General features: G+C 37.8%; 2 protein-coding genes and 1 non-coding gene across 8 annotated transcripts; 1 reads left to right on the top strand and 2 right to left on the bottom strand.

The window, feature by feature from the left end:
- Nucleotides 1-11,960: 11,960 nt before the first annotated feature.
- Nucleotides 11,961-44,797, bottom strand: LOC138903299 (uncharacterized). Its single transcript, XM_070191244.1, has 5 exons — nt 44,358-44,797; nt 43,469-43,714; nt 40,263-40,498; nt 37,559-39,483; nt 11,961-12,155 (listed from the first exon to the last, which is right to left on the bottom strand). Exons 1-5 carry the CDS (start codon nt 44,795-44,797, stop codon nt 11,961-11,963), a joined length of 3,042 nt encoding a protein of 1,013 aa, XP_070047345.1.
- An 8,030-nt stretch (nt 44,798-52,827) lies between these two features.
- TRNAR-UCG (transfer RNA arginine (anticodon UCG)) lies at nt 52,828-52,901 on the top strand. The gene has a single exon. It is a non-coding gene; the product is annotated as a tRNA-Arg (tRNA).
- Nucleotides 52,902-56,506: 3,605 nt separating this feature from the next.
- Nucleotides 56,507-70,492, bottom strand: LOC104094349 (pentatricopeptide repeat-containing protein At3g16010). Of its 6 annotated transcripts, none has more exons than XR_685869.4 (5): nt 70,026-70,492; nt 67,612-69,459; nt 67,290-67,447; nt 58,761-59,161; nt 56,507-57,117 (listed from the first exon to the last, which is right to left on the bottom strand). XR_685869.4 is itself a non-coding variant. In XM_009600273.4 (3 exons), the coding sequence occupies exons 1-2, from the start codon at nt 70,099-70,101 to the stop codon at nt 67,622-67,624; spliced, it is 1,914 nt and encodes a 637-aa protein (XP_009598568.1). In that variant the 5' UTR covers nt 70,102-70,492; the 3' UTR covers nt 56,507-57,117; nt 67,612-67,621. The 6 variants fall into 6 exon arrangements, 1 of the variants encoding a protein (XP_009598568.1); XR_011413120.1 differs by lacking the exon at nt 67,290-67,447 and adding an exon at nt 58,235-58,382 and having other exon boundaries at nt 70,026-70,491; XR_011413121.1 differs by lacking the exon at nt 67,290-67,447 and adding an exon at nt 58,235-58,362 and having other exon boundaries at nt 70,026-70,491.
- Between the last annotated feature and the right edge of the window lie 1,597 nt (nt 70,493-72,089).

The raw sequence follows: 72,089 nt of genomic DNA, 5'->3' as shown, positions 1-72,089 counted from the left end.
ATTGATTGAATATTTATTTCCATTTTCAAGAATAATTATTACCAAGGGTAAAAAAGGAAAAAAAATAATCAATTTTATCTTGAATTTTTAAAATGACAAATAATTTGAGACAACTATTTTTAGTAATAACGACGGTTAACATGAGACGGAGGGAGTATTTAAAAAAACAAAAGTTTCTTCTTTAGGTATATCAACCGTTAATTAATTAAGAAACCAAAAATCACCTCTTTTCACTTTTATTTCTCCCACCTCTTCGGTTGCAACTAGGGGTGTTCATAAAAATCCGAAAAACCGAACCAAGCCGAAAAACAAACCAAATTGACCAAATAAACCGATAATTTTTAGGTTTGGTTTGGTTTTGGTTTTGAATTTTAAAAACCGATCAAATTTGGTTTGGTTTTGATTTTAATCAAAAAATAACCGAAAAAACCGAAGTAAACCGACTATAAAAGTAGCTATTTAAAATTATTATTACACCTATATATATGTATATTTTTATATAAAGTTTCTAAAATTTTATGGTACATATTAGTCATTTATATTATTAATCTAGTTCTTTGCTATTTTAATAATCTAATTCTTTGCCTATATATTCTAGTCTGATTGGTAGTTTTCTTTTGCTAAGTACAAGAATTTATTTTATGTTAAAAATAATCTATTTTTAATTGAGTACTTTAATTATTCATCACTATTTGATTCTATTATCATCAATATATCTTGGTAAATGATAGATTTCTCAAAGAGCAATTGATTTGATAGTGTTACGTTGAAAATGTAGTCGCCGGAATATGCGTTTGGAAGTGTATGTCTAATATTTAAGAAAAATTCGGATGAATAACCAAAAAAACCGAAAAACCGACAAAAACCGAATCGATAAAAACCGACTTAATTGGTTTGGTTTGGTTCAAATATTTGAAAACTCGACTTATTTGATTTGATTTCTTTTTAGGGAAAGATCAACCCAAACCGAATCATGAACACCCCGACTGCAACCGTTATTAACATAATAAGCCTATTTATTTCTTTCCTCACTACTACTATTTATTTTTTCTCCTAAGATCCCCCTCTCTTCCTTCTTAATTTTCTACTGTTTTTCTTTCTTCTTTCCTACTTCCTCGATTGTAGATAAATTTTGTGTCTTTCTTGTATCCTTGAGACCTTTTTTGTTGAAAATAAAGGTTGAAAATTGTACAATTAATTGTTACTATTCATCTATGTTATTTTGTTTCTTCCACTTTTAGTTGATCTTAGTTTGAAAACATAGTAATTTTGAATTTTGAAGCCTTTCCTGCTTTAATTACAGAAAACTAGAATATTATTGTGCTTAGTGTTTCATAAGTTTCTTGTTTTATATATATATATATATATATATATATATATATATATATATATATATATATATATATATATATATATATATAGTGTTTTTTGCAAGTTGATTAATGCTATGTGTAATTGCTGCGTTTGGATTATTTTGTTTATAAGGATGTTGTTTAGTCATTTTTTTAATTTGCATTTTTTGCAGCAATTGCAATTTGAAGGACATCTAAGTATATCATGAGGAATGATAATTGATGCATCATTATATTTTGGCTGAAGCTTTGATTGATCAAAATAAAGTTTTCGTCTACAATTTTAATTTTATACTATGAGAAAGAGACGATGGTCAATTAATTTTATATTTTTATTAATTCTCTTTACACCTAAACTATATAAAAGGATCTAACAACAAAATAAGTTTCTTCAACTATTTCCTCCTTTTTCTGATTTCTTTTCCCTCCTCTTATTTCCTTTGATTTTCAAGTAGTAGTTGAAATTTCTGTCTCTATAAAATAAATTTTTGAGTAAGCTGTAGTTTAGGAGAATTTTTTTGAAGAATTCCTTGCTATGGATTCTGGTCGATTTTGTAGTGCCCTGTGGAGAAAAGTTTCTCATTCTTTTTGGTTAGTGTTGGTACATTCCTTACCGTTTTTAGGGGTATAACATTTATAGCTGACCCCGGATCTATTTGCACTTGTCGGAGTTTTACTTCACCAATATATCCTGAAAGGTACAGTGGACGATTATGGTGAAGGTCCCCTAGCAACAAAATAGTCTTCTCGATAAAATGTGAGGTCTAAAGTACATTATTATCATGCATTTTTGACCTCTTATACCTTATTCATGGTCATAATTGATAGTGCAATTTGGGTAAATCTACTGCTTGTATACTTATCCAACAAAATTTTTGTTGTGACTGTATTCAGAGATGGCGTCAGTATTTTTAATTTATGAATTCTGAATCACAAATTTTTTTGCTTACTGGGTTTTAAAATGAAAATAAAGGAGGTAATTATTGGCAAAAAATGATAGGAGCAAAATGTCTATATATGAAGAGTGTTAAAATGGAAAGCAACTTCTTCAGATTTTACGAAAAATTAGCCGAAGGAAAATAAAGAATAAACACTAAATGCACACCAAACATCATGTACTTAAATGCTTATAGAAATATAGAAAACGAAAGTGCTATTTGAAAGATGTAACCAAATATATGTACTATAATAGGAAAAAAATACTATATAAGGATTCTAATGTTTCTAAAAGCATTTAACGGAGTTCTAAAATTAGTAGAAAATATTTTTCTTTATAATTTATCTTCTCCTAGAACGAGAAGAAACTAAAATTAACTATTAATAGAAAAATAAAACTGAAATCTAACTTTTTTGTATCAATAGAAAAATAGCTAATTAGAACATGACTATTAAATGAGAGAACAAAAATCAGGTGTGTACGATGAATAGGTGGAGGCTTGTGAGGATTAGGACGAGAGGTTTTAACTTTATCAATTCTGTAAGTATTCAATCGTTATTATTATTTTTTCACTTCTATCCAGGAAAATGTGTATTAAGACTTATAGAGAGTGTGTCGCCAAATCTCTTCCAAATACATTTGGAAATATTTTAGAAGTATGAATTATAATAAGGTAGGACGAGCAATTGATTTTTATCAATATTTTTATTAAAACAAATAAGAATGTAGGCAACAGACTTTAGGTCGGTGTTTACTTGCCTACATTATTGTTAGTATGATATCAATAGTCATTGGCATTTTTTATTGATGAGACTAATAATTCTCATAGTTTTTCTTTATCTACCTCGATCCAATTTAACAAAAATTATCTCATAAATCCATGAAATATTTTACAAAATAATTACGTGAATTGCGGCAAATTCACTAATTAATAATAAGATACAAGCAACCCTCTCTATAGCAGCCTCGTTTGTTCTGATATTTTTTACTTTTTATAATAAATGATTGTTATACACCTATAACCATATTTGACATTTAAATATTTTTTGGCTGTTATAGATAAAAATTGTCCAAAAATCAATTATTTTTCTTTTTTTAGTGTTACGGAGTAAAAAATAAGAAAATTATTCAAATTTAAAATCTCAAAAAATATGCATAGTTCACTAGTTAAATATTGAAGAAAGCTAATACATTATTAATAAAATCATAACTAAAATTATAAAAATTTAAACTCTAAGGCAAACATTTTAAAACTACCTAAAAAATAAAAAAAAAATTCAAGATTGATGGAAGAACTTTATAATTGTAGCTTGTTTCGTAGATTTTACTCTGTTACTAGCGATATAACGCTTGAATTGGCGAACATTCGTGTCCAAATTTTCAGCAAAAAGGCATCCAATAGTTTTCCCTTGAAGACAATCTAAGAGCTTAACAGTTAAATTTTCTATCTAATTATTTTTAGAATTTGTCCAATGAAAAAGATATCATATGCAAATCTTCAAATCTTATATCTTATGCAAGATAGAAACTTTATTTAATGGAAAAGATTTTGTGCATGTTTTTATAATTATTATTAGTAATCTTAAAGATTCTATATGGCTGTTATAGAGGGGCAATTTTACAAAGAGCGTTATGCTATAAATATAGTTGTTGCTGTTATAGGTAAAAAGTCATTATAGAGAAGTAAAATGTAACTTAAAAAACTGATTCTGGGAAAAACTTGACTTTTATAGTGAATTGTTGTTATATAGGGATGTTGTTACATAGAGGTACGTAACTAAGAAGGTACGTGCCCAGTCAAATGAGTTCACATAAATTGAAGCGGAAGGAGTATTAATTTATAATGAGGAATAGACGATAGAATAAGAATACATACTTAGTAATACATATATAAAAGCAATTAAAAAGACCAAAATAACCCGTGCCCAGTCAAATGAACTTTTTAGCCACAAGTTCAAAAGACTTCTCTCTTTTCTTAAACTCCGTGCCCAGTCAAATGAGTTCACATAAATTGAAGCGGAAGGAGTATTAATTTATAATGAGGAATAGACGATAGAATAAGAATACATACTTAGTAATACATATATAAAAGCAATTAAAAAGACCGAAATAACCCTCATGTATTAGATAATTTTTTAAAAAGAAAAATAATAAACAATACATATTTTAATTCATGCATAATTTTTATATTGTTATTAATCGTTATATTGCAATTTCTGCATTGTGCATTATTGCATAACTTGTCTCTCAACCAAACGGCTTACTTTTGTGGGTATTTGGTGTTTAGGGTAAGGCCAATGGTCCAATATTTTAGTCGGGTTTTGGCATCTTTTCTTGCCCGTATGATCATTTTCTGCATCTCAGAAGTAATAATATGCGTATTGTTTCCTCTAAGATAACTTATAAAGCAATGGAAAAAAGATCAAATATATAGTTATTTCTTGCGTGGTGTTTGCGCTGCGCGCTTTGTTGATGATATATCTTTCCTCACAATTCATATGTTATATTGGTTGAGCAAAAATGAGTGAGTATATTTTATTTAATAAAGTGTGCACCAGAACATATTCGTTTGTTAGATAATTAATTGTTTGAAATATTGATCTAGCTAGATGGGTATGAAGTAGTCAATAGTAATGTTGAAACTTACGTGTCAAATTTAAAATATGATCGAAATTTTGTTCACACATTGAGAAGACAACACTTCAAAAGCTCAGTGCATTGGGGTTCTAAAGTGGTACTTGTTTGGTAATTTTCTGCTGGAGAAGGCGGTAACTAATGCGAAGCGACAGCGCGAGCAAATTCTATGTCGATTGGAGTCCAAACAAACAGCCACCAAAAAACAAGGGGAAGAAGGGAGGAATCTTGGATTACTAAATAATATCACGCATATGTGATCTTCTCGTCTAAAAAGATTAAGCTGTTGGAGAAAGTAATTTTTTTAATAATGTCACTTGTAAAGTACTTTTATTAATTATTATAAGATTCGATAAAAATGTCTTGATTAATTTTGTGCGCTCAAAGACATAATAAAATGAAACGATAAGCGCATGACCGTGTATATAAAGAAGAATTTATTATTTAGATTATGAAATTGGCATTGTAGTTGAAATCTTTATATCTTTTTTGTTCTTTTTTACTCTCGAGTCTAATTGACCAGATCGATAACACATGCGATTATTTGAATGTTTAAAATAGATGCTTTATAGATTTGTCGTGCTTAATTTCCATTTAAAAAGAAAGAAACGTTGAAATAGAACACCACATTCATTGTGAGGAATCTCAGGAAATCGCGTTAATGAAAAAAAATGAGAATTGTCAGTCATTATTTAAAAAAATGGAATTTTACAGAGAGGAATAGGATTTGATTTTCACCTTGAATAAAGAATGGATAGCCGACTCTTAGTGAGCAAAACGAGCATCCAAATGCAACCGTCCAAATGATGCTAATCATCGCCAGTAAAATTAATAGATTTTCAGTGAAACGTACTCCTTTTTCCCAATTTGATTGCTTCCTTTTTAATTAAATATTCTTTGCTAATGTCACGTAAAAGAAAGTGTCAGTACTATATATGAACCCTTGAATGTCTTCCGTATATAAATCAAACCGCAAATGCAAAAGACATTCTAGCTCCAAAACAATTAATTAAGTTGCTGGGATTTTCTTGCTTCTCCTGGAAAACTCTTAAGTAGTATTTTATTCGAAACTTTGGTAGCTCGCCAAAAGAAGCCAATTATAGACTGCTCTTAGCATTAAGCAATGTCCACTTATCCACTTATCAGCTATTCAAATTTGGAAATCTTAACTCTCAATGAAAACTTACGTTTTACTTTTTTGTGCTTTGTTTAATTATTTTTCTCCTCCCTTTGTGACTTCAAGTTGGAAAACCCCCCCATTTTAATTAAATTCTTATTATCCATTTTACATTATTAAACCTGATCACAAGTTGCTGAATAGTTTGGGTGTCAATATCTATATACTAGACAGCATCTCTCCAACAAGAATAATAAGAGGCGGAGCAGACAAAATTTAGACGAAATATTGAATTCTACATAAAAATTGAACCTATTACTGACTGTTTTTTAACCCTGATTACGTAAGCTCGTGCTAAGTTAAATAATTCCAAGAGCCTCACTTCAATACGCCCTTTACCTTTCTTTATCAATTTGAAGAGCTATAACATATATAATTCTTTCTCTTTTGATGTTATAAAACATTTTCTCTGTCTTAAGGTGAAATTACAACTCCAAAAATTCCCTCACAGTAAGACGGCCGGAGAAAGTAAAGTAAACTTCCTTTTAATTTATAATATTTTCTTCAGATGGTGCACTTCAAATTTTGGAATCTTAATTTGAGGCGCAGCGTCCCTCACAGCTTCTTATTTACATCTGCCAATTGCAACTCGTGAAAAGTTTTGTAATTCTTTCTATCTTTATATAGCATGTAAACACATGCATATACCACTCAATACCTTTTCTACAAATTCATGTCTTTTATTTTTCCTAATTAAGTAGTTCTTAATTCGGTTCACTAACCCAAAAAGTGAAAAGTTTTGTAATTCTTTCTATCTTTATATAGCATGTAAACACATGCATATACCACTCAATACCTTTTCTACAAATTCATGTCTTTTATTTTTCCTAATTAAGTAGTTCTTAATTCGGTTCACTAACCCAAAAAAGAAACACATACATGCATAATTACATGCGTGATATATATATATATATATATATATATATATATATATATATATATATATATATATATATATATATATAAGTTTTATGCACTAATAATGTATATATTCTTTTCATTTTCAGCTAAGTTGACTTATAACAACGAATAGGTAACTCTTTAAAAAAAGTCTTACATACGTGGTAACCTGAAAAAAAAAATAATAAATTATAACCGATTAAATTGGACTGGTAATTGTCAATGTATATTAGTTATTTGTAACCTAGCTAGGTTCTATTTCTATATATACATGCTAACATTTTAATGAGACGTACGTATCTTTTGATATTGAAGTGGAGAATAAACGGAGGTCAAAAGTTTTCACTAGCGTAATATAAGGCAGATGCATATGATTCGCCCTTTGAAACTAAAGGAGACGCTCTATTTCGTTGCAAAAGAATAAATCTTTCTGCTGATATTTTTCCTAATCAAAAGGTAATATGGTGTACTTTACACTTGTCAAATTTACAGAATGAAGCTTCATAAATAATGGGGACAATGACTTGTAGCTCTTTTTATATGCGGCGAACGGACGTGGATATATATATATATATGAGATCCTCCAAAGAAAAATCTAGAAGAATTGGAAAAACAGTTGTAAATCATAAGCACTGTTTCAAGAATCCACCTTCAATGGACCAAATTTAAGTATGCCTCGGCTAGCCACTTCTCAATCAAATTTTCGAAGAGTCCTTTTAATTCTTTTGACGAATTATATCTCAAATTATTTGAATTTCAGAAAGAAAAAAAGAATAAGAGAACATTTATTACAGTTGTCTTATCTACCCAATACGGTTCAGATTAGTGGAATATCAATTAAGTAAGACGTTTAAGAAGAGATAACTAGATGATAATCTAGACGAAATACTCTTATAGTTAAGATTTTTAAATATTTTTACTCACAAGTGTGCTAAAACCTAAAAAAAAAAAAAAAAGATAATATGCACTTAGTATATATATAGCCATCACATTAATGCTTGAAGTTAATGTTTCCGTGTCTTTTCTCTCCATTCTTATGGGGAGCCCTTTTTAATTGAGAATTCAATAGCCATTGACATAATAGCAGGACTATAAGTTCGTATAGATTAATAAAATTCTGTAAATAGAAAGAGAGCTAATTCCAGATTTCCAATTTAATACCATTCCTAGTCCTTCACTAAACTATATTGAAGCATCCCGATGGTCCACATGCTGCTGTGTGTTTCTAAGGTTGAGAACCATAAAACATTTATTGTAGAATATATACTTATCCTTTAGGGAACGTTTCCCTAGGTGGGGTGGGGTGGGTTGCATATTGAGGGCTGAAGTTTTTTTTGATTTTTTTTTTCACTTTTAGTCCGCGTTAGAAACTATTTACATCGATAGTCGAAAAAATAATATAAAATTTATATAATTTTTGTATATAACATACATAATGTGTATATATATAGAAAAAATATATATATTTCGATTATTATTTTAAGAGCGACTATACAGTACGTTTTCTCCTATTTTTCATTTTAGTGGACTGAGAACGATAAGGACATAAGTCATGATCCTGAGCAATTTATAAAAACAAAAACAAACTCTTTTTATATAGTTCTTGTTCTTGGTAAAAAAATCAAAGAAAACTTGGACCCATTAACAAAAAGAGAGTATTTTGGACCCTAAACTCGTAGATAGCTACATGAATAGATTTGGAAAATCAGTTGAAATGACCAAGACCTGATATATATAACAACCCCACTTTTAGCACTACTCACCACCAGGAGACGAAAAGGAGAGAGCAGAGTTTGTTGGCAGTCAGTGGACAAGTTTATTCTCCGAATATACCATTCAACTATTGTTAGTGCCATAGACTCTCCTCTGTAGCTTTAAGGTACTAATAATTACTCTTATTACATAATGAATCATGAAACTCATCTTCCTAGTATATTGTAGTCACCAACTTATTAAGTCAACTTTGCTTGGAAATGAATCCTTCTCAATTAGTTTCCACCATCTCCACGTACAGTATATATAACTTGTGGGCTGTGGCTAGTGCTCGGTGGGCGTATGCAAGAATTTTGGTAAGTAGTGTCAAAATTTGAAGAAGTAAACAAATGAATAAATTGTTGTAATGGCAAGTGCGGTCATTTCATATATATATATATATATATATATATATATATATTTATATTTAATATTTTAATTTTATTTATTATTTATACGTACAAATACAGATTACAAAATTTTTTGACAAAGTCATGTCACGTGACACCGCTTCAAGCAAAGTACCTATGCCCCTTAATACTCAAGCCCTAGTCCTTTAACCAAACAAAAAATGATAGATACCCAAGTAGTACTTACTAGAAAAAGATGGAATTTAGGGCAAAGTGAAAATAGTGAGGTTAAATAATACCCATAGACAATGCAATTTGGCTGGTGGTTTTCTGCCTAGTTTAATGCCTCCTAGCTAGCCACAAAAAATGGAGGAAATACAAGCTAGTTTTAATGGCCTAATAGCTAGCGCACTTATTTCTTGCGTAAAAATTTGATGAGGAAATTTAGGGATCAGAATGCATGGAGGAGATAGAGGTTAGTTTTTTTGGTCACTCTGGCAATGGAAATTAGTGCTGCCCATTTTACAACGCAACGCAATGAACGAAGAAGAAATTGATATCAGAAACGAAAAAAGTGGATGCTCTTATATGTGCAACTGGTATCATAGAATTGTTCGGGCATAAACAGTTGAAGCATATAGATTTAACTGATTGACAAGGTTGTATTTTTAGTTGAAAAGAATGGTGTTCAAATTCCCGAAATGCAGTCTAGCCCTTCGTTTTTATTCGAACTTACTCGAGGGAAGGGTCAATATCCTTCAGACGGAACAATTGATTCTTAATCAACCTAGAAATTACGTAAATTCTCTATATGGAATTAAAATTTAATCAGTCGTGAATTTGTTTCGTAAACATTTTCAGCACACATTTTAGTAGATTAGCGTTGGGTTTCCTCTGTTGCTAAATCTCTTTCTTTCTTTTTTCTTTGTAGTGTTAGAAACTTGTAGATTACACATCAAAGTTGGTAATACAATACTCATATGACTTCAGTTGAGTATGAAAATTGGTAATGCCATTACTCTGAGTTGAATCTACAGTTTGAAATTTTCTTTTTAGAGGAATTGGCTAAAAATTAAAAACGAACGCATAGTGCTACCTAGAGCTGTCAATATGGGCTGGGTCGGGCTAGCCCAGCCCAGTCCACGTGGACTTTAGTAACTGACGGGTTGGGCTAGCCCACCATTTTGATGGGCCTTATAATGGTCAGCTCACTCCAGTCTTATATGAGCTGTGGGTCCCCACGGTCCGGCCCATCATTTTTTAAAAATATAGTTTTTATTTTTTATTTAAGTTCTAACCTAAAAAAGATAAATATTTAAAAGTTAAAAAAATCTTATTGAAAAAATTTCACAAAACATAATAACTTTTTATACTGTTCCAATATATCATAATAAATATTAAAAAAGTAAAAGACAAGACTTTATTTCATTCACTAAAAGTCAAAACTCAAAATAAATTATTCAAGAGAATGTCCATGACGCTTATGGGATATCCAACATATCATATTCATCAAACACATTTGAATCCGCTTCTGAGAAAGTTATTTTAATATCTTTACTTTCATCTATATCTACAATTCGTATGCAATATTAGTTAGTTAAATATTAAGAATAATTAATTTTTTAAAACTAATTAACGTTTTAAGACTTTGATCTTTTAATATGATGAGCTTAATAAACTTTAAGCTTGGGATACTCTTCTTCTTATTTTTTGTGTCATATATTTTTTATATTTTAAATACTTATTTTTATTAGGTCCATGGGCCGGCCCAACCCACCATCAGTCAAGCCTCACAGGCCACGGGCTTACTCGGGTCGGGTTTAAAAGCCTCATTTTTAAATGGACTCTAAAAATTCTAGCTCAGCCCTACTAAATCACGGGCTGGACTAGGCTGGCCCAACGGGCCAAACCCATATCGACGGCTCTAGTTCTACCTGAAATCATCACCGCACTTCACAATTGAAAATTGAAAATGTACATTAAGCAGCGTTGCCGAAAGAGAGTTAGTTTCTCTTCAATAATTATTAATTATTTAGTGATGGGAAGAAAAGATTAGTATGGCTTAGTGAACTAATTGAGCTTTAAGCGTCCTTTATCAGGAGAGGGAATAATAGTGAACTTTCGCTTTTGCCTGTTTTTTTTTTTTCTTTCTTTTTGTGTTAGTATAAATCAAATTAAGAAAAACAATATTATGGCATTTTTTGCTTTTCTTTTGGGATATTTTGTCCTTTTGTCGACACTCGATTTCCTTATTAGCTTGGTTATACTGTCAGGATTAGGGGTGGGCATGAAATTCGAAAAATCAAATACCGAACTGAATCGCATAATTTGGTATATCGGTATTGGTTTTTTCAATATTTCGGTATTTTTCGGTATAGATATTTCGATATTTCGGTATTTCAATATGATACTCGGTATTTAAGTTTTGATATTTCGATATACCGAAATACTAAAATATTTAAGTCCAAGCTCACCTCTATTGGGAAGCATCTTCTTAGGTACATGGACTCAAAGTCTCAAATATTGTTGATTGAATATATTGTTTGACAGATATTGCTGATTGAAGTGTTGAAACCTTCTTAGTTAGGGACACGATTAGAACAACTAATTCATGTTGTTGTTGTTGTTGTTGTCCATGCTCATTCTTCAGCTTGTTCAAACAAGTATTCATAAGTCTAAGGTTTCCTGGAGAACAGTGGCGGACGCTAATATTATGTATATATATAAATTAGGATTAAAACTGTATAAATTTTATATAAATATTTTATTTGAACTCACTTGACAATTACTATTTTACGACTAAAGTTATGTACTTTTAAGATTAAACCTACTTGTACAAAATCCTGGATCCGCCACTGCTAAAGAGCACCATTTAAAATTGTAGGCGTATACAAATCATCAGCATGTTTTGTCTCCAACTCATTACGCAGCTTCTTGATGCATTTCTCGGCCTCACGACTTTTGTTATTTTTAACTTTTGTTGAAGCCTTCTTACAGGCAATGTTGAAAAAGTTTCCAGTGAAGTGTTGGTGACTTGGTGTTGAGCCTGTTGACTGTTGAAATATGAAAACGTTTTTAGCAATTTAGTTTATTAACGTTTTATACTAATGCAAAATTCATTTTAGTCTAGTTTGGTTGGATTCCGAAACCGTATTGAACCAAACAAGAAATACCAAACTGTACTAAACTATTTTGGTACGGTATTTGGTATGTATAATTGATTACCGAATCTCGAAATACCGAACCGTAATTCTTAATACCGTACCGAAGTATCCAACGTTCACCCCTAGTAAACATAGCTTGTGGGGCGTTTTGGTAAAAAAATAGTAATATCTCAGTGTTTGTAAATACTGGAGTTTAGTACTTGCATATTGGTTTGGCCATTGTATTCGCAAATTTTTATGAAATATTGGAAAACCGTGTTTGAGGAGTAATTCAACTAATATCATAATTTTTATTCACAAAATCTCCACACAAAAAAAATACAAGTGAATTTCATGTTCAAACACTATATATATTAGGTATGGAGGATACGATTTTCTTAAAATACCTTTCCTAAAAAGAAAAATACAAGTGAGAAAAGAAAGGGGGAAATTTACATGAAATACCTGTGGTAAAAATAAAATTTTCTTGCATTCGGTGTTTATACCAAAAAAGATACATGCATATATTTGCACATTTACTTTCATCACTTACCAATGGCTAATAAATATATGTATTCTCGCCTCATTAAAACAATTAGTCTTGCTAAGTTGATACAGTTTAATATAAACATGTATTTATCAATTCCAGTTCGTAATAATATTAATTGATGAAAAACAGAGTTGAGAAAGGATTCTAAAGTGCGAGTTGATCAACGATATTCCCTTTTTAAGGTCATTAACTAGCATAAGCTTGTTCCTATGTTAAACATAGTTCTACTCGAGCTATTCCATGACAAAACTTTATGTCATGAAAGTTACCCTATGGATTCATTACTCTCACTTGAAGACCTTTGTTATTATCTTAGTTCTCTAACTTTCTCTCTCCCGCGAACTTAGGTAATTGATGGATTTCCATGTTAAACTTAATACGTCTAATATTTAAAGTTGTTAAAACTTATGAGTTTATAATTTAATATTGGAAAAAACACAACTTTGCCATTTGTAAGACTTTTAGTCTAATATTATCCGCCCCTCTCACTCCCCTCCCCCATCTCGCCTGAAAAATGTCTTGTTAATTATTTTCCATGACCTCTAATAATCTGATGATAATTTTAAATCATAATAAAAATTGAAGGGTAAATTTAAACCATATTTTGAACACGTGGAGTGCACCCATTTTGTGTTGAAACTCCATTAATAATAACGGCGAATACAAGACGATTGCTAATGACAAAAGTATGAATTAACCAAAAATGTAATGAAGGTCAAATTAAGCAATTTCGAATAGTATAGGTACGATTTTGGTCCTTTTTCCTTTTACATCTGCTAAAACTTTTGTAATTTTTTACATATATATCAGCTTTTGTATAAGAAATGCTGGGTTCAGGATAAATGTAAGTTGTTTGTATCAGTGCTGCTTCTTATAATATATATTAATGTTGCTTCTTGTTATTCTTGTAATAATTATGTTGCTACATTTTCTTCTTATAATGTAACAATGATCAGTTTTTCGAATAACTTTATGCTCATGTGCTTCTTGTAATATTAATTTAGATATTTTTTAATTAAAAGTCAATCACCATGCTTTCATCTCCTGTGGTGTTGGGGGGTTTGGCTAGACCCCTACCTTGTCTATTATATAAACAAAAAGTGCAACCAAGGAAGACATAAAACCTTACCTCTTGGATGACTTTTCTACTGTAAAAGAGGAAGAGTCTATGGGAAAAAATACGATTGTTAGACCTTTTCCTCTCAATATACACAGAGTTAACTTACAAAAACAATTGATTTTTCATATCTAATTCTAAATCAGGCCCAGTGTGTCGCCTTGGGGTGATCCAGTCTTATTTATAAAGAAGAAGGACAGCTATATACGGATGTGTATTGATTATCGCCAGTTGAACAAGGTTACATTGAAGAACATGTATCCATTGCCCCGTATTGATGACCTATTTGATCAGCTTCAGGGTGCTAGTGTATTCTCTAAGATTGACTTGCATTCAGGCTATCATCAGTTGAAGATTCAGGAGCCAGATATCCCGAAGACTGCTTTCAGGACTCGGTATGGTCATTACGGGTTCCTTGTGATGTCTTTTGGACTGACCAACGCCCCAACAGCGTTCATGCACGTGATGAACTGTGTATTTCAGCCTTATCTTGACTCTTTCGTCATTGTGTTTATTGACAACATTCTGGTGTACTCCCGGAGTCGGGAGGATCATGAGCAGCACCTGAAGACTGTGCTTCAGACCTTGAGAGAAAAGAAGTTATATGCAAAGTTTTCAAAGTGTGAATTATGGCTAGATTCAGTGGCATTTTTGGGTCATGTAGTTTCGAGTGAGGGGATCAAGATAGATCCGAAGAAGATTAAGGCAGTGCAGAGTTGGCCCAGACTGTCCTCATCTACGGAGATCCGGAGCTTTCTTGGCTTGGCGGAGTATTACCGTCGATTTGTAGAGGGTTTCTCGTCTATTGCAGCACCTATGACTAGATTGACCCAGAAGGGTGCTCTGTTTAGGTGGACCGAGAAGTGTGAAGAGAGCTTTCAAAAACTTAAGACTGCTTAGACGACAACCCCACTATTGGTATTGCCTACTGGTTTGGGGTCATGTACGGTATATTGTGATACGTCACGCATTGGTTTTGGCATGGTGTTGATACAGGACGGTAGGGTGATTGCCTACGCGTCTAGACAGCTGAAGGTGAATGAGAAGAACTATCTTGTCCACGACCTCGAGTTAGCAGCTATTGTTCATGCCTTGAAGATCTGGCAGCACTATTTGTATGGTGTCTTTTATGAGGTCTACTCTGATCACCGGAGTCTACAACATCTGTTTAACCAGAAGGATCTTAACTTGCGACAGTGGAGATGGTTGGAGCTGTTTAAGGATTATGACATCACCATACTCTATCATCCCCGGAAGGACAATGTGGTGGTCGATGCCTTGAGTCGCAAGTCGGAGAGTTTGGGCAATTTGGCATATCTATTAGTAGCAGAGAGGCCTTTAGCCTTGGATGTTCAGGCCTTAGCCAACCAGTTTGTTAGATTGGATGTTTTCGAGTCGAGGCGAGTTTTGGCTTGTGTGATTTCTCAATCTTCTCTTTATGATCGTATCAGAGAGCGTCAATATGATGACCCCCATCTGCTTGTCCTCAAGGATACGGTTCAGCACGGTGATGCCAATGAGGTCACTATTGGGGATGATGGTGTATTACGGATGTAGGGCAGGCTATGTGTGCCCAATGTAGATGGTTTGCGTGAGTTAATTCTCTAGAAGGCTCACAGTTCGCGGTACTCCATTCATCTGGGTACCGCGAAGATGTATTAGGACTTGAGATAACACTATTGGTGAATGCGGATGAAGAAAGACATAGTGGAGTATATAGCTCGGAGCCTAAATTGTCAGCAGGTGAAGTATCACCATCAACGGTCAGGTGGATTGCTTCAGAGGCTAGAGATTCCTAAGTGAAAATGGAAGCGGATCACTATGGATTTCTTTGTTGGGCTCCCATGGACTCAGATGAAGTTCGATGCAGTTTGGGTAATTGTGGATAGATTGACCAAGTCAGCTCATTTTATTCCTGTGGTTACTACTTAATTTTCAGAGCAGTTGGCTCAGGTTTATATTCACGAGATTGTCAGGCTTCATGGCATACCGGTATCTATCATCTCTAATCGGTGTACACAATTTACATTGCGATTTTGGAGAGTCGTATAATATGAGTTGGGTACTCGGGTAGAGTTGAGTACATCATTTCACCCTCAGATGGACGGACAGTCCGAGTGCACTATAAAGATATTGGAGGATATTCTTCATGCGTGCGTGATGGTTTTTAGGGGTTCTTGGGATCAGTTCTTGCCACTTGCGGAGTTTGACTACAACAACAGTTATCAGTCGAGCATTCAGATGGTCCCATATGGTAGGCGGTGTCGGTCCCCGGTGGGTTGGTTTGAGTCGGGTGAGGCTAGACTATTAGGTACATACTTGGTTCAGGATGCTTTGGAAAAGGTTAAATTGATTCATGATTGACTTCGTACAGCCCAGTCTAGATAGAAGAGTTATGCGGATTAGAAGGTTTGCGACGTTGCATTCATGGTTATGGAGCGGGTCTTGCTCTGAGTTTCGCCCATGAAGAGCGTTTTGAGGTTCGGGAGTATGGGCAAGTTAAGCCCTAGGTATATCGGGCCTTTTGAGATTCTTGATAGGGTTGGAGAGGTGTCTTACAGACTTGCACTACCACCTAGTCTCTCTACAGTTCATCCAGTGTTCCATGTTTCCATGCTCTGAAAGTATCACAGCGATCTGTCTCATGTGTTAGACTTCAGCTCAGTCCAGTTGGACAAGGATCTATCTTATGTTGAGGAGCCGATGGCCATTTTGGACAAGCAGGTTCGAAAGTTGAGGTTGAAGAACATCACTTGATGAAGGTTCAATGGAGGGGTCATACAGTCGAGGAGGCGACGTGGGAGACCAAGCATGATATGCGTAGCCGTTATCCTCATATTTTTACCACTTCAAGTATGTCTCTATACTCATTCGAGGATGAATGTTTGTTTTAAGAGGGGGAGGATGTAACGACCCGGCCGGTCATTTTGAGAGTGCTAGCCCCGATCCTCTATTTATTTCTCCCTTTATCTCATTTTGTGGTTTCTTGACTTGTCGGGGTGCTTGGTGTCAGATTCGGAAAACTTTTAGAGTGGAATGGGACACATAGTCCCTAAAAATAAAAGTTAAAGTCATAACAGTTGACCGTAGTTGGACTTGTGTGAAGGCGACTCCGGAATAGACTGTTCCAAAATCTCCATATAGTGATTTTGGTCTTAGGAGCATGTCCGGATATTGATTTGGAGGTCCGTAGGTCATTTCAGCGTTAATTGGCGAAAGTTAGAAGATTTTGGATGGTTGGACCGGGAGTGAACTTTTTTATATCGGGGTCAGATTCTGATTTTGGAAGTTGGAGTAGTTTCGTAATGTTATTTATGATTTGTGTGCAAAATTTGAGGTCAATCGGACGTGATTTGATAGGTTTCGGTATCGAATGTAGAAGTTAGAAGTTCTAAAATCCATTAGGCTTGAATCGATGTGTAATTCTTGGTATTAGCATTGTTTGATGTTTTAAGACTTGTTGGTATGTTCGTACGGGGTCCCGAGGGCCCTGGGGGCCCCAGGTGTGGTTCAGATCGAATCCGAATAAAATATTGGACTTGGTGCATTGATGAAGCACTGATGTTTCTGGTGCAATCGCAACTGCGCATTTTGGGTCGCAGGTGCGACGCCGCAAGAGTGGACCTCGAGCCGCAGAAGCGAGTTTTGTCATGACCATCTGGGACTGCATGTGCGGTCCATGTGCCGCAAAAGCGGGCATGCTGATGCGGGAAATGCATCGCAGAAGCGGATGTGGCCAGGGAGGCCTTGGATCGCAGAAGCGGACAGTGTCCGCAGAAGCGCTTGGGCAGAAGCGCGAAGGTGTCCGCAGGTGCGAGTCTTCTGGGCTTGGGTTGGAACCGCACATGAGATGGAAATTCCGTGGGTGCGGAGCCGCAGGTGCGGCAGTAAGGTCCGCAAATGCGGATTCACTAGGCAAAAAAAGGGGATTTTTGAGGGTTTGATTTCATAATTCATTTTGGGACCTAAAGAGCTCGGATTGAGGCGAAATTTTGAGGTATTTTTAGAGGAATCATTTTGGTAAGGATTATTCACTCGTTTATGATTAATTCCCACAAATCTATTGTTGTTTGCATTATTTAATTAGTGTTTTAGTTGAAAATTTGGGAAAATATTGAGGAAACTTCTTAGGCTAAAAATTGGGGATTATAAAGTTGATTCGAAGTCGGATTTGAGTAATTATTGTATGGTTGGACTAGATATCGAATGGGTGTTCGGATTTTATAATTTTGGTCGGGTTCCGAGACATGGGCCCGATTGACCTTTTGGAGCAATTTTTCAATTCTTTGCTAAAGTCGTAATTTTATTATTTAAATTATTTTCTTATAGTTATATTTATAGTACAAAATTGTTTTGTCTAGATTCGAGTCAATCGGAATTCGAAAATCAAGGGAAAGGCCTTCTTATTGATTGATTGAGCGAGGTTTGAGGTAAGTTACTTGTCTAACCTTGGGGGGGGAGGGGGGAATTCCCCTTAAGATTTGGTACTGTTATGGTATTTACAATACGTGAAGGTCGTGTACGCAAGGTGACGAGTGCGTACTCAGGCTAAATGTTGAAAATCCAGTTTTTGCCAAATAGTTCCTTTTTATTTCCTTAATTGACTTACTCTAGCACGTGTAGTCATCGTGTTTAGCCTAATGTCACATGTCTACGTGTCTTATCTCTTACTTGCAATTTGCGAAACATGCTTAGTTGAATTACTCGTTTTCTTGATTTCGTATTTATTCTTTAATTGTAGGATTCCTTGCTGTAATTTCATTGTTTCAATTGTTATGTGTTGTTTTCGTGATTTTTGGTTGAGATGACTGTTTGGTTGTGGCATAAGATTTCTGTCGTGCGGAGTGTTATTGTGGCACAGAGGTTTCTGTCGTGCGGAGTGTTATTGTGGCACAAGGTTTTTGTCGTGCGGAGTGTTATTGTGGCACGAGGTTTCTATTATGGCATGAGGCACGAGGTTTCTGCTGTGTTGTTGTGAGATATTTACTTTTGGGACTACGAGGTGGTACCTCAGAAGTGCCTCTCTTATTTACCTCTATTTGCTACATTGTTGTTGTTGCTGTTGTTGTTCTTAACTAGTAAGATTGTGCTTCCTTACGTGTTGTAATAGTCCTCTTTGATTTCGGGTTGTTATCTTCTGTGAATTTCTGTTGTTACACATCTCTGTCATTCCATTACATCATTATATCTTCTGCCTTATTTTTTTTCCTATTATTTCCAGTAGGGCCATGACCTGACCTCGCCACTACCCTATAGAGATTAGGCTTGGCACTTACTGGGTACTGTTATGGTGTACTCTTACTACTCTCCTACACATCTTTTTGTGCATATCCAAGTTCTCCTCACCAGACCAGATATTAGTGAGCTAGCCTGTGTGCGGAGATTTCAAGGTATATCTGTCAGCGTCCGCAGACCTCGGAGTCCCCCTTTCTCCTTATTATGTTGTCTTCCTTAATCTCTTTAGACTATAATATAAAGAGATATTTAGCATTTCTCTTTAGAGCTTGTGACTTATTTCTACCGAATTTTTGGAGTTGTAACTATTTTGAATCGCAGTTTGTATTTATTTCAGATGATGAGGTTTGAGTTTCAGCTTTATATTAAGTTATTCTGCATAATTATTAGGCTTACCTATTCTTAGAGACTAGGTGCCGTCACGACATCCTACGGAGGGAAATTAGGGTCGTGACATAAACGACAAAAAGGAAGCCAAAAAACTAAGAATGCAGGCAGCTAGATACATCCTCCTCCATAGCGTTTTATACAAGAGGACATACGGCGGCCCTCTGGCGAAATGTTTGGTCCCAAACCAAACCCAGTGCATCCTTGAAGAAGTCCATGAAGGTCATTGTGGCGCTCATTTCGGCGATCGAGTGCTCGTCAGGTGTCTCATATGGGCAGGATACTACTGGCCAACCATGAAAAAGACGCCTCGGAATTTGGAAGAAATGCGAACAATGTTAGAAATACGCCCCAATAATTCACCAAGCAGACGGACATCTCCACTCAGTCACCTATCCATGGTCGTTCATCAAGTGGGGAATGGACATCGTGGCCCCCTTCCCAATAGGGCGAGGTAATGACGATTTCTTTTAGTTTTAACTGACTATTTCTCTAAATGGGTAGAAGCAGGAGTGTTCGCCCAAATACGCTAACAAGATGTAATCACCTTCATATGGAAAAACATCATCTGCCGATTCGACCTACCCAGAGAGATCAGCTGCGACAATGGACCCTAGTTTACGGGAAAGAAAACCGCCGAATTCTTCGAGAAATGTAATATCCCATGATTTTAAACAAGGATATATTAGTCATTTAGAAATTAATTATGTCAAAAAAAAAGATGCACAAAAAGAAAGGAAAATCAAACAAATCTAGCAAAAAGAACTAAACAAAACAAAAAAAAAAGTATGTAAATGGGTTTAAACCATCACCAACGTGAGGGCATTAGGAGAAAAAAAAAAAAAAAGGCTAAAGGGATTTTGGGGGAAAAGGAACGCATTGAAACAAAAGCTTAAGAAAATTTGGAGAAGGCTCATACGGGTAAAAGGCAAAGAAAACAAAGAAGAGATTTTGTGGAAATCTTATCGTCAACAAGACATAAGAATTTGAAAGGGACGTTGGTGCAGTCTTTGTGCCGCAAAACTCATACCCTACTGGAAAAGTAAATTTACATCCTTGAGTCTCAGCGATAAGCTCCATGTAATTGCATATATTTTTTCTCCTCTCGAATGGTAATTTTATATACATGATTCCTCACTAGACTAAGTATAATAGTAGAATTTGATTCTGAGTTAAAAAGAGAAGGTTAGGGAACTGAGAGAAATCCATAAGACTTTTCATGAATTAAGCGGGACATTATATGAATAGGCCAAAACGTTTTAGATTATGGACTAGTTGAACTACTCATGGTATGGGTAAATATAATTTGGTAAATTGATGGTCAAACATGAACCTCTGCGGATTTACATATTCTAAATTAGTTATGGATTAGCCTAAATAAGGGAATTAACATGAGATCGGTGTTGATGTGGTTATAGATTGATTGAAGAAAGTCGTACAGATCGTTCAAGGTGACAAGTTTGGTATTTCGCACGAGTAATGTGAGTAGTAATCTTACTGCAATTTGTGTTTTTGTAACTTGCATGATTTACACATGATTTTTAATATGAATATGTTACCGATTATTTTGAGTTGCATGTGGGATAAGTCTTTTACTCGATATGATACCGAAATAGTTATTTGAGATGATTACCATTATTTTAAATATTTCCGTTGTCACTAGATATGTTTTACCGCAACTTGAATTTACTGTTATCGAAATGAAATTACATGATTTGATAAGAACCGAAATATTCTATATTATTTTAAAATATTCTCTTACGAGTATATACGGATTATAGAGACAAGTATATACGGATTACATAGACAAGTATAAATGGGAGTAGACTTTGAAGGATTCCGTAGCTAACAGTGGGTTCGTTAGACCTGGTGCACCTTGTAATTATCGATTACCGTTACAACGCTCGCTAGTGGGAAGGTAGAACTAGCATACTGTTACTGATTTTCCTCGAGTAGGGACTACCGTTATATTTGACTTCTTGCGAAGAAATCCACAGTTATACCGATTGCATGATCCATTCATTGAAACCTCCCAAACATGAATATTGATATTACACAATGTTTACCGAGCATATTATCGAATTATCAATTGAATTATATTACATGAAAATACATGACGAGACTGATTATTGTTTATTATTTCTGAAAGGGCATTCTTATGATATTTTTTTGTTTAATATACTAGCATGTTTTCTGACTTGTCTACAATAAAAACGATTGTGGTTAAGTGTTATTACTCACTGAGCTAGCGACTCACTCTCCGCTATTTATTTTACAGAGACAACAGTTGATGCATACGAGGATTTCGTTAATTAGAATACACATGTTAATAGTTCTTGGTGAGCCTTGCACTTGTTCGCGCGAGCGGATATTTTATTTATTATTATGGTCTTTTCTTGGCATAATACATCGACATCCCCTTAAAGTTGTCCTCACTTTTCACTTAGATACTTCATCTTAAGTTCATTCCATTTGAACACTCCAACCACAAGTCAAATATGTCATTTAAACATAATTTGGTGATGTGGCATAGTGTGTGTTGCCCACCTCTTTAGAGAGTGTGAGATACTATTGTTATGGGTCCCAAAGAATAAATGTCAATAGAGAAAAAATAAAAAAATAAAGTAACTTTATTTCTCTCACCTCTCCATCTTCTCATTCCACCATATCCTGTCAATTAACACCATGTGAGCTTTACCAAGCTTCACTGTAACACCCAAAACAACCATGTACAACAACCCTTTTAAGTCGAGCAGCCCCAACACCACCAAATAACTCGCACACAGAAGCACAAAAACATCATGTAAGTTGCACTCATCGCTATCTCCTCAGCCCAAAAATAACAAAAATCTTGCAAGTTGTCCAAAGTAGCAAGAACAAGAAAGAAAAACTTTGTTACCTCCATCTTCTCTTGAACATTATTTGGATCTTTTAATAGTAAAAAATTAACATTACGAAGAAGAAAATTTTGAATAATAACATTTTTGGCGAAACTTTATTTTTTTCGGCGTAGTTTCATTTTTCTCAACATTAACAAAATTAAACTTTGTGACTTGAATCTGAAAAAAAACCAGATTTACATCTCAAAAAGAGCGAAGCTTTGTTTTTCCCAGCGAATTTTCGTGAATCTAAAGAAGGAGAAAATCAGATTTAGATCATTCAAAAAATAATTTGGCCAAAGCTCCAATGTGAAGAAAAAGAAGAAAACAAACAAACAAACAAAGAAAGAAAGAAAGAAAGAAAGAAATGACCAATTTTCTGGAGAAGAGTTGGAAACAAATGGCTGGAAATTGATTTTGCCGGCAAGGAATGGTCATTGGGGAAGATGACGAAGGGTGGGTGGGGCTTTTATTTTTATATTTAATTATTTTCTATTTTTATATTTGTTTGAGTTAAATCCACATATCTTGTCTTATTCGTCAATTTGGCATGTGAATTTTACGTACCTTTTGTGTTTGGCTGCCTACAAATTTTGTGTCTAAATGACACATTCGAGTTGTGGTTGGAGTGTTCAAATGGAACGAACTTAAGATGGAGTGTCAAAGTAAAAAGTGAGGACATCTTTAAGGGGTTGTCGATGTATTCTGCCTCTTTTCTTTGAACTCTTAGAGTCGCTCCATAGTCATTCTTTTAGTGTCATGGGTATTCTTTCGTTATTATTGACTTATGATGAGTATTGCACTTTCTTATCGAATTTGGAGATAAATTATTATTTCTGGTTATTATCGGATTGATTATTACCCGTATCACCCAACGGGTAACAAGCAGGCAGAATCTTCCAACAAGTCCATATTAAGCATCATGAAGAAAAAGCTTGTATGCGCCAAGGGACTGTGGCCGAAAATATTCCCACAAGTATTGTGGGCAGATAGAACCACCTCGTAGACAAGCACATGAGATATGCCTTACTCTGTGGTCTACAGAACCGAAGAAGTCATACCACTCGAAGTTGGAGAACCCAACCTAAGGTACTCCTACGAAAGCGGCACTATCAATGACGAGAGTAGAAGGCAAAAGCTCGATGAGATCGACGAACGAAGAGATATGGCGTACATAAGAATGGTCTTCCAAAAGCAGCAAACGAAACGTTACTACAACAAGAAAACAAAGGTCCGGCCGCTCAAAGTCAGGGACCACGTACTCAAAGCCAAAACCCAAGCAAACAGAGATCCACGGGAAGGCAAACTGGGAACAAACTGGGACGGCCCATACAAAATTATAGCCAAAGCAAACAAGGGTTCATTCCAACTAGAGACAATGGAAGGAAAACAATTACCAAATAATTGGAACATCAGCCACATCAAATACGTCAACTTCTAAAAGGAAGAAACGCCCCCAAGTCGTACTCTTTTTCCCTCACTTGAGTTTTGTCCCATTAGGGTTTTCTCTAGGAGGTTCTTAATGAGGCGACGAAAGGGACACTTCGATTTGAAGTATGCGAAGAAAGGACTGGTTTCTCTTTCATTGCTCAACTCCTTAATACTCTCCAAGTCGGACAATGAAGGAACTAGATAGACCGGGACTTGGACCTGGATGGCAGCCAAAGCCCAAAGTTTGTAACTTTTTCCAATTATGTAATCAGAGCAACAACGTAAAAGTAATAGAAACTTGCGTTTATCAAAATCGCCTTAACAAAAGGTTAAGTTCAACCAAGTTCGAACAACACCTATCGGCCCTCAGTCACGATTTAATAAGAGGTTAAGTTTGACCAAGTTTGAACAATTCCTACCTGCCCTCGACCGCGATTTAACAAAAGTTAAATTCGACCAAGTTCGAACAACACCTATCGGCTCTCGGCCATGATTTAAATAAAGGTTAAATTCGACCAAGTTCGAACACACCTACCGGCCCTCGGCCGCAATTTAATGAAAGGTTAACTTCGATTAAGTTCGAACAACACCTATTGGCCCTCGACCATGACTCATCAAAAGTTGTAGATTTGACCAAGCTCGAATAACACCTATCGTCCACGGCCGCGATTCAACAAAAGGTTAAGTTCGACCAAGCTCGAACAACACCTATCGGCCCTCGGCCACGTCTCGATAGAAGGTTAAATCCAACCGAACGAGAGGCTAAGTCCGACCAAGTTCAAACTAAACCTATCTATCCTCAACTAAGGAGACATACTCCATCTATATAGACAAAGGGATGATTCATCCTATGGCTATTCAGCCCAAAGACTACGATCAGTTAGAGAAAGACAACAAAAATATGAAGGAGCAAAACATACAAGTACAGAAACAATTCTTGGCAAATACGAAAGGCACAAATGAAAGCAAAAATTAACTTTGATATTCATAGACAAAAGTTTTTTACAAAGGCTCTTGAAGACACCATCAAAAGTACACAAAATGATTTTTTAAAAAAACTACTAGCCATCGCCATCATGACCAGAGCGTCCTCACTGGTTCGACCCTCAGCAACGTCGCCTCCCTGATCGTCGACACCATCACTGTACCAACCTCCAGCGTCCTCTCCATCCTCGCCCTAAGGGTAAATAGAATTGTACCAGGCCTCCTCCTCAAGATGATTCATAGCATCCTCCCCGTTCTTATTTTCTTTGTCAGGGCGAGGTGTAGCAGGGTCATAGCCACAAGCAATCTGAGCCTCGCGAGCCATGACCCTAGCGTCCTCAAAGGCCGCCCTAGAAACGGAGTTTGTCGCATGCGACTCACAAAGCACATCCAGTCGGGCCTCAGCATGAATCCATTCTTCATACTGCTCACATGGGATGTTGGGAAATCCAGAAGCAATGGTAGAAGAAGGCCGTGCAAGAAGTTGGGCCTTCTCGACCTCCAGAGCAGCAACTCGATCATAAAGATCGGAGGGTTTTTTTCAACTTCCTAATCCTCTCATCAAGCCATTCCTCCTTAGCCCTCGCCGTTGACAGGTCATTTTCTCGCTCAGAACGAAGGGTTCGGTTCGCCAACTCAAGGAATTCCACCCCTCCTCCGAGCCTCCGACCGAGCAGACTTTGCCTTATCAAGCTCCTCCTGCTTCTAGGCGACCTCGCCACTGAGAGCTTCTACCTTGAACTGGCACTCTTCAAGTTCGCCTCGCAATCGAACCACTTGGGATTGGAGATCGCTGCATTGGGCCTCTACGCCCCTAATAAGCTCGAGCTGCTCCTCTTTGCTCCTCAATGACCTTTCAAGGACGCTACATTTCTCCACGGCCTACATGAGCTCTTCGTCCCTCTTCTTCAAGTCCTCCCTTATGACCTGCACATCATCGCCTTCGCGAAACCAACACTGGAGCTCCTGGTATTTTCTAAGGCATGTTGTATAGTCTCCTCTCTCGCCGAGCACTCTCTATCTCTAGAATAACCGTCTACAAAATGAAGAAAAGATGTTAGAACTTGCAAAGAAACCAAGGCATAACGAAAGGAACAGACGATAGTCGTATTTATCCCTAGAGCGAGACCAACAATGTTATTCGATAGAGTACCATCATTTAATGTCTCGAGGGTCGTACCCTCAATCTCAGAACAAAGAGGACCAAGGGCAGGGACTACCTCCTCAGTATTTACAAGCATATTACGATCTGTTGGGATCGTAATAGTCTTGGAGCCCCCTTCCAACCTCACCTCAAGTTGGGTAAGCCCCTCATCAATCATCCTCAACTCGTCCAAATCCGTATCAGAGTCATCAACCCTCTCACTTACATGGGTGGAATCTACAGTATCGGGCATGGGTTCTTGAGAACTCATTAAATTTTACCCGAATCTTGTATTTGCAAAGAGAAATCTATTAAATATATAAGTATTTTTAGTTTGGAACCCATAAGCAAAATTAGATGTTGGTCCAATGGCAAACGGGGGAACCAGCTTAAGCTAAGTTTCTGAATACTTGCGAGGGTTTGAATCTCATTGTACACTTCTTAATGTCACTTTTGTTTTTTTCACCAGATAGTACCCATAGACACTTTTTGTTTCTCTTTTTCTTTTAAAAACTGACTCAACTAACATAAAAAACTTTCTTTACTTGCTAAAAGTGTCACTTTTGCTCAAATGTTAGGAGTCCATAAATTTCAAATCTTAGATCCGCCTCCGCTCACTCACTCCTCACCCACTGCCCCTATACCATCCTTTTGGCCGAAAATGATTTTTTTTTTAGAAAAACATTGTCTAATATATTATTTTTCGTTGAACATAGTTTTCTTCAAACACACCCTTAAACTTAACTTGTTTTGCAGCTTGAACACCTAAACTATGCTGGGCCATAAATAAATTACAATTCTCAGTGTTAACGTGGCACAACATTAAAAAATTAAGTAATTTAATTTTCTTTTTTAATACATGCATTACTGGGACACCATTTTGGTCAGCGAGGACTCTACAATTAAACAAGTATCATTTTATTTTAAATTCAACATTTTTTATGTTCAAAATTCACGCATTTTTCTAATCTATTTTCCCTAACCAGATCTGCAATGAGCTTGACAAGAAATTCATTTTTATTGGCGTAGCTAAAGTACTAAAGTTTAAACAAGCAGCATTTTATTTTTAATTAAATAATTCTTTTAATTCACTTTTGTGGAATCCATTTTTTTTTTCAGCCAATGAAAGATTTAGGTGCATTGAAGCTTTCAAACTTTGTTAGGTAAACAAACGTCAACCTTAATCTAATTCGCGCTGAGTCGTGCAAACTGGTTAACTTGACATTGCACTGCTCGAATATATTTAATCATTATCTTTGTGTGACCTACAAGGCACACGTTCGAGTCGTGGAATCAACCATTGATACTTACGTCAAGGTAGACCGCCTAAATTACATCCCTTGGAATGCGGCTCTTCCCAGGACCCTGCATGATTGCGAGATATTTTCTGCATCGGGCTGCCCTTTTTGCATTCTTATACAGGAATCTCACGCATAAAGGGAGCTTAGTGCACCGGATTGCCTTTTTTTATTCTTAGCGTAGAGGAATGGTGACCTTGGTCACATAGTCGAATCCAAAATTTAAGCTCTATGGTTTCAACCTTAACATTCTTAGTATGAACTCATTATCTAATAAGCATTGATATTAATCATTCAGAAGAAAATTAATCAGCCCTCTTCTTTTTTATTAACCCATGGAGGGAAGGAATATCGCGTATTTATCAGCCGACCCCAACTAATTTTGGATTGAGGCGCTGTTGTTGTGGTTATAGTTGTATTGGATCGGCAGTTTTTCAACAAATAGATACAAAAGATCCAAAACTACTGTTTAGAGCTATAGCTTAACAATATCTGACAGCTACCCAAATGAAATATATCAAACAAATTTGTTAGTAGAAACTTTAGCCTTAGTATTTTGCAAGTGCAAAAGGGGTCATATGAACTCAGTGTAGAAGAACTAGAATTAATAGACTAAGATCCTTGAAAAGCACTAGCCCAAAAAAAGAACTCAGATTTAGAGCAAATTAATCATGTGTCGTTAAAACAAAAATGTAAGCTACAGTATGATGTTGGTTAAAATTAAAAGAAAGTATCTTATAATCGCCTTGAGGCAAATCAGTTAAGAGAACAAAAATAATGTGATATCTTGACTTTTTTGTCTCACAATCTTTTAGTCTATCAAAAATAGCTCGAATATTCTTTTTTTCTTTTCTTTTATCTTAACAAACAGCTTTTGTATCTAATGTGTTTGGTACTAAGGTATTTTCATGTTGAAGCTGTTCAACATGTTTGCTGCACAATGAAAGGGTAAACTAAACTATTAACATGATCTATGCATCGCAATATGTTATTGCGACTTATAAATCATATTCACTGAGTGTGACTTATAAATCGCATTTGAGTATTGCGATTTATAAAGTGTATTAACCTAGATTTGTATTCTATTTTGTTAAACATTGTAGCTATTCAAATATAGCTTTCAAAAAATGAAGTAATAATAACTGGTCAATCATCAATTTTTTACTTTTTGACAGACAGACATATATCAGGTTTTCATCTTGCTAAATACTAGAACATATTCAAGACTATAGCGTTTTTAAACATCTCGGACCCATGTGTTTCTCAATAGCAAGATGAAGATAATACTTCAGTATTCACATCAAATAAAAATCAGGCCATGTCATCATTTATTTTCAGACAAGGCCGGCTCTAAAAAGTCAGTAAAGCCACTGCTTTAGGCCCCCAAATTTTGAGGCCTCATTTTTAGCAAAAATAAATTATAGTCTTATAGTTTTGTATTCCCTAAATATTGAAAAGATGAATTTAAGAAAGGCATAAATATAAAGAATTCTACATGTACAGAACCTTTAGACCTTAATTTTATCATTAATAGTGTAGGATGGGGAGTGCAGATACCATCACAAGTAAATTAAGTTCCTTTCTCATTTTTCATGCCTTTGTTTTTTATGTCAGTTGAACAACATTAATTAATTTGAAGGTTCTTATTACTCATTACATTGCTCAACAAAAAAATAAAATAAAATTTTCACCACTGAAACATAGAAATCGGATTTTATAATAATGGTATAATTTATAGAAAGAAAAAAATTGATGAGAATGTTGATAATCTCAAAGTCTCTTGAGGAATTTTTTTAAGAGTTGATTGCTTCTTATATATAGTAGACCAAGCTAAGTTCACTTCAGAATAGATTTAACCCATTCAAAGCATATGTTCTTCAATATAAACATAATAGTCACTCTAATATTGACGATTTGGATTTATTTTTTGGATTAAAAGTGTTAAATAGTTTAGACTTACTTAAGAGCAATAATGTCTCAAGAAATATTAAACGAATTACCTATATTATCAACTGAAAAAGAAAAATTAGAAAAAATCGATTATAACAAAAAATAAGCTTGCATCTCACAAAGCTAAAAAAAAATAAATAGACTTCAAATAAATTAACATTTTTTTTAAGTTTAAGGCCTCCATTAAATTTTGGCTTTAGACCCACTTGACATTTTTTTCCATGTGAGACCTTATTCCATATTTTTAATTAATAGGACTTAAAGAAGTAAAAGGAAAAATTAACAAGACAAATGTTTAAAAAGAAAAAATATATAAATATTAAGGAACGTTTTTGATACTAAGAAGACAGATTGTTTCCTTTTTCTCCAGTTTGTTTTATATAAGGAGAAGCAAAAGTTTTTCTAGTTATATATTTTCCTAATTATATGGTAGAATAAGGTTTCCCAAACACTAAAAAGGCATGGACACAACTTGTGCCGCCTTTTACACCGTGAAGAAGATGGACAATGCCACAAAAACATGGTCAATTCCTCATGAAATAATCTTTGAAATATTTTCGAATCTTCCATTAAAGTCTTTAATGTGTTTCAAAATCTTGTAATTTTCTTATTGTATCAAATTCAGTTTTTCATGATATCCATCAATGTCGCTCTATAACTCGTCTCAGTTGCTATTTGCAATCCCAGCACAAGAGAAGTAAGATTTCTTCCTAAGCTGAAAGATCAGACTGTTGATTTAGATGACCTTTTCCCTATATACTTCGTTTCATTAGGTTTTGACCCAGAAGAAAACATGTATAAGCTTTTGATGACAGTTACTACTAGATTTGTGTCCACAAGAAATTGGATTTTCACTTTAGGCATAGATGAATCATGGAAAAAGACTAAAAGTTGTGTGAATTTTTATCTGAAAATTTCAGGATTATACAGTCGTCGATATTACCTTTAGATTACAGCCTACATTTTTATAACCTGATAGAAGTGGAAGGCAAATTAACATTCATAAATTATCGGCAGAATTTTGATCGTGACATAAATTTGTGGATTTTAGAAAAGATGCAAGAAGGATGGGAGAGAATTAGCTGAAGAGAGATTTTTTTTTTCGTACGTGCGCATTGTGAAGGGGGGATTGTGTTTGCTGCTAAGATTGAGAAAACGAATGAATTCTCCTATTTATGTTATGATGTCACGAGAAAAAGTTGGAGAGAATTTGAGATCCCAAACAGGGTCGAATAGAAGGTATTTACACTTATGTGGAAAGCCTCTTACCATTGGAAAACTTTTCCAATTATCATCACCAAGTTTAAACTGCTAAGGTGTTTGGCTAAGTTTTCCTTATATTTAATAATTTGGCATCTGAAATATCCACTGTCTCGGCTAATTCAGATTTGCATTCCTACTTGAAATTTTTCCATTTTTGGTGCTTGATTTCGAAACCTCTAATTAAGGGTGAAAGGATCTCATTCATCTCACTACACCGCTTGCTTGTTTTTGGCGGAATTATGCTCCTTCGTTTTTTTGTTTTTTTTATTTATTTTTAATTGTAGACAGTTTCTTTAATGGTATCCAGTTGTTTAATTTTCTAACTCATTCTACATGGATTTTCTTGAATATTCCAGCAATCTTATACTACCATTCTTTAGCTATCAACAAATCATTGATTGTCAGCATCTCTTTCTCTCAATTAGTTTTCTGATTAACCAGAACAGCTTCTAACATTAAAACTAAAAACATTAAAACTAAAGTTACTGTATATAGCAAAAGATACTGCTAAATACCATTTAGTAGAAATTAATAACTACTAATGCAATCATTTCCATGCTATTTCATCTTCAACTTCAAAATAGAGGCAATGTACAAAGCTGGCATCTTAATTTATAATCCCAAATAGCTGCTACATAGAGTTGAAAGCTTATGCTACTGCACGAATTGATAGTGTCACACCTCCTTTTTACCCCCAAAATGATGAAATGAGTATTATTGATTGTGGATGGTGGGTTAAAGAGTTTTTCCAATTAAAGTGACAAACTTGAATAGGGATTATTTTATTTACAGAGTCGCCACTTGAAATTGATTTTTTTGGGTGTTTCAAGTCACCTTTTGTTTGAATCCCTAGTCAAAGGAAAGATTTGACTCTTTTATTATTGGTCTGCAAAACAAAATCCGGGTAAGGAATTCCGTTGACCGGGGAGAAGGTGTAAGGCATTCCCCGAGTCCCGTGGTTTTAGCACGGTCGCTTCATTGACTACAACTTGGCTTAATTATTAGGCCCAAAACCACACGTAGCACGTCATATTGACCCATTTGACTTAGTGAAATTTCTTACAGCTTTCTTCTCCAAAGCTTTCACAAAAATAAACTAATGATAAAATAATATTTAACTCCATGACACATGCTCAAAACAGAATTACTGCAAATGCAAGTGACATGGACAGAAACTGCAAATAATGAAGTAAATATCTAGAATATGAATTAGCGAATTAAGACGACAAACAAAGGCATGCTAATACAAGATATCAATTAAGCGACAGAACTTTTACTTAAACCAACAGGAGCAAAAATAAAATAAAAAATTAATTAAAGGGGGGAGGAGACCTTATGTGAAGCTTTTCGAATATGTGTATTGATATAAAACTCCAAATGTATACAGCAAAGTGGGACTCCGATTGTCAAACTCGCCCACAGAAAACGGACAGCAACAAAACCTCGGACTGGAGCTTTCGAACCTCAAGTGACTCGAACAACGACTTCAAACAAGGAGCCCGAACTCGCCGGTAGCCTCTGTTTTTGACATAGGAATAGTGGCTGTTTCGGGGTGGTTTAGTGCTGGATTCTTTGGCTGGAAAAATAGCTTTTTTTCTTACTGATTTTCGTCACCCTTTTTTGGCTATTTTTGCAGCGAATATTTGCTGGAAAAGGGCTGTTTTTCAGGTATTTTCGGAGCTATTTTTTGGAGTGATTTTTGGCTATTTTTTTTTTCTGTTTTGAACTGATTTTTGCTGGGGTTTTGATGTGGAAACAGAGCTGGTTTATGGACTATTTTCGGATCCGATTTTGAGTGAGAAAAGCAGTGTATTTTCCCCCGTTTTTTGGGTGGATTTGGACTGATTTTATGCATGTGGGAGGGGGACAAGCATGGGGGGACAAAAAGTAATGGGGGGACAAAGTATGGGGACAAGAATAATGGGGGGTTTAGACGTGGGGGACAAGGCATGGGGGGCAAACAATAATGGGGGGACAAGACATGGGGGACAAAAATAAGGGGGGACAAGACATGGGGGACCGGTATGGTGGGGACACGCGCGGAAAGACGGGAGCGGAAAATATTCAAACACGGTAAAAAATTAAGTGCTCACAGCATGCCCCTCTTTGCTTAGAAACATTAAAGGTTTTCAGGCAAAGATAAAGTGAGCCGTGTGACTAGATTTTGGTTTGGACTGCCTACATATCCTGGGTTATAAGAGAATCAGGTCGCGTGTAGTTCAAGGATAATGATGGAATGATGAGTTGGAGAGTCGAGTGAGGTTCCGTCGAGGCTCTGGTCCGTGGTCTTGCTATTACATCAAAATTGAAAGAAACTAAACAAGCCTATCAACTATGAGTTACAAGATTCCTATCTATAAGTCTTTTGGAGCTTGATCTTGAGTCTTGACTGGTTGTTCAATACGGACTCTGATCCGAACCTTGATGCTTGCTAACTGTAGGTGCTAGTTCATTCTTCTACGGCTTCTTCTGAGCAAGACGGGAAATGTGAAGCTCGTAACTTTAGTCATGTCTTGAGTAGTCCATATCCTTTCTATCTTCTTCTGCATTTTGATTCACTTCTTTTCCTTTTCTTTTCTTTATTCTGGATTGAGACTTTTTCTTTTGTTCATCTCGAACACTGTGCCTCGCGGTAAAACCTGCTCAGACATCACAACAAACAAACAAACAAAATTTTTCTGCCCCAGTTTTCACTAGGAAAATTTCGTGAGTTATTGTAACAAAAATTCTAAACTACTTCTTTATTGAAAGAAATAAAAGAACAGGAATGGTGTACCCTGAAAAGGTCATGATAATTTATTTTTTTTTATTGTCCCAAAAGAATGTCTCAACTAAGGATTTGTGTACCTTATGTTAGGAAACTGTGGTCAGAGAATGGGATACCCTATATTGGCAATGATACCAGGGAGTGGTGTATCCTGCTTTTAAAATCAAATCAACTAGGGAGTGGTATACCATATGTTGGAGAACACAACAAGGGATTGGTGTACCCTATACTGGTAAGGAAATGTAATCAGGGGATGGCGCCCTGTATTACTGAAAAGGAAATATAACCAGGGGTTGGTGCCCTGTAGTACTGAGAAGGAAATGTAACCAGGGGTTGGCGCCCTGTATTACTGAAAAGCAAATGTAACCAGGGGTTGGCGCCCTGTATTACTAAAAAGAAAATGTAATCAGGGGTTGGTGCCCTGTATTACTGAAAAGGAAATGTAACCAGGTGGTTGGTGCCATGTATTACTGAGAAAAAGAATGTTGAATCCCCTTGGTGAAAAAGTTCTACCTGGGTTAAACTATGAAAAACAAAACTGGACAAATAGTACTTCTACCTGGAAATATAAGCTGGATCCCCTTAGGCAAACTACCTAGGTTAAGCTACGAAAAGCAACCTGAGCGAATAGTACTTCTACTCGGAACTATGAGCTGGATCCCCCTAGGCGAAAAAGTTCTACCTGGGTTAAACTATGAAAAGCAAGCTTAGGCGAAGAGTACTTCTACCCGGAAATATGAGCTGGATCCCCCTAAGCGAAAATGTTCTACCTGGGTTAAGCTACAAAAAACAGCCTGAGCGAAGAGTACTTCTACCCGGAACTATGTGCTGGATCCCCCTAGGCAAAAAGGTTCTACCTGGGTTAAACTATGTAAAACATCCTGAGCGAAGAGTACTTCTACCCGGACCTATGAGTTGTATCCCCCTAGGTGACAAGTTTTTACCCGGGTTAAACTATGAAAAGCAAACCTGGGCGAAGAGTACTTCTACTCGAAACTATGAGATGGATCCCCCTAGGTGAAAAAGGTTCTACCTAGGTCAAGCTACGTAAAACAACTTGACCAAAAGTACTTCTACCTGAAACTATGAACTGGATCGCCCTAGCCAAATGGTTCTGCCTCGGTTATGCTACGTAAAACAACCTGAGCAAAGAGTACTTCTACCCGGAACTATGAGCTGGATCCCCCTAGGTGAAAATGCTCTACCTGGAACTAATAGCTGAATCCCCCTAGGCGAAATGGTTCTACCCGAGTTAAGCTACGGAAAAATAAATCCTGAGCGAAAATTATTTCTACTCGGAACTATGAGCTGTATCCCCCTAGGCGAAAAGGTTCTACCTGGGTTAAGCTACGAAAAACATCCTGAGCGAAGAGTACTTCTACCCGGAACTATGAGCTGGATCCCCCTAGGTGAAAATGCTCTACCTGGGTTAAGCTACGAAAAGCAACCTGAGCGAAGAGTACTTCTACCCGGAACTAATAGCTGAATCCCCCTAGGCGAAATGGTTCTACCCGAGTTAAGCTACGGAAAAATAAATCCTGAGCGAAAATTATTTCTACTCGGAACTATGAGCTGTATCCCCCTAGGCGAAAAGGTTCTACCTGGGTTAAGCTACGAAAAACATCCTGAGCGAAGAGTACTTCTACCCGGAACTATGAGCTGGATCCCCCTAGGTGAAAATGCTCTACCTGGGTTAAGCTACGAAAAGCAACCTGAGCGAAGAGTACTTCTACCCGAAACTATGAGCTGGATCCCCCTAGGCGAAATGGTTCTACCTGGGTTAAGCTACAAAAATGGGAGGTATGAACAGTAGTGATGCATGCTGCAAATAAAGGAAAGTGGAGATTTTAACGAAAACTACCTTTGGTGACATTCGCCCGTTGAAAATCGCCATTTTGCACCGCTTTGATCCTGCTTCAAACAAAGAAAAATTTGTGAGTTTTTAGAGTGGTGGTCGGTTTGTGGCCTTGATGCCCTTAGTAGTTCGAATTCACCCCTCTGCTGTCGAAGAACTGATTTTGTCAGTGTGATACCGAGGTTCCCGAATACTCTGTATCGCTTTCTGGAGACATTGTCTTTCTGACGGTGCCCCTGGCTGTTTCCTTTAAAATCAAACTTAGTGGTCTTTCACCTAAAACCAATGTTTTTCTGTAGTGCTTATCAACTTTTCCATGAAGCAAGTCTTGCTCAAGAGACCTTTTCAGTTTCTTTGAGACACTTTGTCTGCCTTATCAAAAAGAGATCACATATGGATTCCTGCCTTCGTCTATGCCGTATATGCTCCAAATTTATGCTTGGTATTACGGGAAAGTTATAGCCAGTTTCGCAGCCATCTTTGCTTTGCTCTTGATGCAAGATTAGACCGAAAGAGAATCTAAGAAAAATTGTGGAAAAGAATAGAAAAGCAATTGGAAAATGAAAAAGGAATTGTGTCTAAATAAAAGGTGTCCCTTTCGGGGAGAGAAATAAGGAGACTTATCTGGAGATATGTGCCGACTTCAATGAATCATGACATGCATTTTGGATTGGACGCCTGATCTGTCTGAGCTGTCTAATTCTCAAAATACGTCGCAAATGTTCATCTTGAAACTGTCTTAGTTGTACTCATGTCTGCGCATGGAAGACCCTCATTCGGTTAGTAGCGCCCTTTGCGGGTTTTCACTAACTGACCTCTCTCATTTCTCTAATCACTGGCGCCTTATAGTGCCCATACGGGTTTTCACCGATAAGACTCTCTCATTTCTTCTTCTTTTTTCTTTTTTTTCTTTTTTTTTTTTTTTTTTTTTTTTTTTACTAAAATACGACCCACGGAAGGTTGGCTGATGCCCCTGGCATGGGGACTTCAAGTATTCTCAAAGATCGATCAGAAGTTCTTGACAGGAAAAAGGCGAAAGGAACCTTGAACTGAATTACGACCTTTGGAACTGTTTCTACAGGGAAAACTGTAAGATAAAACAAACTTCTGCCCCAGTTTTGGAATATTAGGAATATGGATTTTTGTAGCAATGGGACCGAACCCGGGGTAAGGCTGCCTACGTATCCTTTCGGAATCAGGTCGGACGTAGTTCAATAACTCAGAAAATTTGCTCTTCTTTTTTTTTTTTAAGTACACATGTTCCAAAAAGTGGAAAACAAAGGAAGAAGAAAAATACAACTTGAAAGGGGTAACAAAAGGGTGACACTTTCTTGGAATAGCGAGCAATGGTAGCCTTCGTCATCTCGATCTAAGAAAATCATGCACGAAAGTTCCACAGTGGGTATATATCATACATAATATCTTTTGACTGCATCTGCATTAATAGTCATATCTGGTAGCCGTCCTTCTTCATCTACCAAGTGCAAGGCCCCTTTTGGTAACACTTTCTTGATGATGTACGGTCCTTTCCAGTTTGGGGCGAACTTTCCTTTAGCTTCTACTTGGTGTGGAAGAACGCGTTTCAGGACGAGTTGGCCTACCTCAAAGTACCTTGGACGCACTTTCTTGTTGTAAGCGCGTGCCATTCTTTGCTGGTATAACTGGCCAAAGCACACTGCTGCTAGCCGTTTCTCATCAATCAACATTAGTTGTTCTAAACGGGTCTTTACCCATTCTGCATCTTCAATCTCCGACTCCACAATGATCCGAAGAGAGGGAATTTCGACTTCAGCCGGTATTACAGCTTCTGTCCCATATACCAACAGATAAGGAGTTGCACCGACCGATGTGCGAGCAGTCGTGCGGTATCCCAGGAGAGCAAAAGGCAACTTTTCATGCCATTGTCTCGAGCCTTGGACCATTTTCCTAAGAATCTTCTTGATGTTCTTGTTCGCTGCTTCAACGGCTCCATTGGCTTTTGGCCGGTAAGGGGTAGAATGGCGATGCATAATTTTAAATTGCTCGCATACTTCCTTCATCAAATGACTATTGAGATTGGCTGCATTGTCAGTGATAATGGTATTTGGGATACCAAAGCGGCAGATGATGTTGGAATGAACAAAGTCTAACACTGTTTTCTTGGTGACTGCTTTGAAAGTGACGGCTTCCACCCACTTGGTGAAGTAATCAATTGCAACCAAAATGAATCTATGCCCATTTGAAGCCTTTGGCTCAATTGGCCCAATAACATCCATTCCCCAAGCAACGAAAGGCCAAGGAGAGGACATGGGATGCAACTCTGAAGGTGGCGAGTGGATCAGGTCACCATGAATCTGGCATTGGTGACACTTGCGAACAAAACTGAAGCAATCTCGCTCCATTGTAAGCCAATAATACCCTGCCCGCAGAATCTTCTTCGCCAAAACATATCCATTCATGTGAGGTCCGCATACCCCCGAATGTACTTCACTCATGATCCGCTTAGCTTCTGTTGTATCTACACATCTCAACAAGTTCAAATCTGGGGTCCTTTTGTACAAAATTTCCCCACTCAGGAAGAAACCGTTGGCGAGCCTCCTTATAGTTCTTTTTTGATCTCCCTTAGCGTGCTCTGGGTATTCTCTCATTTTCAGGAATCGTTTTATGTCATGATACCATGGTTCACCATCTGGTTCTGTCTCAATTGTATTGCAGTAACCGTGTTGATTCCGAATTTGGATTTCTAGTGGATCGATATGGGTGTTTCCCGGATAAGGGAGCATCGAGGCTAAAGTAGCCAAAGCATCTGCTAGCTCGTTGTGAAACCTGGGAATGTACCTGAACTCGATGGATTTGAATCTTTTGCTCAAATCTTGTACACATTGTCTGTATGGAATAAGCTTGATGTCTCGAGTCTCCCATTCACCTTGGGCTTGCCGGATAAGCAAGTCAGAATCTCCCATAACCAATAGTTCGTGCACATCCAGATCGAGGGCCATTTTCAAACCCATGATACATGCTTCGTATTCTGCCGTATTATTGGTACAGAAGAACCGAAGTCGGGCTGTTGCAGGGTAATACTGTCCAATAGGTGAGATGAGGATTGCCCCGATCCCAACTCCTTTGATATTGACAGCTCCATCAAAATACATTTTCCATAGAGGGTTGTCGTCTGGAACTACTTCCTCTATTGAGTTGACCTCTTCGTCTGGGAAGTATGTGGTAAGTGGCTTGTACTCATCATCAACTGGATTCTCTGCCAAATGATCGGCCAAAGCCTGTGCTTTCATTGCAGTGCGAGTGACATAGACGATGTCGAACTCTGTAAGTAGGATTTGCCATTTTGCGAGCCTGCCGGTGGGCATTGGCTTTTGGAAAATATACTTCAGAGGATCCATTCTGGATATGAGGTAAGTAGTATAGGCCAAGAGATAATGTCTCAACTTCTGAGCGACCCAAGTCAAAGCACAACATGTCCTTTCTAAAAGGGTATACTTAACCTCATAATTTGTGAACTTCTTGCTCAAATAATATATTGCTTGTTCCTTTTTGCATGTCGCATCATGTTGCCCCAGAACGCATCCAAAAGAATTATCCATCACCGATAGATATAAAAACAAAGGTCTACCAGGTTCAGGTGGGACCAGTACAGGGGGTTTTGATAGATAATCTTTGATCCTGTCAAAAGCATTTTGGCAATCGTCTGTCCACTTGATTGCAGCATTCTTTTTCAGCAACTTAAAGATGGGCTCGCACGTGGTTGTGAGCTGAGCGATGAACCTACTGATGTAGTTCAACCTTCCGAGCAAACTCATGACCTCCTTTTTGTTCTTCGGGGGTGGCAGATCTCGAATGGACTTTATCTTAGATGGATCCAATTCGATGCCTCTCCGACTGACTATAAAACCGAGGAGTTTCCCAGATGGAACCCCAAACGCACATTTGGCTGGATTGAGCTTAAGGTCATACCTTCGAAGCCGTTTGAAGAACTTTTCCAAATCATTCACGTGGTCAGCCTGTGTCTTTGATTTTATGATGACATCATCGACATATACTTCAATCTCTTTGTGCATCATGTCGTGAAAAATGGTGGTCATGGCCCTCATGTAAGTTGCCCCTGCATTCTTTAAACCGAATGGCATGACCCTGTAACAATAGGTACCCCATGGAGTGGTGAAAGCGGTCTTTTCTGCATCACCCTCATCCATTAGAATCTGGTGGTACCCAGCATAGCAATCCACGAACGACTGTATCTCATGCTTTGCGCAATTATCTACAAGAATATGGATGTTCGGCAAAGGAAAATTATCCTTCGGGCTTGCTTTGTTCAGGTCTCTGTAGTCAACACAGACTCTAGTTTTTCCATCTTTCTTTGGCACGGGCACAACATTTGCCACCCAGGTGGTGTATCGTACAGCTCTGACAACATTGGCGCTCAACTGCTTCATTATTTCCTCTTTGATTTTATCACTCATGTCCGTTTTAAATTTTTGCTGCTTCTGTTGGACTGGTGGAAAATCAGGATACGTGGGAAGTTTATGAACCACTAAATCGACGCTTAAACCAGGCATATCATCATAAGACCAGGCAAACACATCTCTATACTCAAATAAAAGCTGAATCAAGGCATCTTTGGTTTTTTGTTCAGTGTGAATGCTTATCTTTGTTTCTCTAACTTCTTCATGACCTCCGATATTGATTGGCTCAGTTTCATTGAGGTTGGGCCTAGGCTTGTTTTCAAATTGTTCCAACTCTCTTTTTATTTCATCAAAGACCTTATCTTCATCATATTCGACCTCTTGATGCATTATTTCGAATTTAGACAGCCTTTTGAGATCTGGGCGTGAATTCCGCATGCATGTCATGTTATTAAAGCCGGCATTAACAACACTGAAATGGAAATAAAAATGGCAGGAATTAGGAAAAGGAAAATATACAAAATTTAACACGAAACTGAACTGCATTTCATTGAATTCGAAAGGATATGAGGGTTAACATCAAAATAAAACAATCATACTAAGATATTCGGATTACAACCCTGGAAGTAACCCAAAGTACAAAAGAAAGAAGCTGCAAAAGTCAACTACCAAAACTCCTTCCTTATGGGGAGAGGAGTTGCTTCCCAGTTATTGAGCATGGTTTCTGGGCCAATTAGTTGCATATCGGCACGACTAGTGCCTTCTCCCGCATGGATCATGTTCACTTCAAAAAACATCTGCCTGAGGTCTTGGCAAATTTCATCAATGTTTGCATGCGCCTCGGAATTTTCACCATATTTGAATCGTGGCTTGACAAAAGTGTGGAAAATGTGAGGGATAGGTTGCTGCAAGACCCACCCTTGCTTCTTGCAGTGCTTGGCTTTGTCTTTGTCTGCTTGTGTTGGCCTGAAGCCTAAACCAAAAGTACCCCTGTTACTGAAAGGAGAAATGGGTTCTGAAATTCCTTGCAATGATGCCCCCAAACCTTTTCCTGGCTCATAACCTTGTCTCATCATAAGTGCAGCCACCATTACAGATGTGGCAGAGAGACGCGGATGTAGAATGGGTTTTCCTTCCTCAACATGGTCCACAACAACCACTTCGAAAGCCTGATAGACAATGGACTCACATCCTTCCTTGGCCTCAATACATGGGATTAACGGGTCTTTATAAATGGATGACTCGTCTTCTCCGTGAACAATAATTTCTTGCATGTTGTGCTCGAATTTGAGCATCTGATGCAAAGTGGATGGCACAGCTCGGGCTGTATGGATCCATGGCCTTCCAAGAAGCAAGTTATAAGAAGTTTTCATGTCCAATACTTGGAAGACAATTTCAAAATCAACAGGCCCAATCGTCATGGTCAGGTCGATCTCCCCAATGGTATCCCTCGCTGAGCCATCAAAAGCCCGGATGAGAACATTGCTGGGTCGGATCCTGTCTGTATTGATCTTCATTCTTTTCAAGGTAGAAAGGGGGCATACATCTACACTCGAGCCTCCATCAACCATGACTCGCTTCACATAATGCCCCTCGCATTTGACAGTCAAGTGCAAAGCCCTATTGTGACCGGCTCCCTCCTCAGGAAGTTCATCATCAGTAAAGGAAATTCTGTTCACCTCAAAAAATCTATTGGCCATCTTCTCTAATTGATTCACAGTGGTATTTTCTGAGACATGTGCCTCGTTCAGGATTTTGATTAGTACACGGGCATGCTCTCCTGAGTGTATAAGCAGAGATAACAGAGAGATTTGGGCAGGAGTCTTTCTCAGCTGGTCAATGATTGAGTAATCGTGAACTTTCATCTTTTTCAAAAACTCCTCCGCCTCTTCTTCAGTGACCGGTTTCTTTATTGGCATTTGGCCTTCTCTGATTTGCTTAGCCTTCCTCAACTCTTCTGGAGAGTAACACCTTCCTGATCGAGTCAAACCTCCAATTTCCCCCACTTCTTCTATGATTTCCTTACCTTTGTAGGTTACTACAGTTTTGTTGTAGTTCCAAGGGATGGTTTTCGTATTTGTTATACGGGGTTGTGTGGCAGGCTTGATTATGATTGGCTCTATTATACTCGTCGTACCGCCCTGATTCTCCTTTGTGATGGGGTGACCTCCAAGGACGTATAACTTTGGGCTTTGAGCATTGGAGTGAACCTCCAACCTCGAGATTTTTGGAACATATAAAATTGCCCCTTCTGAGCCCTGAGCACCTTTCACAATCAACGGTGCATCTAGGCTTGGATTTACTTCCAGTTTGGTTCCCTCTTGAATTGTTACCACTGTCATTTCTGCTCGACCAACCGGCTTGTATTCATGATCTCGGCCAATCATTCCCACAAAATGAACATCATTGTGTACTGGTAACGGGTTATTGGTCACATTAGGAGGGTCCTCACCATTCGTGACTACAATCAATTTTTCAACAATGAGTCTTTCTACGGCTCTTTTCAAGGTCCAACAATCATCAGTGCTATGCCCCGGAGCACCTGAATGATATTCACATCTAGCGTTTGCTTGAAATCCATGTGAATCGGGATGCATATGGTGGGGAGCGATGGGTCCAATCACTCCTATCTGCTTCAACTTTTGGAACAGACTAGAGTATGATTCCGCCAATGGAGTAAATTTTTCCACTGGCCTCTGCTCTCGGCCATAATCCTGCCTAGGACGAGCGTTGTAGGGTGCCCGAAAATTTTGCTGCTGAGGTCGGGGTAATCTTGGAGCTGGTGCCCGTACCTGTTGATTAGGAGGACGAGCATATGATTGAGCATTAAACACTGTGTATTGTGGCGGTCCCAAAGAGTACTGAGAAATTGGCGGGGGATAGTAATGTTGAGGGTAGATGGAGTGCCCCTGCTGAGCTTGCACATAAGGGTGCGATGCCCCTCTTTGAACTTCCCTGGATCCCGAAGTCATCATGGACCCTTCATCTCTTTTCTTTCTATTTGCCAAACTTCCCGACCCATTTTGGATAGCCTGGGTGGTGGCTTTGAGAGCAGCTTGACTTACAATTCTGCCAGTCTTGAGGCCATTTTCGACCATTTCTCCTATTTTGATCGCTTCTGCAAAAGGTCTACCCATTGCGGACATCATGTTCTGAAAGTAATCAGGCTCTTGGGCCTCCAGAAAAACAGTAATCAACTCGTGGTTATCCATGGGTGGCTTGACTCTAGCTGCTTGCTCCCTCCACTTGATTGCGTACTCCCTAAAGCTTTCAGTCGGCTTTTTCTTCATATTGGACAGGGAATTGCGATCCGGTGCAATATCTATGTTGTATTGAAATTGTTTGACGAAGGCTTGGGCCATGTCATCCCAGACATGCCAGTGAGAGATATCTTGGTCAATGAACCATTCAGAGGCTACTCCCACAAGACTTTCTCCAAAATAAGCCATCAGCAATTCTTCTTTTCCACCTGCACCCCTCAGTTGGTTGCAGTACCTTTTCAAATGGGCAATAGGGTCGCCGTGCCCATCATATTTCTCGAATTTTGGGGTCTTGAACCCTGGTGGCAAATGGATGTGAGGGAACATGCATAAATCACTGAACGAAACACTTTTGTGACCCCCTAGTCCTTGCATGTTCTTTATGTTCTGTTCAAGACTTTTCATTTTCCTGGCCATCTCATCCGACTCAACCGTCTTGGCAGGCTTTTCATTTTCCATTGGTGACTCGTACTGAGGAGTCTGATTATATGGAGCCGAAACCCCGAAAGCCATGTTTGGAGAGTAGTATTGGCCATCATAAGCATGAGATGGTGGCTCGTTGATTGGCCTCGTCACAGGATGTGGAGGCGGGATTGTGTATGCCGGTGCGCCAGACACGACTAGAGGAGTGTTCCTGACCGGTGCGACTGGAGGTCGCACATTAGAGGTACCGGGAGCAACGTGGAGGCTGTAGTTTGGCACATACCCTGGTGGTAGGATGTGGTCGCTCGTTGCATGAGGCGGTGGTTGAGTGACCAGGGGTACGGTGGAAGTTCCCTCTGAGGGACCACGGGGTGGAGGCTGACCAGACACCCAAGCTTGATACACATCAGACAATTGTTGTCTCAATTTTCTTATTTCCTCTGACTCTTGTTCAACTGATTGACCTTGTGGATCGTCACTGATCAACTCGATCTCATCATCGTTGGCCATTACTACCGCTCCCTTAGATCTAGTGAAGTAATGGTGTGTTGCCAGTTTCACCACAAACCAACCACCCTAAGCTTACTAGATAAGAGACCGCAAACGTGTTAGGGTTAAGCATTTTATAGATATGAATCACATAATGTGCCATGCTCCTATCATTGTCAATATTTCTAACATGCTTTTGGAGGCTTCATGTTTCATTCCGGCTTATGAGGTAGCTTCTTATTGACGCTTTTTTTTTTTTAATTTATTTATTTATTTATTTATTTTTTATTTATTTATTATTTTTTTTTATTTATTTATTTTTTTATTACTCACGCCTCATTTTGATCCATCATCTTAGAATCATTGAAAAAATATTTTGATCGAACCTTTTGTGGGTTGCCTACGTATCATGTCGCCGCATGAATCAGATCATTACGTAGTTCAGGAAAGACAAAATAATAATTTTTTTTTTTTTTTTCAAAACGACTCTAAAGACATAAATATGACTGAAAATGCGACAAATATAAAATTGAAAATACGACAAATGCAAAATGAAACTAAAAACTAATTGACTCCACTAAAACTTTAATCTTCATTAGCATTCTTTCTTAAACTGATATCATCAATGATCTGCATCCCTTGGCCTCCACTCTCCCCCCAACATCTCGTACAAATTCTGAAACACTCCCGACAATTGTGGAACGAGGGCACGTGCCTGTTGACCAACTTGCTCATTGTTTAGATGACGATGATCATCATGGATATATGCTGCTTTCTCTGCCAATTGAAGTACTTGCTCTCTAGCTTGCCCCATATTCATGTGACAATTCTGCAACCATATCTGGGTAGTGTTGAGGGCGTTACCCATATCAGTCTCGCGTCCCTCATATTCTTCAATCCGGCGGTTTAGCACAGCTCTCTCAATCATCCACTGACGCCGCTCAACCTCAAAATCTGCATGTTGATGACTTTTCGTTTCTTCCAATTGTGCAAGAAACTGACCCTTTGAACGTATCCAATGGGCCTTTTCCCTTGCAAACTGCTCTCTCTGTTGATCAAACTCTAATTGTTGTTGGTGCGCATCCTCTTCAATGATACTCAAGTCTTCTTGCAGCTTACACATTTCAGCATTTTTATTTGCCTCAACTCTTCTAACTAAACCAATAGTGCTTGCCAATTCTTCTTCTAAGCGGGCCGCCTCATTTTTAGCATGCTTTAGATCTTTATCCATGCCCTGTAAGGCCGATTGATAATCTTTCTCAATATTTAAACGAATCTGAGCGACTCCGGCCTGCATTTGGGCTTGTTGTTTAGATATGGTCATCCGGGAATGCTCCAATTCCTCTTTTAACCTTTCTATAGCTCTTTGATCGTTTCTCCTCCTGTTGGATCCTTCAATCCTATCTCTAAGAAACGAAGGGTTATGAAACCAGGTAATATATTCAGGGATCACCTCTCCACGATCGCGGTCTTCTACCATATCATTCAACTCCGAGACTTTACTTGCATACCAAATTTTCATAATTTCTTCTTCGTCATGAGGTTGATCTTTACCAAAATCATAACAGAACTTGCTCATATCTCGTGTTGGTGGCACCTCCTGTAGTCGTGCAAATTGGCGCATTACCCGAAGTGGAGCATAAGACTGAACACCATCCAATCCTATGAGTACCAAATAAGAGTGGTATGCAGACTCACAAATGACCTCTTTGGAGGAGAACCAATCATAGTTCCAAGTGATCCGTTTGGCAGACAGAGTAAGAAGTAGTTCTTTCCAGGCGCCAATCCCCTCTGGTAAGTCACATTTATCAATCCTTTTCTGGTGATCGTAAGTATGATTGGGCCATAACTCACTAAAATTAGTGATCGTAGGATGACGATAGAAATGCTCCAAAAACCATATCTGTAACAAAATGTTGCAACCATCGAAGTTTCGCGCGCCCATTTTACATCTAGTTAAAGCACGAAAAATGCAAGAAAGAATCATAGGAACCAAAGTATAATCACTCCCTTCTGAGGTCAGAGCCTCAACTACACCTGCCAAACGGATGTCAATGCGTCCCTCTCTTTCCGGGAAAACTACACGCCCCAAAAAAGTGACCATAAATGCAAACCTTCTATGTATCTTCTATGTTTCCTTATCTTCCTCGATTTCAATTTTTCCACATTCCTTTCGAAATTGCATTCTAGGCCATACAACTGAAACAAAAGGCCCAACTTAACCCATTTGACTCCTAGACCTTCATATTGTCCGTAATTTATGTTCAAAAGCTTTAGAAACCTACCCTCATTCATATTTTTTGGTACTATGGGCCTTTGGCGGCGAAGGTTGCGGCCCCACCCCTGGAAATGGGAGATTTTCTCCAAGGTCGGAGTCATTTCACAGTCGGTAAAACGGAACACATTATTTTCAGGATCCCAATGCGGAATCAAAGCTTCAATCACATTACTCCTGGGCTTTATCGTAATCATGTGAACCAAATGTCCCAAGTATTTCTTTATCTGGTTCCGCTCATATTCCTTAAAGTCTCTCCACCAATCCCACAACAACTGTGGTATTTGATCGACAATCAGAAAATCTGGTATCCCTTCTGATCTGGGCCTCTTTTCAGACCTACCTCTTTCCCCACTCATGGTATACCTGTCGCTGACACGGGGTTAGGATTTGATCAAACATATTATTGACACACAAAAATTCTGATTTCTCGGGTTTTGACTCCATAAAAGAATATAAAAAAAACTCAACTGTGGGACTATAAAAAATATTTTTGGGTTTATTTTTTATTTTTTATTTTTTTTTCTCTGGAAAGAATTGTAAACAGGGAATTAAGGAAAAGAAAAATATTTTTGAATTTTTTTATTTAAAATTGGGGCCGGAACCGATGAGGTTTGCCTACGTATCTCACATCCGGTGAGAATCAGACCCGCGTAGTTCGGTGGAAATACACTATTTTTTTATTTATTTATGAAAATTAATCTTTAAAAACCATATGCACTAAACCACATTATTTTTTCTCTCTTCGTTCAACTGATATATGATAAAGCCAGTCGACATGCAAGCCTCTCAAACAATGCAACAAGTAGCACATAACATGACATAATGGTCTCGCCCAGGTACCTGTCCTAAAACAGAACTCGGCTCATGAGTCGACTGCTGCTAAGTCAAATGCACATGATGCAAATAAAGCGTAGCCTACTAGGGATATTCATTGCTTGTGGCTTCTTCTTCTAAGTTTGCAAATCCTAAAGGAGATGGTATCTAGACCTGGCTTACTCGGGCGGACAATCCGAGCCGAGGAGCGTCAAGCATTACCAGTTAGAACAACACTGACTAGCTAACGGCTCTCCCGCCTAAACATGTGTGACTAAATCCTTCACCAGAAGCTGGTAGGTTAACTGGCTTTATCTCAAGACAGAAATTTTGTGATGCTGGTAGGCAAACACAACATAACTAATTATCAGAAGACTCAGTGGGATGCGAGAGAGGATACAATTTATATGTACAGTTCAACAATATCAAGACAGTAAAAAAGTGGACAAGTAGCACATTAGTCCCAAATAAATCACAATATATACAAAAATTAATAAAGCCAAATAAAGTCAATGTACAAGCTCGAATTCTTGGCTCCCCAGCAGAGTCGCCAGAACTGTCACACCTCCTTTTTACCCCCAAAATGATGAAATGAGTATTATTGATTGTGGATGGTGGGTTAAAGAGTTTTTCCAATTAAAGTGACAAACTTGAATAGGGATTATTTTATTTACAGAGTCGCCACTTGAAATTGATTTTTTTGGGTGTTTCAAGTCACCTTTTGTTTGAATCCCTAGTCAAAGGAAAGATTTGACTCTTTTATTATTGGTCTGCAAAACAAAATCCGGGTAAGGAATTCCGTTGACCGGGGAGAAGGTGTAAGGCATTCCCCGAGTCCCGTGGTTTTAGCACGGTCGCTTCATTGACTACAACTTGGCTTAATTATTAGGCCCAAAACCACACGTAGCACGTCATATTGACCCATTTGACTTAGTGAAATTTCTTACAGCTTTCTTCTCCAAAGCTTTCACAAAAATAAACTAATGATAAAATAATATTTAACTCCATGACACATGCTCAAAACAGAATTACTGCAAATGCAAGTGACATGGACAGAAACTGCAAATAATGAAGTAAATATCTAGAATATGAATTAGCGAATTAAGACGACAAACAAAGGCATGCTAATACAAGATATCAATTAAGCGACAGAACTTTTACTTAAACCAACAGGAGCAAAAATAAAATAAAAAATTAATTAAAGGGGGGAGGAGACCTTATGTGAAGCTTTTCGAATATGTGTATTGATATAAAACTCCAAATGTATACAGCAAAGTGGGACTCCGATTGTCAAACTCGCCCACAGAAAACGGACAGCAACAAAACCTCGGACTGGAGCTTTCGAACCTCAAGTGACTCGAACAACGACTTCAAACAAGGAGCCCGAACTCGCCGGTAGCCTCTGTTTTTGACATAGGAATAGTGGCTGTTTCGGGGTGGTTTAGTGCTGGATTCTTTGGCTGGAAAAATAGCTTTTTTTCTTACTGATTTTCGTCACCCTTTTTTGGCTATTTTTGCAGCGAATATTTGCTGGAAAAGGGCTGTTTTTCAGGTATTTTCGGAGCTATTTTTTGGAGTGATTTTTGGCTATTTTTTTTTTTTCTGTTTTGAACTGATTTTTGCTGGGGTTTTGATGTGGAAACAGAGCTGGTTTATGGACTATTTTCGGATCCGATTTTGAGTGAGAAAAGCAGTGTATTTTCCCCCCGTTTTTTGGGTGGATTTGGACTGATTTTATGCATGTGGGAGGGGGACAAGCATGGGGGGACAAAAAGTAATGGGGGGACAAAGCATGGGGACAAGAATAATGGGGGGTTTAGACGTGGGGGACAAGGCATGGGGGACAAACAATAATGGGGGGACAAGACATGGGGGACAAAAAAAATAAGGGGGGGACAAGACATGGGGGACCGGTATGGTGGGGACACGCGCGGAAAGACGGGAGCGAAAAATATTCAAACACGGTAAAAAATTAAGTGCTCACAGATAGTACTTGACAAACTCTGCTAAAGAAGAAATCGCAAAATCAACATTTGGCTCAAGGCTACAATCAGCTATGAAAATAAGATATGACTTGAACTAAAATAAAAAAATGGTAATTTATCTCAAAAAGAATAGTATTGGTGGCAATTAAAGTCTCTATAAAGTTAAGGCTATTATGACTAAGAGAGTTACTTTATATAGGATATATTGTTTTTGTGGCTGCCCAAGTTGCCACTAAAGTTAAATAATGTCGCCACCAAAAGTTGGCTTTCTAATGGCGACCTACTATAGTCGCCGCAAAAATATTTTATCCTTTCAAAAGCAACTCTCTAGGCCACATTTGTCTTAACTTTATGCCGACTCTAGTCGCATAAGTGATGATATTTTGTAGCAACTATAGTCACAATAAAGGTCGAATAGGTTACCATTAATGTAATTATTTATTGGCGATCTACCCAAAATATATTTTTTCCCTGCATAACTATTTATATTTTGTATTAACTTTAGTCGCCATCAGGGGCGGATCTACAATGATAGGTATGGTTCACGGAAACTCAGTAGCTTTTGCCTAGACCCTCTATTTATATTAAGAAATCTATTAAATGTATAACAATATTTATATGAGAACCCAGTTACAAAATGTTTTGCTGGTTCAATGGTAAGGTGTGGATCCCAAATTATTTTTCCCTAACCCACAATGCAAGATCGGATCCCATTAGCATACTTTACTTTTTCCCATATTTTTTGGCACAAAGTTTTATGCACTTTCCCTTGTTTAGCCTTTAACTTAACTCTATTTGTTTAATTAAAATAATAATAACAAATACTTGACTCAAACTAAAAAGGACACAAATGGCTTGGGATATTGGTTGATGGGTCTAAGGATGTCTTTCATAAAGAACAAATGACACTTGTTTTGCATTATGTCAACAAAAAGGGTAAAGTTATAGCAACGGTCTTCCCTCTATCACCAGCAGACGAGGGGACATCTACTGCAACCCTAGAGGACGAAGGCTTCTCGTAACTCGAAAGTGCGAGGCCATCGTCAGGCATCCCTCATTCGATTGTCTCCCCCGCAAGACGAACCGGTGCATTTATATTCATCTCCTCCAAGTGCAGGCACTCGGAGTCTATCCCAGTGCTCTCTCCAACATGCACTACGGTCGTCTCTCGAAGAGTGAAGTCGCCCTCCTCTAAGTCGACGGCTATTGGACTTTCTTCTCCCGCGTATATGGTTCTCCTCTTACGGGGCATTAGACCATCATATTCAAGGGAGATATCGGCATCCTCATCAACCAGTGAAAAGTGTTGAGGAGCAGAAGCATCGGACGGAATGGAGGCATGCTCTTGTAATGCGATAGTCAAGGTAGGGGCTGGTACGGAAGGTGCAGTAGTCGCAACAAGGGAAGAAGCCGAAAGTGCAACAGTCTTCCTCCAAAAAGAGGGCATCAGTGCCTGGCTCCTCTGAGAAGACCATTTGTCTGAAAAAGAGACAACCATTGAAGTTAATAGAATGAATCGACATACAACGGAAAGTGAAACGGCCACGGCCAAAAAGAAGAAGTTACTTGTCGAAGGAAGAGCCGGTTTGAACTTCTTGAAGAAGCTCGTCTAGTCGCGGATTCCTACGACATGGGGGAGGATTTCTAATCGGAAATGAGCGTGACTAATGGGAGGCTGGTTGTTGGCTGCAAGGAAAGGAAAATCCTTCAACTAATTCCGAGAAAGTAAAAGAATGCAAATAAAAACTGGGCACTTACGTGTGTAGTTCCAAGCCTCAGGAAAGACATCGACGTTAGCAACAACGTCCTCAGTCCTGACATAGAAGAAATTGAGCCAGAGTTGATGACTAGCCTTATCGTCCGTCTTCACCATCAAGAATTTTCCTCCACGGTGGAGAAGGTTCAGCATCGTTCCCCTATAGAAGCTAGGGGCAAATAGACGCACCAAATTCTGCAGCGTCAGTTCGACCCCGACCAGCTCGACAAATTTGGTCAGCATTCTAATAATCTTGTAGACGTATGGAACAAGCTGAGAAGGGCAGATGCCGTAGTGATGATAAAATTCTTCCACCAACGGAAGAAGGGAAAAGCATAACCGATAAAGAAAAGGTAGGCGTATAGAGCACAGTATCCAAGGTTATGAACCTGTACCACTCTCCTTCCGTCGGGATAAATTCGACGTGATTTGGAAGATTGAACTTGGCCTTGAATTCCGCCAATTTTTTGGACGTAATCGTCGATAGAAAAATACCGGGTGCAGCGTCTGGTGATTGGGTGAGATCGATCTGATGTTGGGAAGAGATAAGCATTAAATGATGTGTAATAGTAAAAGTATCTGAAGCTACTACTTCCTCATTACCCCACCCCTCATCTGACACCCCAATTTCAGTGATCCTCTTCTTGTTATTTGAACAAAAAGATAAATTTTGCTTTAAGATTTTACGATTGTTTATTAGTGAAACAAATATTACTTCTGTATAATGCAAGAGACAAGAAAAATAAGGAGAGAAGTGAAGGATGGATAGCGCATATAATTGATGCGCAGTCAATTATTGTAACCGTAAATATCGAGTATAGCGCATATATTACATGCGCTATACCTTAACAGACTATTATTTACTGCACTATATATAAATGGTAGTCAGTTATTATTATTTTTTACCTAGTTTCGTCGTTTGAGTCCAAAAAGATCACTCTTTGGTTCTGAACTCTATCTGAAGGACTTACCTAGAGCGTAACATATGGCGACTTACTCCAAAATACAATTTGCAGTTTTAATATACACTAGCAAAAAAGATTTTCCAAAGTTATATAAATATATAATAAAATGTTTAGTAAAAGGGTTAAAAATTGCTTTAATCTTTAGGTCACCAGGGGTGGCCCGTCTATAAAGCAAGTAAAGCAATTGCTTTAGGCCTTACATTTGTGGGGTCCCCATTTTTTGTTACACCTAGTAGGCTATAAGTTTAAAAAAAGGTTTGTAGAAGTGAAAAAGTTTGATTTTCCATTCTTTCTATAACGAGTATAGAGAAGAAGGATTTACAACTGCTATGATTTCTGCCACGAAATTTGCACTTGAAATGAATATCGAATCCGATTTTCGTAAGAAACGTAAGATATATAGGAAATAACAATTTGATGAGAATGTTAATAACAAAATCTCAAAATCTTTCAAAAAGTCCTTTGGAGTTGATTACTTTGTACATAGAAGACAAGGCTATTTTTCACTTAAAAATAGATTTGAATAATTCGAAGCATATGAAAATATTTTTGGTTTTCTATTTATCGGTAAAAACTAAGATCACTAGATGATGAAAATTTTAAAAAATATTGCCTTAATCTTGAATGTTCCTTAAAGCATAATAATCAATTTGATATTGATGGTTTAAATTTATTTTCGAAATTAAAAATATTAAGAAAAATAGTACAATTAGAAGATAACAGTTTAATTGATACACCCGGTCAAATAAAAAGATTTGATTCTTTTTCAATGCCTATATTACTTATGGAATAATGTTAATAACTTTTGTTACCGTCGCTTCAGCGAAAAAAAAATTTCAAAATTAAAATTGATAAAATCTTACCTAAGATCAACAATGTCGCTAAAAAGGTTAAATGGATTAGCTATATTGTCAATTAAGAAAGACTTATTAGGAGTTATCGATTATAAGAAAATTATTAATAATTTTGTATCTAAGGAACGCTAGAAAAATAGATAATAAATAAATAAACTTTAAAAAAAAAATTAAGATCTTTCGTAAAGTTTGACTTTAGGCCAGAGAACTTGTTTGACCGCTCTTGTAGGTCACATGTTCAAATTCTAAGAGTAATATTATAGTAATATATTTTTTACATCCCCTTGAAAGTACTCCGGCGCTCCACCACTAACTCAAGGTTTACTATGTGAAGCAAATGTATCGTTTATCTTATTAGTATCAAAGATCGTTTACATATTCAAATTAATCTTATTCAGTTTTGTGTTGTTTAGATGAGTTTTAATGAGATTGTTTTCCTTGTGAAAAATAGAGTTTTACAGTATAGGAAATATAAGTATTTGAGAACAATTTGGTCATTCAGGACCGCATAGCGCAGTGGATTAGCGCGTTTGACTTCGGATCAAAAGGTCGTGGATTCGACTCCCACTGTGGTTGGATTATTAGAAGTTTCTTCTTTTATTTTGTCCTCTCTTTTTTTTACATCTTTTACCAGTTAATTGAAAAACTAAAAACAAATTTTGTAAAATAAAAAAAACCCAACCATAATAATGCCAAGAGCACGTGTTGTCTTACCTCTGCCATAACAGTTAAACACCCCACTTTGGACCCCAACCAAAGGCAGGTGAGATGCAGCCGGGAAAAAAGTTCACGCTCGGCGCACTTTAGCTACTTTGGTTGTTCCACTCCCAGCTGATATTTGTGTCCTCAGATCAGATGGGGATAAACTTTCTCTACTTTTTCATATTTACTGCCACAAAATATGAACCCTAGAAATCTTGAAAATTACTCAATAAGTACTTTTCAATTTTGATACAACCTTTGAATCCTTTTACAGCCTCAGATTTCTCCAAGATTCTTAAAATTTTGTCTGATTTTCTTGTATCTTGTTGGTGCTAGGTGTTTGATTTTGCTCAAAGTTTCAAACTAAGGCAATTCTAGCACAAAATTCCCTTTTTTGAGGTAAGTGAGTTAAAGGGTATGTTTTATTGGAACTTAATAAGCTGAAAATGAGATGTTCTTGTTTTTTTTAGATTGATTTTGGTTGTTATTAAGGTGATTGATTTTGCTCAAAGTTCCCAACTCTAAGGCCTTTTTGAAGTAAATGAGTTAAAGGCTATTTCTTAATTGAAACTTAATCCGCTGAAAATGAGTTGTTCTTGTTTTTTCAATGGATATTGGGATTTTAAGGGTTTTGATTAAGTTTCCAGCTTTAAGGCAATTCAAGCACAAAGTTCCCCTTTTTGAGGTGAAGGGATTAAAGGGTTTTCCTTTTTATTGTATTTAATCCCTTGAAAGTAGAAGTTCTTGTATTGATTTTGGGTTGTTGTAGGCATATTTTCATGATTTTGAGTAATTTGTTTTGCCTGTATTTGAGATTATTTTTTCGAATGAGGTTTTTGTGATGTGATGTGGGATTAACTTATCATCTAGTTGTTAGGAATGAAATGTTGATTTGGAGTTAAAATGGGTTAATTTTGATAAAGGAAACATTGTGCTTAGAATTTGGAATTTTATGTTGGACTCTCTCTAATAAGAGGGTGGATATTAGTGTGCGATATTAGTAGTCGCTTGGTTTTTCGAGCTTGAATGGATGACAATGAGGATAATGGGAGATATCCTCCCAGCCCTTATGGCATGAATCAGGGTTATGGGTCATCCAATCGCCAGAAGCTTCCTGTCCGCGACACGTCTTATTCAAGGCATGTCGATGATCAGTATGTTGAGGAGGCGGATAATGATGAAGATGTTGATGACGAAGAAGAAGAAGATGATGATGACGACGAAAATGGTGTTCAGCGGATAGGGAAAGATGTGTTTGAGGATGATGATGACGATGATTATGGTGATTCACAAAGGCATCAAAAGAAGAGGAAGTTAAAGAGCTTGTTATCAAGTTACGAGTTTGCACCTCGAGTACCACCACCATCTACTGCAGCTCCAACCGCTCCGAAACCTTCATTTGGTGGGAGGAATCCTCTTTCTGATTGGTCTGAACACGAGACGTTTATTTTGCTGGAAGCGTGGGGGGATAGGTTTGTTCGACATGGGAGGAAGAGTCTTCGATCAGATGAATGGCAAGAAGTTGCAGAAAAAGTGTCACAGGGGTCAAAACTTGAGAGGACAGACACCCAATGTCGTAACCGTTTGGATACTCTAAAAAAGAAATACAAAAAGGAGAAGATGAAGTTTGCGGAGAATGGATGTAACACCAGTAAGTGGGTGTACTTCAAAAAGATGGACATGTTACTAACGTCAACTCCACAGCTAGCGGGTGTTTCATGTGGAGTGGACTCCGGTGAGTATGTTTTCATGAGCTCCAAAGTTTCTTTGAATCGTGCCAATGGTTTGGATGAGATGAGGGACAGTCCTAATAACTCGGGATCTGCTGATGGTGACAATGATGATTCTGAGGATCTTCCACCAAAAAGATCAAGAAATGGACAATCAAGAGGGAATGGAGCTTCTTTCAAACTAATAGCAGATTCCATCCATAAATTTAGTGAGATATATGTGAAGATTGAGAATAGCAAGAGACAGCAAATGCTGGAACTGGAGAAAATGAGGATGGACTTTCACAGAGACTTGGAAATGCAAAAGAGGCAGATTGTGGAGCGAGCACACGCAGAAATTGCAAGAATACGCCAAGGAAGAGATGAAGAGAATGACATTTCTGCTGAAAATGTTAGTGGATGATTTAGCCGGATTATCTCTATTCATCGCTTGTTGGCTATTTTCCATTGTTGTATTATATCTTGCCTGTTATTCTCTCACCGTCCTGCAGAATATGCAAGACAATAAGCTTAATGTAGTGTAAGAATGTATTTGGATGTAGTTTCAGCAGCTACAATAATTTTATATAGATCACAACTTCCGTACTATGAAAATCTTCTTTTATTACTATGGAAATTGTCTGTAAACCTAAACAACTCTTACCGAATATATAGCTGCTTTGTGGTTTAGCACTTACTAGAGTTCAATCAGGGGATTATTAGAGTTTTCTCAAGATATGGTAATCAAATACAGTCTAATCTCTCTATAACCTCTTTATATAACAGTCATTCACCATAAAAGTCAAGTTTTTTTCGGAACCGATTTTTATGTTATGTTATAATATATATCCTCTATAACGACATTTCACTATAGCAGCCAAAAAATATCTAAACAAATGAGGTTGTTATAGATAGGTTTAACTGTATTGTGTTACAACGGGAAAGTCAGTGGGTGTTACTTTTATGGGCAGTGATGAATCCAAGATTTAGAGTCAATGGGTTCTAGTCTTTTATATATGAGTCAAGTTTTATCCCTGCCTCCCCCCCCCCCCCCCCCAAACACACACATACATAGTTGGAGCTAAACGCAGTGGGTTCTGTTGAATATGCTGCTTCTTTTAGTCTAGATCCACCACTGTTCGCCAGGAATGTTCATAGGAAAACAAGAGAAAAAGTAAAGGAGCAATTCATGATGGCTATGAAGATTTTTTTTCCCCAATAACTGTGGTGTTCGGGCCAGCTTTGCAACTAGAAAGACACTCAAGATTAGAAGGAAGGTGGAGGGGAGGGATCTGGGTTCATTCTCATTGAGGTATTATAGCACCATAAATGCATAACTCATAGAAGGTAGCATGAATGATGCAATAGCTTGACCGAGAATTGTCTACTGTTTTAGCCCAGTTCAGTCTATCGGAAACAACCTCTCTACCTTCACAAGATAAGGATAAGATATGCGTACACATTACGCTCCTCAGACCCCGCCTGTGGGATTACATTTTTAGTCCAGTACACTTCTTAGCCTCATTCCTTACTGTGCCTACTACTACAAGTAACTTTAGGTTTTAAGCAAAATAAAGTAACGTTTGTCCATTACTTTCTTCCTCACATTATTGGTAATGAAATTCAAGAATTATTTCAGCCCCTTCAAAAATCGGTGGAACTTGGATCCTCATCCATACTTATTTTACTGTGTTGCTATTTTCATCCAAAGGCATTTGACGCTATAACAGTAGCTGTAATTGGAGAGAAATCTCACCGTAACCATACACATACCAAAAAAACAGCTAGAACATTGCTGTAATATCCCAAGTAAGAGGTTTTATATACAATTGTTCCATTCAAAAGTCCCCTCAGCATTCAGCATACCTAACCTGAATTACATGTATTTTCACTTTTTCAGGATCAAAATATTGCCTTCCGTATTCTCTCGCATTTCTATCAAGACTGAATTCCATTGTAAACATAATTTAAGAGGTTCCCAAAATTTTTACATTTAAGCATTCCGTGGTGATACCCACACAACATATGATAACTCTCGTTGACAAAGCCTATGTCCAAGAGATTTATGGCAACTGGTCAGCTCATTATACGTTAAGCCCTGCCACGCGACATTATCTGTATCAACAGTTGAACCTCAAGACGGATAAGCTCAGCTTCTTCCTCCTGCAGCAATAGTTCTAAACACTAGGAATAACTTTGGCTTTTAACTGGTTGCTGTCCCCTAGATATATATGAATTTCAGGATTGCAATGCCTAAGTGCTGCATGGCTTCAAGGGACTGATATGCACTGCATAATGCACAGCTTTTGCAGTTAGCAAATTGATGAGAGAATTTTAGACCAGATGAGCCAACAACTAGGGCAGCCAGACAGCGGGATATCCTGCAAAGAGTACATAATATTATTTTCTTGATCTGACAACAAAACCATTAATGTGGTGCCTATGCTTTCCTGACCAGAGGGTCTATTGGAAACAGCCTCTATCCTCACAAGGTAGGGGTAAGGTCTGCGTACATACTACCCTCCCAGACCCCACAGTGTGGGATAATACTGGGTAGGTTGTTGTTGTTGACAACAAAACCAATGGCATTTCCTTTTCAGTATTTTGCCAATTTCACACAAAGGCACTATCTCGCCAGCATAGATTAGAGAGAACCACAACAAGAAGTCTAGGTTCAGTATCAGAAGTATGAACTAGGAAACTAAAACTAATTTGACGAAATTAGATGGACGGACCTTCCTTCAGGTTGAAAATGACACACCTCCACGACTAAACAGTAGAAGTGGAACAGAATAACATTGTCATTTTGAAATCTTTACTACTTTACCCGTCATTCATCTTTATATCTTTCGAAAGAAATAGATTCTGATTCTATTCTTTGCTCAATGTCAAACAGAACTTGAGCAATTCTTGAGTTTTTCCATTCCTGTCAATAAGCATCTAGCAATTCTTGAGTTTGCAATCTTTCTCTGGGAGACCATTGTTCTTTTCCCAAAGAAGCTCAGTTTATTTTTTTATCATGAAGGGATAAGGGAATTTAGTTTTATCATGGACTCTGCTATTGTTGGAATTTGATTCCTTTTTGTGTGTACTTTTAATTTCTCTCTTTGAGTCATTTACTAGCTGAGAAAAAAAAAAGAGAAAAAGGGAAGTCCATCAAATCAAAAATACCTCACAGGTGGTTGGCAGTATCTCAACAAATATTGTTGACATCACGCACCCTAAACCAAGTAATACTAGAGTTTAACTAGTAATAACTCCTTAAATTAAAGCAAAGGTATTTCTCAGTTTCTCAAATGTGACAGGTGTTTGTTATTTTTTTAACCTAGAGAAGGTATTTTCAGACCATCCTGAAATTTACCCAAGATGATAGTACAAACACCTATATGAAATAAAGAGAATGATTGAGAAAAACAATGCCTTTCAGGTAAAGAAATAATTGCTAGGTTCTTAACAATAAACTTAGCTTATCTGCTATTACATGTTTGTTTTACAGACCGGATATAGTAGGACAACATATCCCCGAGCAAGTCATCTTCAAACAAAGCTTCATCCTATATTGGTTAGTGTAGGATAAAGAGTTGGCTCAGCTCATTATCCAGTTAATAATCCTCCTATCAACAGTCCTGCCATATGTTCCATTTTCCTGATAAATAATCAATGTTTCACCAAAATGCACATAAATAACACTCCCTAGATCCCATTTTAATTCACCAAAAGGCACACAAATAGCACTCATTACATCCCATTTTATGTGAAAGTGTTTGACCAGAGTTGGAGTTTAAGAAATTAAAGAAACTTTTGACATGTAGACTAAATATATGCAAAGTACCAAAATCGCCCTTTTAAATGAGTGGTTGTGAGATTTCACATGTATTTTCATAGTGTCTCACATATTACATTTTAAGTGACTTGCCAAAGATGAGATGAGGAGGACTCCTTTAAATTTGGTCGGTGTTAGCTTGCCACAAAAGCGACTTATATAAAGCATAAATAAAGGCCTATAGATAGCTATCAAAATTACCCCGATCTGGTCGACCAAGTCTGGACAATTACAAAGCTGCCTGGTGTTGACTCTAAAGCTGGGCATCTGAGTTTTGTCGAGCACCAAGAGCACCCTTTACTTCCAGTAGCAAGCCCTCTATGGTTAGGAAGATCTCAGCTATTAAGATAGGCGGCTACTCCCCTCCAAATTTAGCCATGGCATCAGCAACAATATTCCCTTCCCTGTAGCAATGTTGTACTGTGATCTGGTGCTGCTGTATGATTTTTCTCATCTTCAAAATATCCTCCTCAAGCTCCCAGGAAGGTGATGAAACTCCAGTTAGCATGTTCACAAATAGGGGAGAGTCCATCTCAAGAATGACATGGCAAACTCCCAGTGCATTGAGCACCAGAAAAGACCGAAAAAAGCAGCTTCATATTCTGCAGAATTTTTTGATGAAGTAATGAGTTTTATAGAAAAGGGCATCAAGAAGATGCAAGAAGTACAAGAGAGGGGGAAAGAGTCAGCTTTGATACAAAAAAGAAAATAAATACTAGGCTAAAGCAAAAGAGCTGACAAAATCCAAAAAGTTAATATGTCAATCTACAGGGGCTAAATACTGCCAACTAAATAACCAAAGGAGACATCTAGCTTTAAGTGTGTGTGTTGGAATTGATATCCCATCAAAACATCTGCGATTCCTTTCTGTCCAGACACACGAAAAGATACAAGCAGGGATCATCTGCCAGACTTTCCTGATGACTTTATCAACTTTCCAACCAGACCAGCATTCATAGACTTCTCTGATGCTTTGTGGCATGACCCAACTGAGACCAAAGATAGAAAGAAACATGCACCATATGTCTGAGGCAACTTAGCAATGTAGCAAAAGGTGTCTGTTGGAGTCTAAATGTTGCCGGCACATAAAACATCTGTTAACAATTGGCATACCTCTTCTGTTAAGGTTGTCCTGTGTTAAACAAGATTCATTAAGGGCTATCCATCTGAAGCAAATGATCTTTGGGGGAAGACTTGTCTTCCAGATGTACTTCCAAGGCTATCTATCAATGATTTCATTAGTTGGGCATAAATGAAAGTACCCTGCTTTCACTGAGTAGAGGTCATCCATCCACTTAATATTGTCAGCAATGTTGTGGTTGACTGAGTATCCCTCTAATTTAGCCAGGAGAGTAGAGTCAACAACTGTGGAATTTCCCAGTCTTGGAAGTCCCTTCTGAATTGGACTTGCCAGCAATTGTCTTGCCAATTCCGAGAGATAGAGGAATCTTGATCATTAGCTATCTGGTAGAGGTCTGAGAATTCATTCATTAGGACAGTCCCTTGTAACCATATATCCTTCCAAAACCTGATGTTGATGCCATTTCCCAACTTGAAAGAGGTATTCATAGAGAATTCATTCCAAAGTTTCCTGATAAATTTCCAAGGCCCAACTCCATATGGTTTTCTTGACAGATTGGTGCACCAGTGGCTTTGAGATCCATGATTTGCAGTTACCACCTGTTTCCATAACGTATTCCCTTCTTGACAATATCTCCATAGCCACTTCATAAGCATGCACTTGTTATGTTGAGGTCCCTGATACCTAGTCCATCAAGTTGTTGTGGCATGGTAACTTTTGACCATTTGACTAAGTGAAGTTTGTGACCCTTGCTGCCTCCTTCCCAGAGGAAGGTTCTTCAAATTTTATCCAACTGCTTGACTGCCTTGTTCAGAATTGGAATCATTGGAATCAGAGACATGAGATAAGTAGGAATACTATTCAATACACTATTAATGAGTGTCAATCTTCCCCCCATAGAAAGATATTGTCTCTGCCAAGAGGCTAACTTTGTTTATTAGTGCAGAACTGGAGTGATTTAGCAAATGCCATGCTCAAATCCCCATTTTTGCCCTAACACTCCCTCCAACACCTTCAGTTTTCAAAAATGAGGATGTTGAGATGGATGTGTGGGCATACTAGGAGAGACAAGAGCAGGAATGAGGTTATTCGGGACAATGTGGGGGTGGACCCGTGAAAGATAAGCTGCGGGAAGTGAGACTGAGATGGTATGGGCATGTGATAAGGAGATGCCCAATAGGATGGCAGAAACATAGTAGCGGGAGGTTGACAGTAGGATCATCTTATAAAAATCTGAATCGGATAGGATCTCATTATCTCAACTCAGCCTATGGCCTTGGAAGCATATCTAGAAAGTCAAAATACCATATAAAGTGGCATGCTTTACTTGGTTGGTGGCTAAAGAAGTAGTACTCACTCAAGAAAACCTCATGAAAAGAGGGTTATCAATTTGTTCTAGATGTTATTTGTGTGGCCAAGATGCAAAGACAATTAGCCGTTTGTTTCTACATTGTAGAGTGACAAGACAGTTGTGGGAATTGTTCATTAACATCAGGGGTATCCGATGGACAATGCCAGGAAGAACCTATGAACTTTTGTCTAGCTGGAACACGAGGGGAGCTCTACATCTAACAAAGATAGATGAAAAATTGTCCCAGCAACCATTTGGTAGACAATTTGGAAGGAGAGGAATACAAGGTGTTTTGAAGATATAAGTAGCCCCGTACATAAAATCAAAATGAATTGCATTCGGTTTTTTAGTTTTGGGTGTAAAACAGAATATATAGATGACCAGGATTCAATCATAGAAGTCTTAGGCTCGTTGTAAGAAGAACAAGGAAGTTTAATTTTTGTTTTTGTCCTATCTCTTCTTGATGTAATCTTGGTTCCAGTACAAAATTTGTGCTGATGATTTATTAATATATTGAGTCTGTTACCATCTCAAAAAAAAAAAAAATAGAGAGAGAGAGAGAGATGCCCAGAGGCCCCAGTAAGGAGGTGTGAAAAGTTGAACATGCGGGGTTTAGGAGAGGGGTAGAGGGAGGCCTAAGAAATATTGGGAAGGGGTGATTAAACATGATATGACGCTTCTGCAGCTTGCTGGAGACATGACCCTTGATAGGAAGTTGTGGAGGTCAAAGATTAGGGTAGAAGGTTAGTAGGTAGTACAACGTACTTCCCTCCCTTGCTGGTAGATTTAACATTACGCTAATTGTGGCTTATTCTTTGCATATCAATACCGATTATTGCTTCTGGTTCGTTATGTTTTAGACAAGAGTGGGTTACTCTAGTGGTAAGCACCCTCCACTTCCAACCAAGAGGTTGTAAGTTCGAGTCACCCCAAGAGCAAGGTGGGGAGTTCTTGGAGGGAGGGAGCCGAGGGTCTATCGGAAACAGCCTCTCTACCCCAGGGTAGGGGTAAGGTCTGCGTACACACTACCCTCCCCAGACCCCACTAGTGGGATTATACAGGGTGGTTGTTGTTGGTTCGTTTTGTTTTACTCTCACTATTGCTTATGTTTCCTTTCCAAAACTTTTTCATTTTTATATATTACATTTCTTTACTATTGATTATTGTGCTTACCCGAGCCGAGGGTCTCTCATAAACAACCTCTCTACCTGCACAAGGTAGGGGTAAAGTCTGCGTGCAAACTACCCTCCCCAGACCCCACTTGTGGGAATATACTGGGTATGTTTTTTTTTTTTATGAAGTAATGTATTGTATTAAAGGCATCAAGAAGATGCAAAAGGTTACAATAGAAAACTTGGTTAACTCCTTAGGACAAAAAAACTATTGCAGAGCCTTGAGTTAACCAAGAGCAAAAAAGCAATGGTTACTAGACCATTGAGAGAGAACTAATGAAGTCTAAGAGGGGAATAATATCATTTACAGGGGAAAGGTTACTCCAACTAAAAAGACTCATTAGATATTTAGACTTCAGATGACCATTGGAAGTTGAAATGCCATCAAAACATCTACGATTCCTCTCTGTCCATAAACACCAAAAAATACATGCTAGGATCATTTGCCAGATCTTCTTGATGGATCTATCAACTTCCCATAGGCTCCAACTAAGTACTGCATCCCTTATGTTCTGTGGAACTGTCCAGCTGATACCAAAGAGTGCAAGGAACATGTTCCAAAGATCTGATGCCACTGTACAGTGTAGTAACAGGTGGTTAACCGACTCAGAGTTGAGCTTGCACATGTGGCACCTATTTGCCAACTGAAAATTCCTTCTACAAAGGTTATCCTGGGTCAGAATAGCTTCATAGAGAGTTGTCCAGGAGAAGCACTTGACTTTTGTGGGCAGTTTTGTCTTCCATATTAGCTTCCATGGCCAAAGCTCGATCATATCATTGGATGCACTTAGATTGCTATATCCTGCCTTCACAGTGTAGATACTTTTTTCAGAGTTGCCCCACCTTAAGCTGTCTGAGACTTGAGGATTCCCTATGGCATCTTCAAGAGTTCTGTATAGGTCAAATAACTGATTTAGTTCCCAATCTTGCATATTTCTTCTGAAGTGAAGATCCCATGTGTTTCCTGCTCTATTTTGGGCTATAGAAGAGTTAGGGTCAGAAGCAATCTGGTAGAGGCCAGGATGAGAATCTTTCAGGGGTTGATTGTTGAGCCATCTGTCCTTCCAGAATTTAATGTTGTTGTCATTCCCAACCTTGTAGGATACTTCTTGAAAGAATGCATCTTTCAGATTGTTGATATGCTTCCACGGGCCAACTCCATGTGGGGCTCTGTTTTGCTTGGTGCACCACCTGTCTTGCACCCCATATTTGGCATTAACTACCTCTTTCCATATGCTTGTTGTTTCTTGAGCATACCTCCACCACCATTTCATGAGCAGACTCTTGTTGTGCTTGGTCAAATCTCTGCTTCCCAGACCTCCTTGGTTTTTTGGCATGATCACTTTTGGCCACTTCACTAGATGGAATTTATGGCCTTCACTGTTTCCTTCCCATAGGAATGTTCTCCTAATTTTGTCCGGTTGTTTCTGCACCTTACTTGGCATAGGGAAGAGGGACATAATGTAGGTAGGGATACTGTCTATAACACGGCTGATTAGAGTCGGTCTACCACCCATAGACAGATACTGCATTTTCCATGTTGCCAATTTTTTCTCCACTCTCTCTATTACACCATTCCAGATCTTTGTTGCCTTGTGCTTTGCTCCTAGAGGGAGGCCTAAGTAAGTTGTAGGAAGGGAGCCTATATTACAGCCCATTAAGTTAGCCAGCTCCTCCAAATTAGGAACTTCATTCACTGGGTAGATCATGCTCTTCAAAATATTAATGTGCAGCCCTGAGATTGCTTCGAATAGAAGTAGTGTCAAGTTTAAGAACTGCACCTGAGATCTCTCTGCCCCACAAAAGATTAAGGTATCATTTGCGTAGAGTAAGTGAGTAACTGTGACTAAGGTATCTGTATTGTTTCCCACCATGAACCCTTCAATCCACTGCATTTGTTTTGCCTTATCTAGCATTTTACTCAGACCCTCCATGGCTAGGATGAATAAGAAGGGTAACAGAGGGTCACCTTGTCTTATTCCTTTGAGGGGACAAAAAGCCCACTGGAGATCTATTCACTAGAACTGAATACTTAACTGTAGTGAGGTTGTATTTTATCCATCTGACCCATCTTTCCCCAAGCCCCATAGCTTTCAACATTGAAAATAGGTATGACCAGTTAACTTTGTCAAAAGCCTTCTCAACATCTAGCTTGCAAAGAATTCCAGGAATCCCTCTTTTCAGTCTATCATCCAGCATTTCATTGGCTACAAGTGAGGCATCTGTGATCTGCCTATTCTTCAGGAATGCACTTTGCTCTCCAGAAACCAGCTTCCAAATTACTGTCTTCAGTCTCTCAACTAGAGTTTTGGCAACAATTTTGTAGATACTTCCAATGAGACTGATACGTCTAAAATCTCTGAGTTCTATTGCTCCTTTCTTTTTGGGGATAAGAGCAATGAAAGAGGCATTGCATGACCTAACCATGAAGCAGTGTTGATGGAAGTGTGAGAGAGCCCCCATAATATCAGATTTGATAAATGACCAGGTTTTTTGGTAGAAAACCATGGTGAATCCATCAGGACCTGGGCTTTTATCCGGTGCACAAGAATTTATTGCTGCCAGCACTTCTTCCTCCTCAAAGGGTCTTTCAAGCCATACTTTTTCAGTTGGTGATATGCTGTCCAAGCCTTCAAAGGTTACAGAAGGCCTCCATTGCTCATTCTCAGTGTACAAGTCTTGATAGAATCTTAAGATTTCATCTTTAATTTCATCACTGTCTTCAGTTAATTCAGCCCCAATCAATAACTTGTCAATACAATTGTTTCTCCTATGAGAGTTGGCCATTTTTTGAAAAATTTTTGTGTTCCTGTCTCCTTCTTTGAGCCACAAGCACCTAGATTTTTGTCTCCATGATACCTCTTCCACCTTTGCCAGCTTTTTCAACTCGAGCTTTAAATGCATTGATAGTTCCTTTTCAGTCTGAATCAAGAGTCTATTTTCTGTTGTTTGTTCCAGCATAGTTAGCTCTTCTAGAAGCTTGGTTCTTTGAGCTTCCAACTGACCAAGGTTGTTCTGTTCCAATCTGTGATATCTTTTTTCAGTCTCCTCAGTTTTTGCACCAGTATGAAGTCTGGACTGCCCCTAATTGAGTAACTGTTCCACCATTCCTCAATTTTGTTTATGAAACCTTCAACTTGAAACCACATGTTTTCAAATTTGAAGTAGGAAGGATTTGCTTGCCAATCACCACATTCCAATAGGAGAGGCCTATGGTCTGATTCAACTCTTGGAAGGGCCAACTACTTGATTGCTTTAAAGTTGTCATTCCATTCTGGTGAAATTAAAAACCCATCAATTCTGGATGCTTGCAGGGAGTCCTCCCCCCTAAACCAAGTGTAATTGGCTCCTTGAAGGGGCAGATCTATGATGCCTAGGTCTTGAATGATGTCCGAGAAAGATTTCATTGCCCTGGACCTTCTGACGCAGTTGTATCTTTCGCTTTCATATCTGCAAACATTGAAGTCTCCCCCAATGACCCATTGATCCTCCCAAATGCCTCTGATAGCTGCAAGTTCATGCCAGAAGTTCTCCCTCTCTATGTTGTTATGAGGACCATAAACCCCTGTGAGACACCACTTGAAATCATCTTGTAAGCTTTCAAGCATACATGAAATTGTGTTGTTGATTACAACTACCATCAGTGTTTAACTTAAGCCTACCACTTGTCGCTAATTCCCACTGCACTTCAGTAATCAACAATCCAGGTCTGAAGCCTTCAACACTGGTGCAAATCTCGGTCCATGTGTATGTCCATTCATGGCTTTTGAAATGGCATTTCAACTGCATAACAGCTAAGGAATGAATCTGGAAAATCATTCAAGGAACAATGCACTCCACTATACTTGGCAGCACATCTTTGTTTCTAAAGTTCACAGCATATAATAGATGGAAGGCATTGTAATATAAAGGCATGAACTTCATTCTTGAGCTTAACTAACCATCATGACATCAGAGTTTGCCTCAAGTCAGCAGCTTCTCTAATTCCCCGAACATTTCCAAAATGTCGCCATACTCTCCTTGCCTGCTAGCTAGAAAAGAAAAGGTAAGATATGAAATCTTCCTGAGGTTTTCTGCAGCAGAAGCATCTGCTTGTCCCAGTTATCCCAAATCTCCTAATAACATTATCTGTAGATAATTTCTGTTTCAGCAACTCAACATGGAAAATGACACTTTGAATGGAAGTTTTTTGTGCCATATCTTTGTGTGAAGAAAAGGATTTTCAAGACTTGTTAAGCTGATCTACATGAGAAAATTCCATTTTGTAGCAGGTTTCCAGATGGCCTGATCCGTGCTATCAAGCTGTCCCAACTTTAGTTGCTACCACTTGTTTCAAAATGTGTGTAGGCAGTCTCTTTCAGCTCATAGACTTGCCACCTATCATCCTCCATGAGGTTATTGAATTCAATTCTACCAGATTTTGGCCCAGGTAACAGAAACTTCGCAATAGCCCCAAGACCAGACCAATTATCCCATCAAAACAATGTAGTTTCAGTATTAGGTTTCCATAGAATGAACTCCTGCACCTTTGGTTTGATTTCCATCGATCTTCTCCAAATATGATTGTCCATAATCCCAAACTTTAGCCATTCTGTGCTCTCTTACAGTACTTGGCTTCAGTAAACTCGCTCCATAGTCCATACTCCATAGTGATTTCTGAGTCCTGAATCTCCAATTTTTAGCAGCAAAGATCAGACTCAAGCTGGCTCGGACACCACCATTATTAGAAAAAGAAAAGAGGATTATTCTATTGAATCTTGAGGAATACCAAGCCCGTATATAAAAATACCTTTTGGCACACTCTAAGGAGATAGAAAAAGCAGCTGTTAAATATCCTGGAGCGCAAAGTAATTGAATTCTCTAGTGAAAAACTACCCAATGCAGAGGACAAGTGAAACCTGCCTTCTCTCCATCCCTCCCTTCCAGAAGAAGATTAATAAGGAATTCTTAATTTAAATCCAAACCGCAGTTCTTAAAGCAAGTTCTCAGAATAAAGAAGCTACCAACAGGTAGAATAAACATAGCCTAAACGGAAATCTATAACTAGTTTCAAATATTCACAGAGAGAATTAGAGAAATATAACACAGAGAGAATCACGAAACAAAATGAACTAATCAGGTCCCACCTGCCAAAAGATCACCATCCCTGTCCTTTTTACAGGATGTTGCCAAACCTAATTCCGCCCAGCGATTTGAGAAAACAGGTGAAAGATTCTGCATGCATGCTAATATTGTACTGAACATACCCCAGTTCAAACCTTTACCATAAAAGCCAATTACATATCTACATAAGTCAACACCAGCAGGAAGAGTAACAAAAGTGCTGCAATTATTACTGTAAAACCCTACACAAAGCAAGTCTATATTGCCAGGCCGAGATGATTCAAAAGGTACCCAAGTATTAAATAGCGTAAATAAAGAAAAGCACCAAAAGAGAGTCTAACATACCAATGCTCTTTTAGGAAGTTTGATATGTACCATCCCCGTTAATATGACCAACTGCTTCAAGTATTGATGAGTATGTAATAAGATCATATTCAAAACCATTGGCACGCATCTCTTTCATCAGCCTTGCAGCTTCCTCAAACATGCCAGCACGACTAAGACAACCAAGAATGGTGTTGTAAGAGACAGCATCGGGTTTAATTGTTGAATGTTTCATCTTTGTAAACATCTCGATTGCCCGTTGTGGATCACTGGTCTTGGCCAAACCATTTAGTATTATGTTAAATGAGTTTAAGTCGGGAGCACAACCATTTTCCTCCATAGCATGAAGCATGGAAAAAGCGTCATCTAGCATACCTGCTCTCACCAGCCCGGACATGACTGCGTTGTACGCATAGACATCAGGAGAGCATCCCAGTTGTTGCATCTCGTTGAAAAGATCGACAGCCTCAGTCAAACGCCCACATTTCCCAAAGTGCTTTATCATTACAGCATATACCCGAGAACTACTAGATCCACAACTCTCTTTTAGTTCTTGAAACAACTCATTTGCAGCTTCATAGCGTTTTGCTTTTCCAAGACTATTGATTAAGCTGCAATAGGCAGCTGGACAAGGAGGAAAACACTTCTCATCCATCTCCTCAAGCAAGGCTAAAGCATTTTCAACTCTATTTTTCTTGCAATACCCATCAATAAGTATTGAATAAGTAAAAGAGCTTGGAGCAACACCATTTGCTTTCATTTTTTCAAACCAAGATGAAGCCTCGGATACTGGAGCTCTGGATTCAAACAGGGATTTTATAATAGTATTATATGTCACAACATTCGGTTTACAGTTTAATGATTCCATTTCATCAAACAGTTTAAGAGCATCACCTATACGTCCTCCCCTTCCTAGAAGGTTTATCACATTGTTTATCAACACAACATCCGGCTTACATCCCTCTTTTAGCATGGACAGAAATACAGAATATGCCTCCTCAAGTCTACCAGCTTTACCAAGCCCTCTTATCAATTCAGTGTAAGTATACACAGTTGGAGCACAACCTTTCTCTTTCATCTCATTGACTAATGCTAAAGCCGTTTCCACCCTACCCAATTTGAAGTAAACCGCCAACAAGGTAGTATATATCTTTGCAGTGGGATATAAACCATTGTCCTTCATTTCATCGAACAACCTAATAGCAGAATCATCACGACCTAGTTTTGCATAGGATGATATAAGAGCACTATATGTAACTGTATCAGGGAAACAATTGCCCTCATTACACATTTCGGTATAGAGCTCATGTACTTTTTCATGTTGACCTTCTTGCATCAGCATCAAAATAATGGAATTGTAAGTGGTTGCCGTTGGCTTGCACTTGCGGCCTTTAATCTGGTAAAATACTGATAGTGCTTTGTTTACCATTTTTGCCCTGCCTAAAATTCTTAGAGTCTCAGAGAGATCGGCAGGAGTTATGACACACGTACTCCGAGCCATTTCTTGCACCGTCTTCCACATTTCACCTGTTAGCCCAGCTTCTTCAAGACATCGAATCAAAGCCAGGTAGGTAGTAGAGTCATGTTCAAAGTTCCTCCTTTTACCAGCCCACTTGAAAAACTGAAGTTTCACACTGATCTCCATGTCTATTTTAAGAACCTCTCGAACCAATTCATTATCTACTTTCAGCTTTAGCACCTCCAGGGCCTTTTCAGCATCAGGACCCCACTTAAATATCTTCAGAATCCTGATGAACCTCTCATCTAATATCCTTACGGAGCCCCTTCTTAAGGGTGCTTGCTTCTCTTGGAACCCTTCTGTTTCGGCCTTAGGCCTTGACATTTCAAACATCTTAACAATTTCACTTTCTGCAACATCAAAGAAATAAAGGCTATTACTATCATCATCTTAGTGCCTAATGGGGAAAAAATCAAGTTTTTGCAAAGTTCTACCTTTCATGAAAAATCCTACTATCTGCATTTGGCACACATAGTAGCGCCTCAAGTTTCCCGCTATTTGAGGGCAAGAAAAAACTATAATATAGATTGGATCTAGCAGTACATCTATCTATTGTACATTATACAACAATAATAACAACTACCATGCATCGGTCATAAACAAGTTGGGGTCGGCTATAGTAATATTCACCGAATATCTTACTCCATATAAACTCATCTCAGGCCAATATTGTACAAAAATAAAATAAAAATAAAAAGTACTAAAATTCTTTATATGTTCTACTTACCTAAACAACTCCTAGAAAAAAAAATCTATTTTTACCTTATGAAGAAAAAAATCTACTTTTGGGTATCACTAGTATACCCATAACTAATACACAACACTTCTTGAACCAACAAACAAATTGATTGAAAAGAGCATTCCCAATAATGATATGAGATTATGAATAATATAGTTCACGGGAAGAAACACGCACCTGTCTGCTTAATTCTCTGACATAAACTAGAAAATGTAGATATACTTCTCCTTGAACAAGCTGTTCCTCTCATCATTATAGCTTCAACTTCAAAAAGCAAACAAATATGCTGCCAACAGTCGGCCCCAACTTGTTTTAGACTCAGGCCTAGTTGTTGTTGTTGTAGTAGTAGTAGTATTCAGTACCTAAAACTATTACAAAAATTCTATATAAAATTAGGCTTAGACTCAGGCCTAGTTGTTGCTTTAGACTCAAGCCTCGGATACTGGGCGCTGCTTGGTGGTGTTGTGGTGGTGATGGCGGCAACGCTGCCGCTGATTGGGCTTGGTCGTATTGGGTCGAATGACAGGCCGGGTCACTGGCAGTTTTGGGAACTTTTTTTCTAATAGCCTACTTTGACAACTTATAGCGTGTCTGACTCTGACCAAAGCTTCTGGGAGCCAAAATTGCTATTTTGTCTCCGGAAGAAATATTTGTTTTTGAGATTTGAGGTGTTTGATTAGTACTTTTAAGCAATAGCAGGAATAGCTTTATGTTATGCGGGAGATAATTATTTATCTCAAGATAAAAATATTTTTATTAAAAATCTATATTTATCAAACCGTCATTCATCAATTTCATCAATACTATCTCCATAAACGTACTTTGCACGTTAATAATGGTATATGATGGTTTAAGTATTTATTTATGTGAAGGAACAATACAATTTACTTAATAAGAGAAATTTTATATATAATAATACAACAATCATCTAAATGCCAAAAACTATTGTTACATTAGCATAATACGTGAATTAAAAATGAAAGGATTGTGAGCACGTAATTTTTTTCCTGCGAAAATACTCCTACAAAATTCACAAAAATAAATTTTCTAATTGTTTTTAGTTTTTAGAGAATTTCTAGAAATTTCTTTTTAATTGTTTGTTTGCATTTAGTTGCATTTTTGTGCATATTTAATATCTTAAAATCATAGAAAATATCATAAAAAATTTCAAATCTTCATTCCATATCATTTTAGGTTTTAATTACATTTTTAGGAATTAATTACTTGTTAATTGTAGAATTAATACATGAAAACCACCACAAAAATACATTTAGTAACTTTACATGCATTATTAGTTAATTGTTAGAAAATAGGTAAGTTTAATTTTGCAAATTAGATTTGAATTAGGATTTAATTTAGGATTTTTATTAACTTGGCTAGGTTTTAAAATCAAAGTAAGAAAGAAGTAGGTTTGTTTGGGTCTTTTAAAATGCATATGGGTCAGTTCATGTTGAGGCCCAAACCCCACAAAAAAAAAATCTCACCCGGTCCAGCTCATTCCCGACCCAACCTGTTTCTCCCTCTTTAATCAGACGACTCCGTTTTGCCCTCCCAAGATCCCAGCCGTTGATCTTCTTGCATCCGACGGCTCAGAACTCATCACATAACCCCTTTATATCTGTCTGACCCCCCTCCCCCCAAACCCTAAAAGACCTCATCATTCTCCCATCTCTCCCAAATCTCTCTAACCCTGAGCCGCCTAATACCCACAACTCCATTTTGACCGGCGGGCAAGCTCCAAACAACCACAAATATTCACCTGCAATCCTCATCTTACCCTCAACCCTAATCTACCATTGTTTTCCCCAAAAACCCCCACCAAATCTTTTGAATTTCAAATTCAAAAACCCCTAGAAACCCTAGGTTCTTTCTTTTTTATTCTCCAAGATTTCAAGATTCGATTCAATATGAAATTTACATTAATCGATTGTTCTCAACGGGAGCAATCGATTGATGTTGATTTTAGTTCGTGTCGAAGGCACCGGAGTCCGGCCAATTTGTTCTCGACCAGTCAAAGTTCCAAATTTTCCACACTCTTCAAGGTAATCATTTTCTTTCTTGTTTAGTTTAATTAATTGTTAGTCTTGCACTTAATAGTAATTATTGTTTTAAATGTTCATTATTTAGGTTATTAGTTAATTGCATGTGTTAGATAGTTTAATTACCTGAATCGTTAGGATAATTTTTAGTAGTTCAATTGCATGTTAAGTATTTTAATTGTATGAGTTTGTTAGGATAATT

This window comes from Nicotiana tomentosiformis, chromosome 12 (assembly GCF_000390325.3).
Source record: "Nicotiana tomentosiformis chromosome 12, ASM39032v3, whole genome shotgun sequence".
In the NCBI taxonomy this organism is placed as follows: Eukaryota; Viridiplantae; Streptophyta; class Magnoliopsida; order Solanales; family Solanaceae; genus Nicotiana; species Nicotiana tomentosiformis.
This window is presented reverse-complemented; position numbering and strand designations above follow the sequence as displayed.

Bases quoted from the DNA above. Each gene is read 5' to 3' on its own strand.
- LOC138903299 (XM_070191244.1), bottom strand. From the start codon at position 44,797: ATGTGTAAGCTGCAAGAAGACTTGAGTATCATTGAAGAGGATGCGCAC. The intron at 39,484-40,262 runs GCACTAGTCGTG...GATACACCACCT, and splicing joins CATGATCCATGCGGGAGAAG to GGGTGGCAAATGTTGTGCCC. The intron at 12,156-37,558 runs GTATGCGGACCT...ATATTTCAACAG, and splicing joins TGAGTGAAGTACATTCGGGG to TCAACAGGCTCAACACCAAG.
- LOC104094349 (XM_009600273.4), bottom strand. From the start codon at position 70,101: ATGATGAGAGGAACAGCTTGTTCAAGGAGAAGTATATCTACATTTTCT. The intron at 69,460-70,025 runs GTGCGTGTTTCT...TTGATGTTGCAG, and splicing joins TCAGAGAATTAAGCAGACAG to AAAGTGAAATTGTTAAGATG.